The 72,089-nt window shown below is 44.6% G+C and overlaps 1 protein-coding gene across 1 annotated transcript; it reads right to left on the reverse strand.

Annotated features, from left to right (window-relative positions):
* Nucleotides 1-4,940: 4,940 nt before the first annotated feature.
* LOC122929404 (RING finger protein 112-like) lies at nucleotides 4,941-60,011 on the reverse strand. The gene is made up of 13 exons (XM_044282956.1): nucleotides 59,882-60,011; nucleotides 54,915-55,077; nucleotides 38,838-39,020; nucleotides 33,846-33,983; nucleotides 33,502-33,606; nucleotides 27,197-27,247; nucleotides 26,512-26,556; nucleotides 24,428-24,514; nucleotides 20,504-20,627; nucleotides 18,914-19,044; nucleotides 17,025-17,078; nucleotides 9,736-9,810; nucleotides 4,941-5,680 (listed from the first exon to the last, which is right to left on the reverse strand). Exons 1-13 carry the CDS (start codon nucleotides 59,950-59,952, stop codon nucleotides 5,378-5,380), a joined length of 1,530 nt encoding a protein of 509 aa, XP_044138891.1. The 5' UTR covers nucleotides 59,953-60,011; the 3' UTR covers nucleotides 4,941-5,377.
* Between the last annotated feature and the right edge of the window lie 12,078 nt (nucleotides 60,012-72,089).

A 72,089-nucleotide genomic window follows, 5' to 3' on the forward strand; every position in this document is an offset into this window, starting at 1 on the left:
AGTAACTTTTTACATAGTAGAAACCACCCATAAATGACCCCATTTTAGAAACGACACCCCTAAAGTTATTAAAACTGTATTTTACAAACTTTGTTAACCCTTTAAGTGTTCCACAAGAATTAATGGAAAATGGAGATCAAATTTCTAAATTTCACTTTTTTGGCAGATTTTCTATTTTAATCCATTATTTCCTGTAACACAGCAAATGTTAGCGGCCAAAGAAAACTCAATATCTATTACCCTGATTCTGTAGTTTACAGAAACACCCCATATGTGGTGGTAAACTGCTGTAAGGGCACACGGCAGGGCGCAGAAGAACAGGAGCGCTGTATGGTTTTTGGAAGCCAGATTTTGCTGGACTGGTTTTTAGACACCATGTCCTATTTGAAGACCCCCTAATGCACCCCTAGAGTACAAAATCCCCCAAAATGACCCAATTTTGGAAACTATGGGATAAGGTAACAGTTTTATTAATACTATTTCAGAATACATATGATTTTTGAACGCTCAATATTACGCTTTTTGTGAGGCAAGGTAACCAAAAAATGGCTGTTCTGGCACAGGTTTTTATTTTTGTTTTTTACAATGTTCACCTGACAGATTAGACCTTAGGGAGTAAATCTTGTGATATTTTTATAGAATAAAAATCATATTTTTGTGTCTCCATTTTCTAAAAGCCATATTTTTTATTTTTTTGGGTGATTGCCTCATTTTTTGCGGGATGAGGTGATGGTTATATTGGATGGTTGCTACTATTTTGGTCTATATTGGACTTTTTGATTGCTTTTGATGTAAGGTGATAACTGGCTTTTTTGGCACCGTTTGTTTTTTGTTTTTTTACGGCATTCAACTTAGGGAGTAGATCATGTGATATTTTTATAGAGCAGGTTGTTATAGGACGTGGCGATACCTAATATGTCTATTTTAAAAAAAATTATTTCGGTTTTACACAATAAAGCATTTTTGAAAAAACAAAATCATGTTTTTGTCTCCATTTTCTGAAAGCCATTTTTTTTTTATCGTAGGGGCTTATTTTTTGTGGGATGACAGTTTGATTGGTACTAATTTTGGGTACATATGAATTTTTTTGATCACTTTTTATACAATTTTTTGAGAAGTGCAGGTAGGCAAAATTGCAATTCCATTATAGTTTTTCTTTTTTTTTCTGTTACCCGTGCAGTAAAAGTAACATGATCCTTTTATAGATCAGGTCATTTTGGACATGGTGATGCTAAATGTGTAGTATATTTTATTTTTTTCAATTTTTAACAAATATTAAATGTGTGGATTTAGGAAGAAGTCAGATTTAATATATTTTTTTCCTTTTTTTTTTCCCCTTTTTTTTTTTTTACACTTTTTGGACCCAGACCTACTTTGTTTTTCAAGATATAGTGGGTCTGGTTGCTCTACAATACCATTTACCATATTTTTCACTTTATAAGACGCACTTTTTTCTTCAAAAGTGGGAATTATGGAAGAGCAGGGGGCATGGAAAGCAGCGGTTTGATTTGAGGTCTTATATTGGGGTCTGATCTGAGGTCTTATATTAGGATCTGATCTGAGGTCTGATATTAGGGTCTGATCTGAGGTCTGATATTGGGGTCTGATCTGAGGTCTGATATTGGGGTCTGATCTGAGGTCTGATATGGGGATCTCATATTGGGGTCTGATATTAGGGTCAAATGTGTGTATTCTATTGGGGCCTGATATGGGGGTCTGATCTGAAGTCTGATATTGGGGTCTGATTCTGAGGTCTAATTTGGGAGTCTGAATATTATTTCTGATTTTCCTCCTCTAAAACCTAGGTATGTTTTTGTAGAGGGAAGTGTATTAAATGTTGCCTAGATTCCATCCCCTATCAACTCTTATCAACTCTTCATCCCACTGGTTGATAAAGGCCCATGTTTTCAGAAATACTGGTGTTGATAGCCTGCAGGCCATGACTTGCATTGTTAAAGTTTATAACGGCTGATCAGTACCTAGTCCACTTTTGTGCAGACCCCCCAAACAAGCTGTTGGTGACATGCTAAACATGTTTTTTATAGCATGGGATATCCACTAGGGCGGATTGGCCATAGACCTTACAGGGAAATTTCCCGGTGGGCCAATGCCCAGGGGACCACCTGAGCCCTCCTCACAGCCGGCCAGTGGAAGTTTTTGGGGATGTATTTTGTGTTGCTGGAAGTATTTTGTGATGCACTGCAGTATTTGGCTCTGTTCTTGTAGTATAATGTGCCACAATATGATATTGCTGGCCCTGTCTTCCTTCAATTTGAACCCTACTACAAAACGGGGCCACTTTTAGTATTTTTTTCAGGGCCACTTTAAGTTCCCAGTCCGCCCCTGGATATCCACACCTCTGCCCCATGGCCAAACACCTTCCCCCTACTTATGATGGATAAATAGTCCAGCATTTGGAACTAGGGGGGAGATCTGATCACCACAAACAGAAGAAGGACTCCACACCTGGAAGAGTGGACATGAGTTGAGCCGAGCAGCCACTCCAGAAACAGAAGGCGAGCATTGGCTCGCCAAGTACCCATTGAACCCCTGCCATAATACACTGCCTGTCCAAAAGAAAAGTCGCCACCAAAAAAAAAAAGGTCACACACTATAATATTTAGTTGGACCGCCTTTAGCTTTGATTACGGAACGCATTCGCTGTGGCATTGTTTCAATAAGTTGCTGCAATGTCACAAGATTTATTTCCATCCAGTGTTGCATTCATTTTTCACCAAGATCTTGCATTGATGATGGTAGAGTCTGACTGCTGCGCAAAGCCTTCTCCAGCACGTGCCAAAGATTCTCAATGGGGTTAAGGTCTGGACTCTGTGGTGGCCAATCCATGTGTGAAAATGATGTCTCATGCTCCCTGAACCACTCTTTCACAATTTGAGCCCGATGAATCCTGGCATTGTCATCTTGGAATATGCCCGTGCCATCAGGGAAGAACAAATCCATTGATGGAATAACCTGGTCATTCAGTATGTTCAGGTAGTCGCTGACCTCATTCTTGGAGCACATACTGTTGCTGAACCTAGACCTGACCAACTGCAGCAACCCCAGATCATAGCACTGCCCCCACAGGCTTGTACAGTAGGCACTAGGCATGATGGGTGCATCACTTCATCTGCCTCTCTTATTACCCTGATCGAGCCATCACTCTGGAACAGGGTAAATCTGGACTCATCAGACCACATGACCTTCTTCCATTGCTCCAGAGTCCAGTCTTTATGTTCCCTAGCAAATTGAAGCCTTTTTTTCTGGTTTTCCTCACTGATTATTGGTTTTCTTACGGCTACACAGCTGTTCAGTCCCAATCCCTTGAGTTCCCTTCGCATCGTGCATGTGGAAATGCTCTTACTTTCACTATTAAACATAGCCCTGAGTTCTACTGTTGTTTTTCTTCAATTTGATTTCACCAAACGTTCAAGTGATCGACGATCACGATCATTCAGGATTTTTTTTCTGGCCACATTTCTTCCTCGAATACGATGGGTCCCCACTATCCTTCCAGTTTTAATAATGCTTTGGACAGTTCTTAACCCAATTTTAGTAGTTTTTGCAATCTTCTTAGATGTTTTCTCCTGCTTGATGCATGCCAATGATTTGACCCTTCTCAAACAGACTAACATCTTTTCCACAACCACGAGATGTGTCTTTCGACATGGTTGTTTAAGAAATGAGAAGCAACTCATTGCACCAGTTGGGGTTAAATAACTTGTTGCCAACTGAAAGATAATTATCAGTAATTATCCAATAGGAGGCTCATAACTATTTGCTTAGTTAAATCCAGGTGGTGACTTTTTTCTTGGACAGGCAGTGTATTTCCCCTTGCATTGTATTACCCCTTGAACCAATATTCCCCCTGATCCCACTGCTGTATTAACCCTTCCCTGACGCTCTCCCTATCATAGCCCTGCAATATCCCTGTAACCCTTGCCATACCATATTTACCGTTTACCCTTGTTACCCCTTTAGGGACAGTTAGTTCTAGGGTACTTTCACACTAGCATTTTTCTTTTCCGGCATAGAGTTCTGTCCTAGGGGCTCAATACCGGAAAAAAACTGATCAGTTTTATCCCCATGCATTCTGAATGGAGAGTAATCCGTTCAGGATGCATCAGGATGTCTTCAGTTCAGTATTTTTGACCGATCAGGACAGAGATGAAACCGCAGCATGCTACGGTTTTATCTCCGGCCAAAAAACTGCATTTTTTTCCATAGGAATGTATTAATGCCGGATCTGGCATTCAAAACACCGCAATGCCGGATCCGTCTTTCCGGTCTGCGCATGCACAGACAGGTAAAAATGTGAAAAAATATATATAACGGATCCGTTTCTCCGGATGACATACTGAGAGATGGATCCGTTCTTCCAATGCATTTGTAAGACAGTTCTGCTTTCGGATCCGTCTACAAATGCTTTCCGTTTTTCATGCAGATTGCCAGATCCGGCAGGCAGTTCCGGCAACGGAACTGCTTGCCGGATCACTCTGCCGCTAGTGTGAAAGTACCCTTAGGTGGGAGGGCGCTGATACTATTGTGTGTATGCATGTATTTAGTTAGATGGTGGGTGGAATAATTAGAGGGGATTGTGAATTTTGTGTAGTATAGTTAGGATTATTTTAGTGTGTGCAGTTTTCACGCTCAGTATGCTAATACTGAGCATCGGTACATGGAGGAGGAGACACCAGGGTTTCTCAATGGGCATCTCCTTCTCCATGGCTGTGCCGCGATCCAATCACAGCGGAGAGCGCCATAGCCAGGGAGAAAACAAAACTCATCTTTCTCCCTGGCTGTGACGCTCTCCGCTGTGATTGGATCGTGGCACAGCCAGCGAAGAGACGCCCATTGAGAAACCCTGGCGTCTCCTCCTCCTTGTACCGATGCTCGGTATTAGCATACTGAGCCGGAAAACTGCAGGGGGGGGGGGGGGGCACAGCAGGGGCATAGGAGCGATATTTTAGCCAGGGTGGCAGCATCAGCGAGGGGGTACCCCGCAAGTAAAGGTATTTATCTCCATTAATACAAAACCATGAAAGGTCCGCTTGAATTATTATTAATATTAACCCCAAATATTGATAATGAATATTTCCTACAACAGTTTTATAATCTTATAGTCTGAAAAATATGATTATAGGTTGGCCTAAATGGATCTGTGATTTTTTTTTCAACTTTACCAACTATGTAGCTTTACTATTTGATTTTTGGTGCCCACCCAATTTACATGAATTCATTTTCAGTGTGGTGGCACTACCAGGTTTCCATATAGATAACAGCTGATCAATGGGGGGTCCCAATGGCTGTTTTTTAAGTTCGGACACTTCACAATGCCCCCAAATACTCCCCATCCTACCATACATGTGTATTTGCATCAAAAGAATTTACGAAACAGAATCCAACCTGCCAATTTTGCAGCTCCATTGAAAGCCACCCTGGCTGCTGCTGGATTTACTGCCCCTATTAATGCCAAACCTACGGGAACCCCATTTATTAGAAGCTTAATATTGTGACTACGGCAGAACTTGTCTCCTTCAGTTAATAAATATTCCTTCAGCTTCTCCAGCAGATCCTTGCGATCCTCTTCATTTATACCTCTGAAAGATTGCTCAAATTCCTTTTGAAGTTCTGAGATCTTTTCAGCAACCGTATCCCCTATTCTGAGTCGCCACATGGGCTATGGAGGCAATGAGAGAGAGAGAGAAAGCAATGAGTGTCCTTTTGGAGAAGCAATGGAGGACTAGGAGGGTAGAGTTTAGGCGGGTCATTAGGACAATAGTTGGATGTGCTTTATTCATTACTTGTTACTTATACAGTATCTCACAAAAGTAAGTAAACCGCGCAAATTTTGTAAATATTTAATTATATCTTTCCATGGGACAACACTGAAGATCTGACACTTATATACAATGATAAACTAGTCAATGTACGTCTTATATAACAGTGTAAATTTGATGTCCCCTCAAAATAACTCAACACTCCAGCTCCATGATGTCGTTATGGAGGAGTGGAAGAGGATTCCAGTGACAACCTGTGAAGCTCTAGTGAACTCCATGCCCAAGAGAGTTAAGGCAGTGCTGTAAAATTATGGTGGCCACACAAAATATTGACACTTTGGGGACAATTTGGCCATTTTCACGTAGGGGTGTACTCACTTTTGTTGCCAGCGGTTTAGACATTAATGGCTGTGTGTTGAGTTATTTTGAGGACACACCATATTTACACTGTTATACAAGTCGTACATTGTATCAAAGTGTCCGATCTTCAGTGTTGTCCCATGAAAAGATCGAATAAAATATTTACAAAAATGTGAGGGGTGCACTCACTTTTGTGAGATACTGTACATCACTGGTATATTATGCAGTATGGTATTATAGGGGTTGTCTCACCTCCAACATTCGGTGGCATATCCACCAATGTCAGATAAGTGCGGAGTGCCCAAAGCAAAGGAGAGTGCACTGCACATGCCCGGCAGCCCTCCATTAACTTCTACGGGAGAGCAAAAAAATAACCAAGCAGTGTGCTCGGCTATTTTCAGAAGTCCCATTTAAATTATTGAAGAGTGCACCGCACAAGCACTTCCCGCCCTATATTCACTTCTATGGAAATCTGCAAATACTCAAGCCAATGCTCGGCTATTTTCGGCACTCCCATTGAAACACTGGTGGCATATCCTAGCGATACGCCACCAATGTTGGAGATGAGACAACCCCTTTAAATCACAAAGCTTATCACCGCCAATTCATTTGTGGCTGTTACGCTTCCTTTATGTTATTGCTTTATTTAGCCACAATTGCAGCTAAGGTTATATAGTACAAGGACCCCAGATAAAAGGTGTGGGACTAGGGTGAATACCAGGGGCAAATCTATACCCTGTACTCCGCGTGGAGAATTTATTAAGACTGGTGTTTACTACTATAGTCCTATTTATCAATGCACTAGCGTAAGATGTACGCGCCACTTAATAAATGAGGCTCATCTTTGGACAGTCCGTGCGCCAGAAATGAAATCCATGCCAGGTTTAATCTATAATTTACACAAGTTTTCTGACAAATTCTGATAAATCTGTCTTTGCCACCTTCCGATAAGCCACATCCACTTTTGCTCGGAGTGGAGGAGTGGAGGTTAAAAAACCACAAGAGTCACCAGAAGATGTTTTTCTGGTTAACACTTAAAAGGAATCTGTCACCAGCGACCTCCCTATCTAACTGTTGACATAGACACTTCGCTGTCATTCACCTGATTAAAACGCTGTTTTTATTGTATTAATTCAAATTTCTGTTCCCAAGTTGTGATACTTTATCTTAATAGGCAAAATAGGCCTTTGGTGCAATGAGGAGGTCTCCGTTGCTCTCCTTGCACCCAGCACCCTCTGCCTGGACCTGTCAATCAAAGCAGCCAGGGAGGGGATGGCCACAGAAAGAAGGGGAGTTTGAGTGCAACAAGAGCAATGGTGATACTCTCATTGCACCAAAGGCCTAACTTGCGTATTAGGAAAAAAGTATCATAACCTGAGAACAAAGCCTCTGATCAACAAAATAAAAACAGCATTTTAATCAGGTGAACAACAGCAAAGTGTCTCTGCAAACCTAGTTGGATAGGGAGGTCCCTGGTGACATTTTCTCCTTAAAGGTGCTTTCGCAAATTTATACCGATATTTTTAAAAACATTTAATATATCTAAGGCCTCATGCACACGACAGTATTTTTTTGCGGTCCTCAAAAAGGGTTCTGTTGTTCCGTGATCCGTGTCCGTTTTTGTTTCCGTGTGTCTTAATTTTTTTTTTGGAGGATCTCCAGACATGAAGGAAAGTAAAAAAAAATCGAAGTCAAGTTTGCCATGCAAATCATAGGAAAAAAACGGATGCGGGCACGGATGACAAACTTGTGTGCCTCCGTGTTTTTTCACGGACCCATTGACTTGAATGGGTCCGCGAACCGTTGTCCGTGAAAAAAATGGGACAGCATCCTATTTTTTTCACGGACTGGAAACACGGATCACGGACGCGGATGACAAACGGTGCATTAGCCAAGTTTTCCATGGACCCATTAAAAGTCAACGGGTCCGCAGAAAATCACGGAAAACAGAACAACGGACACGGGACACAACAACGGTTGTGTGCATGAGGCCTAAGAGTTAGAAAGGAGATAACTTAGTCCCCCACCCTAACCCACACACATGAACTAAAGGCACATTTACATGGGAAGAATGTGCAGGCAATTGTTGGGAATTAATTATTTATTCACGATAATTGCCTATACAGATGGCCCATGTAATGGGTCCTTAGGGTACAGCCACACAGAGTTTTTAGATGAGGTTTTGAAGCAGACATGCCTGAAAGATTTTCAGCCAAAGCCAGAAGTGGATCCACCAGGAAGGAAAAGTATAAAAATTCTTCTTTTTTAGTTCCGATTCCTTTTAAATCCACTTCTGGTTTTGGCAGAATATCCTCCAGACATATCTGCTTCCAAACCTCGTCCACAAAAAATTCCACAAGGGGTTAATGCGTGTTTTACCTGGAGGGTTGCGTATGGGGTTAACAATCTTAGTGACTAGTTACTAGAAAGAGGCTGCTTCCCCCTCCCCATAGGGAGGAGTAGATACAATGAGATAGAGAACATAGTTAGGAGAGAAGTGGAGAGAGAAAGAGCAGCAGTCTGGGGGGGAAACAAAAACAAAAAGCAGCCATCTTGTGAGACAGAGCCTGCACCAGCCTCTGAGGAAGCAATTGAGAATTATTTAATGCAGGTCAGTCTTTGAGGGGGGTGCGTGACCAAAAGACTGTGGAGCTAACGTGCATAAAGCTTCTTGGACTTGTGTGGGAAAATAGAAGACTTCATGAGCAGAGGCAGACTGTGGATCTGCTAAAGACCTACGCCCCGCAGTTGGGTAATTTGTAGTGCCATATTTTGGAATAAAGTGGGACTGAAAAAGATAGGGAAGAAGGATATTTCACCCCTATGGTTGTATTTGAGAGAGGAAAAGTAATGATCTGGAAGACTTAGTGAGGAAACAACTAGTCCTGTCTACCTCATCTGCAACCTCCAGAGCTGTAAGAACTGGGAAACGGTAAAATGTGTAAGATCTGCCGTCCCGTGTATAACCAGAACTGAAACTACTCCTATGAAAAAGTGTATTTGCACTTTGCCATTAACTTCTGTAACGATTGTAAAATTTCCCAGTGGTGTGCCTTCCCACCTAGGGATCCCTGCCTTGCACCCCGCAATACACCACCAAGGGTATCTCAAACCACCACCAGGCAGGAGACTACCTCATCACCAGGATGTGCCCCAAGGGAAAGAAAGGGTGTGCCCCTCCACTTATTATTGTACGGCCCCAGCGAGCGTCTGGGAGGGATGCCTCCATGAGGACTACCACCCTCCTATACTCTCCTTTCTCCCCACCCCTGGGTCGCCACAATTAGTAGCCTGCATAGAGGCTCAATATGGCTCCTCTGGTTGAACAATGAATAAAACAGCCCTGGCTACGAGTTTCAGTTAAAGACTATCAAAAACCACAATGGTGTAAGATCAGTGATACATGATAGTTGTATTGTTGATCTGTGTGTGCATTTCCAACCTTATCACTATAAGGCCCTTAGGAAAGTAGACTGAGCTCAGGCTAGCCCCATCCCTCCTTTCATATGGGCTGTATAAGTTAGGGGGAAATAGCTGAAAGGTAATATCACTTCTCTCTCCTATGGAAACAATGGAAATGCCTCCAACAACTCACCCAGCTACTGAGAAATTTTTGAAACTCGTTCTTTATTTCTTCCATGCGTTCCTGGTTCTTTCTCATGTTATACATCTGTAGAGGGCAATGAATATGTCACAAAGACGTGTGCAGTTTGCTCTTATTCTCCAGCCATCACTATCAGCTATAATTGTTTTGTACATAATCACATACATTTTTTAAAGGGGTATTCCACCTTTTTGATATTGACCTGTGGGGTTCCAATTCCTGGCACCCCCACTGTGTCGGGCAGCTGCTGCTGCGGGAAACAAAAGAGGGAACAGAGCAGGAAGCAGAAAGTTCTGTCCACTGTGTAGTGGCCATGTCAAGGTTCTGCAGCTCAGCATACATTCAAAGAGCTGAAATACCTCTTTAACCACTTCAGCCCCGCTAGGTGAAACCCCCTTCATGACCAGAGCACTTTTTACACTTCGGCACTACACTCCTTTCACCGTTTATCGCTCGGTCATGCAACTTACCACCGAAATGAATTTTACCTCCTTTTCTTCTCACTAATGGAGCTTTCATTTGGTGGTATTTTATTGCTGCTGACATTTTTACTTTTTTTGTTATTAATCAAAATGTAACGATTTTTTTGCAAAAAAATGACATTTTTCACTTTCAGCTGTAAAATTTTGCAAAAAAAACGACATCCATATATAAATTTTTCGCCAAATTTATTGTTCTACATGTCTTTGATAAAAAAAAAAATGTTTGGGCAAAAAAAAAAATGGTTTGGGTAAAAGTTATAGCGTTTACAAACTATGGTACAAAAATGTGAATTTCCGCTTTTTGAAACAGCTCTGATTTTCTGAGCACCTGTCATGATTCCTGAGGTTCTACAATGCCCAGACAGTAGAAAACCCCCACAAATGACCCCATTTCGGAAAGTAGACACCCTAAGGTATTCGCTGATGGGCATAGTGAGTTCATAGAACTTTTTATTTTTTGTCACAAGTTAGCGGAAAATGATGATTTTTCTTTTTTTTTCTTTTTTCCTTACAAAGTCTCATATTCCACTAACTTGCGACAAAAAATAAAAAATTCTAGGAACTCACCATGCCCCTCACAGAATACCTTGGGGTGTCTTCTTTCCAAAATGGGGTCACTTGTGGGGTAGTTATACTGCCCTGGCAATTTAGGGGCCCAAATGTGTGAGAAGAACTTTGCAATCAAAATGTGTAAAAAATGACCGGTGAAATCCAAAATGTGCACTTTGGAATATGTGCCCCTTTGCCCACCTTGGCATCAAAAAAGTGTGACATATCTGGTATCGCCGTACTCAGGAGAAGTTGGGGAATGTGTTTTGGGGTGTCATTTTACATATAACCATGCTGGGTGAGAGAAATATCTTGGCAAAAGACAACTTTTCCCATTTTTTTATACAAAGTTGGCATTTGACCAAGATATTTTTCTCACCCAGCATGGGTATATGTAAAATGACACCCCAAAACACATTGCCCAACTTCTCCTGAGTACGGCGATACCAGATGTGTCACACTTTTTTGCTGCCAAGGTGGGCAAAGGGGCACATATTCCAAACTGCACCTTTCGGATTTCACCGGTCATTTTTTACACATTTTGATTGCAAAGTACTTCTCACACATTTTGGCCCCTAAATTGCCAGGGCAGTATAACTACGCCACAAGTGACCCCATTTTGGAAAGAAGACACCCCAAGGTATTCCGTGAGGGGCACGGCGAGTTCCTAGAATTTTTTATTTTTTGTCGCAAGTTAGTGGAATATGAGACTTTGTAAGGAAAAAAGAAAAAAAAAGAAAAATCATCATTTTCCGCTAACTTGTGACAAAAAATAAAAAATTCTAGGAACTCGCCAGTGCCCCTCACGGAATACCTTGGGGTGTCTTCTTTCCAAAATGGGGTCACTTGTGGCGTAGTTATACTGCCCTGGCAATTTAGGGGCCCAAATGTGTGAGAAGTACCTTGCAATCAAAATGTGTAAAAAATGCCCTGCAAAATCCGAAAGGTGCACTTTGGAATATGTGCCCCTTTGCCCACCTTGGCAGCAAAAAAGTGTCACACATGTGGTATCGCCGTACTCAGGAGAAGTTGGGCAATGTGTTTTGGGGGGTCATTTTACATATACCCATGCTGGGTGAGAGAAATATCTTGGCAAAAGACAACTTTTCCCATTTTTTTATACAAAGTTGGCATTTGACCAAGATATTTATCTCACCCAGCATGGGTATATGTAAAATGACACCCCAAAACACATTCCCCAACTTCTCCTGAGTACAGCGATACCACATGTGTGACATTTTTTTGCAGCCTAGATGCGCAAAGGTGCCCAAATTCCTTTTAGGAGGGCATTTTTAGACATTTGGATCCCAGACTTCTTCTCACGCTTTAGGGCCCCTAAAAATCCAGGGCAGTATAAATACCCCACATGTGACCCCACTTTGGAAAGAAGACACCCCAAGGTATTCAATGAGGGGCCTGGCGAGTTCCTAGAAATTATTTTTTTTTTGCATAAGTTAGCGGATATTGATTTTTTTTGTTTTTTTCTCACAAAGTCTCACTTTCCGCTAACTTAGGACAAAAATTTCAATCTTTCATGGACTCAATATGCCCCTCACGGAATACCTTGGGGTGTCTTCTTTCCGAAATGGGGTCACATGTGGGGTATTTATACTGCCCTGGCTTTTTAGGGGCCCTAAAGCGTGAGAAGAAGTCTGGAATATAAATGTCTAAAAATGTTTACGCATTTGGATTCCGTGAGGGGTATGGTGCGTCCATGTGAGATTTTATTTTTTGACACAAGTTAGTAGAATATGAGACTTTGTAAGAAAAAACAAAAACAAAAACAAACAAAAAATTTCCGCTAACTTGTGCCAAAAAAAATGTCTGAATGGAGCCTTACCAGGGGGGGGGGGGTGATCAATGACAGGGGGGTGATCAATGACAGGGGGGTGATCAATGACAGGGGGGTGATCACCCATATAGACTCCCTGATCACCCCCCTGTCATTGATCACCCCCCCTGTAAGGCTCCATTCAGACATCCGCATGATTTTTTACGGATCCATGGATACATGGATCGGATCCACAAAACGCATGCGGACGTCTGAATGGAGCCTTACAGGGGGGTTATCAATGACAGGGGGTGATCAGGGTAATCAGGGTGATCACCCCCCTGTCACTGATCACCCCCCCTGTAAGGCTCTATTCAGACATCCGCATGATTTTTTACGGATCCATGGATACATGGATCGGATCCACAAAACGCATGTGGACGTCTGAATGGAGCCTTACCAGGGGGGGGTGATCAATGACAGGGGGGTGATCAATGACAGGGGGGTGATCACCCATATAGACTCCCTGATCACCCCCCTGTCATTGATCACCCCCCCCTGTAAGGCTCCATTCAGACATCCGCATGATTTTTTACGGATCCATGGATACATGGATCGGATCCACAAAACGCATGTGGACGTCTGAATGGAGCCTTACAGGGGGGTTATCAATGACAGGGGGTGATCAGGGTAATCAGGGTGATCACCCCCCTGTCACTGATCACCCCCCCTGTAAGGCTCCATTCAGACATCCGCATGATTTTTTACGGATCCATGGATACATGGATCGGATCCACAAAACGCATGTGGACGTCTGAATGGAGCCTTACAGGGGGGTTATCAATGACAGGGGGTGATCAGGGTAATCAGGGTGATCACCCCCCTGTCACTGATCACCCCCCCTGTAAGGCTCCATTCAGACATCCGCATGATTTTTTACGGATCCATGGATACATGGATCGGATCCACAAAACGCATGCGGACGTCTGAATGGAGCCTTACAGGGGGGTTATCAATGACAGGGGGTGATCAGGGTAATCAGGGTGATCACCCCCCTGTCACTGATCACCCCCCCTGTAAGGCTCTATTCAGACATCCGCATGATTTTTTACGGATCCATGGATACATGTATCGGATCCACAGAACGCATGCGGACGTCTGAATGGAGCCTTACAGGGGGGTTATCAATGACAGGGGGGTGATCAGGGAGTGTATATGGGTGATCACCCGCCTGTCATTGATCACCCCCTGTAAGGCTCCATTCAGACGTCCGCATGTGTTTTGCGGATCCGATCCATGTATCCATGGATCCGTAAAAATCATGCGGACGTCTGAACGGAGCCTGACAGGGGGGGTGATCAATGACAGGGGGGTGATCAGGGAGTTTATATGGGGTGATCATGGGTGATCAGGGGTTTATAAGGGGTTAATAAGTGACGGGGGGGGGGTGTAGTGTAGTGTGGTGTTTGGTGCGACTGTACTGACCTACCTGAGTCCTCTGGTGGTCGATCCTAACAAAAGGGACCACCAGAGGACCAGGTAGGAGGTATATTAGACGCTGTTATGAAAACAGCGTCTAATATACCTGTTAGGGGTTAAAAAATTCGGATCTCCAGCCTGCCAGCGAGCGATCGCCGCTGGCAGGCTGGAGATCCACTCGCTTACCTTCCGTTCCTGTGAGCGCGCGCGCCTGTGTGCGCGCGTTCACAGGAAATCCCGGCCCTCGCGAGATGACGCGTATATGCGTGACTCTGCGCAGGGCTGCCACCTCCGGACCGCACATCTGCGTTAGGCGGTCCGGAGGTGGTTAAAGGGGTTCTCTGGGAATATTTTAAATATTACTTTATTATAAATACATTGCCAAATACTTTTCATTAGCTATAATGGCTGATTGTGTCTGGGGAGCAATCATCAGGGGCAATAAAATGGCCGCCATCCTATTAGTACACAGAAAACCTGTTCTAATCACACAGCAGGACAAGTTACTTCAGAACACTGAGCTAAAGAGCCGCCTCATCCTCCTCTCTTTTCTACTTGTCAGGGATTATAATCCTGAATACAGTTTAAAATGATCTTCAGCAGACTCTCAGTAGGAATTCAGCAAACTCTCAGTAGGAATTGAGTTCATGAGGAGACATGAAGTACAGAGAGGAGGTGGGGTGTGGGTAAGGAGCAGCAGCATTTATATGCAGCCTTCATTACCACAGTCTGTCCTCTCTGTACTTCATGTCTCCTCATGAACTCCTTTCCTGCAGAGATTAAGCTGAAGATCATATTAAACTGTATTCAGGATCATAATCCCTGATAAATAGGAGAGGAGGATGAGGCAGCTCTTTAGCTCAGTGTCTGAAGTAACTTGTCCTGATGTGTGATTAGGACAGGTTTTGTGTGTACTAATAGGACGGCGGCCATTTTATTTCTCCTAATGATTGCTCCCTAGACAAAACGAGCCATTATAACTAATGAAAGATACGGTTGTGGTGTAAACCGTATCTTGCAGTGAATGGGTCCACATCCACAAACAGCGTGCACTTGGCTGGTAACCGTACAGTACATTGCGGACCATTTCAAGAGCTCTTAGAATCAGCAGATAATTTGAACTTTTTGAATTTGACCTTTTGAACTCTGGCATGCTTTTACTTATTCAAGCCATTCTCAGAATGTTTTCTCGTGACACATTGTACTTCATGTTAGTGGTAAATCTGGGTCGATAGGTTTTACCTTTATTTAAAACCATAATCCTAACTTTACAGAATATGTAGAAAAACTCACTACTTTGTAAAGTAAAATTTATTTTTAAGACAGATATTAATACCTAATAAAATACTAAAATATTTGCATTCACCCTATGTCTTCTTCATGTTTGCATCGTTTTGTACATTCATTTTTTTTTTTTTAGAATGTTAAAAGACTTAGAATTTGAGAAGCAATTTTTACCCCATTTTAGAAACTACATCCCCCCTCCAAAATTATTCAAAACGGATTTTAGTTGTTCCACAGGAATTAAAGGGGTTATCCAATCCTATAAAATGCCCCCCATACGCCGGGCCCCTCACACTGAATATACTTACCTGGCACTCCGCTCCCTGCACCGCTCCTGGTCCCCGCACCGCCGCTGCTGCTTCTCCCCGTGCGCGGATGAAAATATCCAGTGTCGTGTGGAGCAGCCAATGGCAGACGGGGACGGGGACGAGCCCCGTCCGCGATGCTAGGGAGGCTCGTCCCCACCTGTCATTGGCTGCTCTCCCGCCCCTCCCCCTGCCCCCAGATGTTTTCATTCGCACACGAGGAAAAGCAGCAGCAGTGGCGGTGCGGGGACCAGGAGCGGCACAGGGAGCGGGGAGGCAGGTAAGTATATTCAGTGGGGGGGGGGGGGCCGGCATATTGGGGGGGCTTTTTATAACCCCTTTAAAGAAAGATGGAGGTGAAATGTAAAGGGCATCTGTCAGTAGATTTGTACCTATGAAACCAGCTGGCAAATCTGCATATGTCACATGGGGATGTTCCTGTGGATTTCACCTGCATTTTCACAGCAGAATGAGCACGCTGCTGATTTGAAATATACAAGGTACCTATGGATGTGGTTTCGAAATCCCCATCCACATGTATTGTACAGTAAATTGATCTGGATCCGCCACATCTGGACTCGGCCTAACGGTTCCTCCTAGCAGGATTTTCAGTGTAGCTTTGGATCTAATAAGCTGCTCTTTTAAGGGTATTAGTTATTAGCATATTTTCTTATTTTGGGATGACATATTGAAAGCTTTTGGAATCAATTATGATACGTAAGTTTTTCATGAAGTCAAGTTACAGTGGTCAGGCCGCAAGAACTTGAGGGGGCACTGTGTTTCTTTGGACACATGTCGACAGCGCTGCACGAAATATGATATGTGTCCGTGAGACACGGTTTATTTATATCTTGACACGATGTAGGCAGGCTAACCGTTATTGATTTATTAAAACGTGCCTATATGTACTCAAAAACCAACTGCAGTCCAATTATTATGTATCATTTTGCCATCCATAGAATATCATACATATTATCCTCTAATTATGTCCATACCGTTTATCCATGATCATGCATAACATGAACTATGGTATGTTTCAATATTAGTACCTTTTGCTGATTATATTTGCACCTTATCTTCGCTGTACGCATGTTTTTAATATGTTATTTGTATCCAGGAGCGCGCAGCTGTGGGTGACGGCGTCGGCCGTCCTCTGCCCGCCCCTATAAAAGGACGCCTTTGCGTCATGACATATTGAGCGGCCTGAGGAAGCGCGATCTTGCGCGCGAAACGGCCGTCGCCGCTGCAACACTGTGTCCGCCCCTGGACCCCCGATGTATCCACTTCCAAGGAAGTTACTATAAGATTAGTAACACAAAGTATATCCAAAGTAACTTAGTGTTTTCTTTAGATTTCAGCCGTCAGATTTGTTTAGTCTGCCAATAGACTTGTAGTATACGTAACACTCACCTCTAAAGGACTGGAGATGTTGTACTTCAGATCATTAATGTACGACACAAACACCTGCAATAAAAAAGCATAAACTGAAAGTTTATAAAGGTTTACACCAAGAAACCGTCTGATTTCTCTCTACAAATGCCCCTTGGTCATATTATATCTCTAGAATATGCCATAACATTATAATCAGCACAGGTTTAGCTTGTGGCATCCCGTTCAGTTCTGAGAATATGGGAACCAAGATCTCTTTGGTATGTGCTCTGCGTAGTGAATGGGACTGTGGTGTAGCATATGGCCAAGAATATCACTATGCAAGGTGACACCATGAAAGTGCCTTTAACTAGTGATGCAGCCCCTTCATTGTACAGATGACGTGTTCCCAGCAGTCAGACCCTCACTGAGCAGAAAGCGGTGACATGTCCTAGCAATGGTGGGAAAACACCCTTAAAGGGGTTATCCAACTTCTATAATGCCCCCTCCAATGTACAGGCCCCTCACACAGGTTGTACTTACCTTGCTCCCCGACACCTGCGTCGCTTCTGATGCCCGCACGGCCGCCGCTGCATCTCCCTGACGCGTGGATCAAAACATCTGGAGATGGCAGGGGCAGCCAATAGCAGGCCGCAGCACGGACGAGCCTTCCTAGCATTGTGGGTTGTCCCTGTTGGCTGCCCTCCAATCCGCGTGACGGGGAGATGCAGTGGCAGCCGTGCGGGCATCAGAAGCGACGTGGATGCCGGAGAGCAAGGTAAGTACAACCTGTGTGAGGGGCCAGGGCATTAGAGGGGGTATTATAGGGGTTGGATAACCCCTTTAATACACATTTAGTGATCACCCAGCTGGGAAATATGTAGATCAGTTGTGGACCCACTCATTTCAATGGGACCGAATTTTCTTTTTACAAAACACAGCGTGCTGTCCGGATCCGTATGTCTGTTCCGCGTCTTATGTCTTCCATGTCTTATTCTTGTCTGTTTTGCATTGAGGAATAGGTATTGTTACAATGGGGCCCGCAAAAACTGCGGGATGCACAAGGATTGAATAAGTATTTTGCAGATCTGCGGTTTTTCAGGCTGCAAAATGGATATGCTCATGTGAATGAGGCCTAAGGATGACGGCTAAAGCTAGGCAAACAGAAATTTGCCAGATATGCAGTATGTAATATTCCCTACTTCATGTGCATGTAGATGCCCCACTTGACATAGGGGTTAGGACTTAGAATAGACCATCGTGGGGAATGGTGGGGAATCCCATTGAAATTCTTGTCTAAATTCTTGCTCACAACAGTGCCTTCTAAATATGTTAAAGGGGTTGTGGTGTAGTCCCTACAAACAGATGATTTTGGAGAAAGCCTTGTCTCATCAGATATTTCCAGCGCAGCGACTGCTGTAGTATTACATGGTGACCAGTCAGATGACTAGCCCCATATAATGCCGAGAAGACTGGAGTCTGTCAGAGTAGCTCTCCTTCCTGGTGTACGACTCCCCTCTATAGTGTGGAGCTCAGGGGTGGATTGGCCATAGACCCTACAGGGATATTTCCTGGTGGGCTGATGCCCTCAGGGCCACCTAAGCCCTCCTCACAGCCTCTGGCCAGGTACATAACTATCTGATGCTCTCAGCCTTAATTAATGCTAGGAGCATCAGGTACTTATACACCTGGCCGAAGCCGCAGGTGCCCTCCTGAATTCCTCAGTATGGTGTTAGGGCAGTATTTTGTGCTGCACTGTGGTATCTGGTTCTGCTTGGGTGGTACTTTGTGCTGTACTATGGTATTGCTGACCCTGCCTACTTCTGTGGTCACTGCCTACTTGTGGCTTGTGTTGGCCCTGCCTTTTGTCAATTAGGAACCACCTACAAGTTGGGGCCACTTTGTACGTAAATGATAACTGAGATACAAACCGTCATCATCTGAAACATCTCACTACATGTGAGCGTATTTGTATGGTCAGCAGGTCCAATATTGAGCTGGACTCTCTCTACAACGCCTGAAAGATATGTTCTCAAGCTGTCCTGGAATTCTTTATTCATATCTGGGGACATAGCAAAGATAGTTATAATGACATAGGTAATAGATATGTAACCATAAGTACAATTTTCTTGTGCAAGGAGATTAGAGTCATGGATTAGAAAGAGTGGACAGAAATTTGTACTGTAGCCCTCTATGACATGGAAAAAATGGAGAAGACATGCACATCAAAGAGGTTGCCCCATGGAAAATATTCTACATTTTTCAAACCAGCAGCTGGATCTGAATATTTTTATAATTGCATGTAATTTCAAATGTAGTATAGCCAGCGGATATTCAATACAATGTATGTACATAGCACCACCTGCTGTTTGTTGATTTCCTTATTTCTCTGTCCACCTAGCTGAGGTAGTCGCACGTGCTCAGTTCCATCCTTCCACTGCCACCAGCCATATATCTGCTGTTAGAAGCTGTGACAGTTACAGGAAGAGAGCTGTAGCAACAAGGACACTCCTCCAGAGCTGCAGCACAAAAGACACACCTACTGCTAAAGGACCCCTTTAACTTATATCTATCCCAAAATGATGTCTTAAAGGGGTTGTGTCATCTTATACATTGTGGGCAGATTATAGAGCAGGAGGACCTGAGCAGATTGATATATAGTTTTATGGGAGATGAGTCGATATAACTTATCAGTTATCGATAGAAATTCCTGCTCTTTCTATGCATAGGAGGAATTGACCTCTATCCCGTGCACGCTCATACATCAGTAGGACCACCCACTGGACGCATAGGAACCATAAGGATTTCAATCAATAAGTTATAGCTTGTACTGAATCACCTCCTATAACACTATATATAAACCTGCTCAGATCACCTGCTCGATAACATGATGGTGGTAGATGGATAGCATCTTCAGGTTCCCTTTAAAAGGATTGCCTCAAGAAGACAATCCCTGTCCATATGGCCCTATTTGATGCCATCATTCAGATGGACATGAGCTGTAAATGTATTTCAAAGGCCACAGCTGGAGAAATGTCTGGCTCCCCTGAAAAATATCAGACACCTGCCAAGATTGCTAGGAGCTGATCACTGTGGTGGGGTCATTTCTGGTGAGACAACCTCCCTGTAATGTACTGTAAGAAGTCTATGGTGCTGGCTAGAAGCCCAGGGATGTGCAAGGTTTCTATACACATACAAGTGGGCCCAGGGGAGGATTGGCCATAGACCTTACAAGAATTTCCGATGTCCAGGGGGCCACCTGGGCCCTCCTCACCGCCGGCCAGTGGACGTTTCTGGGGATGTATTTTGTGATGGCCTGTGGTATTTGGCTCTGTTGGGGTGGTATGCTGTGCCACAATATGGTATAGCTGGCCCTGACTTCCATCAATTTGGATCCAACTACAAAACAGGGCCACTTTTAGTATTTTTTCCAAGGCCACTTTATGTTCCCAGTCCGCCCCTGAGTGAGCCTGTATAGGTTATCGCAACAAGAAAAACATAAGCGTAGTAATGACGGCTACCTTTAAGTCTTCCCGTCTCCTTGCTAGTGATTTCTGTTCCTGGGTGTGGCATCAAGAAGCATTCGGAAGAACACTGGCGAAGAACCGCCAAAAAGTTGCAGTTCTTGTATCTATTCTTCATTTTCTATCCAGCAAAAACATATTAAAACAACATATTCGTATTGGTGAAAATTTTTGAAGTCAGCTTTTCTTGAATCTGTGTTGCTGTAATTGGTGCCAAATTTGGGAAGCGCCACACTTTGATAAATTAAGAATGTCATAAATCATGACACTTTTGTCTACAGTTTTTAGATGCCACCTCCTCCCCCACCTCCTGGATGTGAGATTCTACTTTTACATGCACATGACCGTATCCACTTTGTGGTCCGCAAATCACAGTTTCACAAAACATGGATTCTGGCCGTGTGCACGCCATCATTTATTTTTTCAAACCACTGTAGAAATGTCCTCTCCTTGTCCACAAAATGGACAAAAATAGGACGTGCTCTATATTTTTCGTTGAGCCGCAGAATAGACATATGTATGTAGAAGGCACATGGTGTGCTGTCCCATGGAAATGAACGGATCCACATCCGATTCGCAAAAAAATGCAGCTGTGGTGTAGACCAAAACTATGGTCGTTTGCATGAGTCCTTAAAGAGGACCTTTCACTACAATAAAAAATCTAAACTAAGTATACAGACATGGAGAGCGGCGGCCAGGGATCTCCCTGCACTTACTATTATGCCTGGGCGCCGCTCCGTTCTCCCGGTAACTTCAGATTTTCGGCTCAACTGGGAGGAGCCTGCTCTTGTTCTCCTGGGCTGGAGTGCTGGCCAATCGCAAAAAAAATCTCTCAGGCTATGAGCTGAGCGCTGCGATTGGCCAGCACTACAGCATGGGAGAAGGAGACGCCCAGGAGAACAAGCGCTGGCTCCTCCTGGTTGAGCCTGAAATCTGAAGATACCGAAGCCTATACCGGGAGAACGGAGCGGCGCCCAGGGATAATAGTAAGTGTAGGGAGATCCCTAGGCGCCGCTCTCGATGTCTGTGTACTTAGTTTAGATTTTTTATTGTAGTGAAAGGTCCTCTTTAAACAGTGGCCATTGACAAATCTATCATCTAACTAATTAACATAGCTAACCACATCAACTTATCCACCGCCAAGAGAGACGTACAATCTCGAAAATGTGCATATTTTTGTGCAGAAATGACATTTATAACTTTTTTCTACCAGACTTCTCCTGCAAAGGGAATAATCATTTCCCCTATAAAATAATAACCTTAACACTCAATTAGGCAATACTGAATAACCAGAATTCAGGACACTCATCAATTAGCCAAAGCAAATAGCACCTTAAGCATTGGAGGACTACGTATTTTAATTACACAGATAGCCCATTCATTTATCATAGTAATTGTGCAATATTTAAATTCCCCTGTGGGGGAGCTGCAGTAGAATTGAACACCAGTTCCCAGAATATAGGTGATTGCTTGGGGAAATATTTCCAAATCCCAAAACACTAAGATCATGCTGAAATAAAAACTAATGTTAGGATATTTTCAGAATTAGTGATATCCATAGAGGCAGTTGTGGCTCCACTGCTTTATACACTATATTCACAGCTGGTTATTTTACAGAGTTTTTATGATTTCTGCCTTTGCATGGGCAGTTAAGGTTTTAGCTGTCAGCATGATCCCTATGTAATAAAGGAGCAGGGGAGCAACTGATGTGCATAGGACAAGCAGGGGAGCAACTACACATGTAGGACTGTGCTGGTGGAGAATGCAGAGGTACTTTATGTATAGAAGGTGTGTATAAAGCAGGGCTATGTCAGTGTAACCAGTCTATTGTACAGTGTTCTGTGTGTAATGTGCGCCCAGTAGTTCTAGCTGTGTAATGGACATGTAGCAGAGCTGTGTATGTAATATGTGGGCGCTGTGTATGGCGGAACGCACATTGCCGGGTGTCCATGTTTTGCAGATCAGTCTTGCTCCGCATCCCAGGACGGAAAGCAAAATGTTGCGGTTTACTCTCCGGTATGGGAATGCAACCAAACGGAATGGAATGCATTTTGGAGCATTCCGTTCTGTTTAGTTCAGTTTTGTCCCCATTGACAATGAATGGGGACAAAACTGAAGCGTTTTTTTCCAGTATAGAGACCCTATGACGGATCTCAATACCGGAAAACTAAAACGCTAGTGTGAAAGTAGCCTTATCAGCGCTTTACTGCTCTGACCTTCTGACCACTGTGACCTGCAGAACCCGGACGGAAAGGTATCTCCAGCATCCCACAGACAGTCCGCACATGTGCTGCAGGGTGGAAGGGAGGGGGACACAGCGAGTTTACACTGGGTCATTAGTGTGTATGTATATATATATATATATATATATATATATACACACAGAAAACTATTCACTGCTTACCACACAGCAGCCCCCCATAGACATAGGCTTCAAATTCTGAAGGGGGGGGAGGGGGGGTTCCGTCCCTGCTCTTCATTGCCTAATTACTAATAGCCTATTTCTAAGGAGGCAATGGGAGGTAGGAGGTACTGAACCCCTCTCAGAATTTGAAGCGTATGTCTATATAATATCTTGTGTATATATATACACGCACACACATACATTATGTCTTGTAAGAGCTCTTCTTGCTCTGCTATGTAGATGTGTAGTGCAGGGATGGCACAGGCTCATCAGCTATACATGGCTGAATCTAGCAGGACTGCAGTTAGCGGCAGTTCTGCCATCTTAACCCGTTAGATGCTTCATGTGAACATAAACACAACGCACATAAAATTTACCCATATTGTTCTTATAAGGGCTCATGCACATGACCATAGCCGTTTTTGCGTTCTGCAAAACACGGCCACGGTGTCTGCATTCTGCATTCGACCTGCAAAAAATGTGGATTGGATGCGGACAAAAAGACGTTTGTGTGCATGAGCCTGTAGGTTAGTGCAATAATTGTACTTTTTTTAGGGGGGGCCCAATTCTGAGTTTTGCTAAGGGGCCCCGTGATTTCTATGTACGTGCCTGGAGCAACTGATGTGCATAATACAAGCAGGGGAGCAACTGATGTGCATAAGATGAGCAGGGGAGCAACTGATGTGCATAATACAAGCAGGGGAGCAACTGATGTGCATAATACAAGCAGGGGAGCAACTGATGTGCATAATACAAGCAGGGGAGCAACTGATGTGCATAATACAAGCAGGGGAGCAACTGATGTGCATAATACAAGCAGGGGAGCAACTGATGTGCATAATACAAGCAGGGGAGCAACTGATGTGCATAATACAAGCAGGGGAGCAACTGATGTGCATAATACAAGCAGGGGAGCAACTGATGTGCATAATACAAAAATGCAATACCATGGGAATTTTCTAGCAAGTAGAAGGGTGCAGATGGAAAGGAGTGTCAGTGTTTGTCGCCTGTAACCATGGACACACATAGGCCTGAACAGAAACTGTAGCCATAAAACTGTAGGATATTTTAAATAAAAAATATTAGCAAGGTTGCTTCGTTTTTGTATTTTGGATACGGGCAGTCTTTTAAATCTCATCTCAGTCTGCATTATTACCAAACAATAACAGTTTTGGTGCTTTTGTCAAACTAAAGAAAATTCACATGTAAATATCTTAAAACGCGAAACGGCTGTCGCCACAAGCTATATGCCTGAGTATGTTCGTCCGCCCCATGCCTGTACTGCTGACTGTTTTTTGAAGTCCGAAATAAAGAATATCCACTTATTTGGTGAGTGATGCCTATTTTTGTTTCTTACTTGGATGTATATTTATAAGACTTGGAAAAGTGCTGGAGCACCGCCTAAGGTGATATAGAGGTTTCCAGTCCGGGACTCGCAACAGCACTGAAGAAAGGGATAAGGAGCAGTGCCACCCCATCAGTGTCTTAAAATAATGAGTTAAAATAAAATTACAAACCTCAGTTTCCTTTGTCATATAGGATTTGGCATCATTTGCTGTGCATTTCTTAGGGTCATGCCAATTTCGAATCAAAAAATCAAAGTACTAGAATAAAATAATTAAAAAAAGGACACCATTATATATATAGATCAAGCATTGCATTGGCGATAGTGTGGGCTAGCAGCCAAAATACTGTTGATTTTCTGTACCCTATATCCAGCTACAAGAAAGAGCAGAGTGATTATATAGTGTATATTACCGTTAGGTTACTATTAGCAGTTATCTACATACAGAGGAATGCTGCGAGGACACAGATCACATCTTCCCAGCATGCTCCGATCACCAATCTGACAGATTGAGGTGCGTGAGATCATCATGATGTCACAGATTTTCATGAACATGGTCCACATGCCGTAAAAAAGCTTCCTGCATTCAGTTCCCAGTGCTAAACACACAAACCTTTTTTATGACAGGGAGCCTTTATTCCCTCCTTCTCATAAATGTCTAAAGTGTCTGGCTGTAAGGCAACTGGCTACAGCAACAGCCCTCCCCTAATGTTACGAGAGACCAAGCATGATACGCTACCAAATGGCAAGAACCTAGCCAGGCCTCCTTGAGCTGCGTTGTTGGCAAACAAGAGGGTGAAGAATTGGCCCAAGGGTCTACATCACTGATAATATGCACAGCTTTACTATGACCATTGCATATACAATTAAAAACACTTTTGAGATTTTAATTTTAGTATGTGAATTTGGGATTTTATATACTCAGATCTGTATATGCAGTACCCCAGAGAAGGAGGTATCTGCAAATAGTTTCTTATTTAGTGTATTGTATTGTTATGTAATGTGTACTCAGCCTAGCTGTGTATGGATGGCACAGCAGGGGTTAACAATCTTGGCTCAGCCCTTGTAGGAAGTGAGATGTGGGCTGGTCCCAATCCCAACCTCAGGTCAGTCTAGATTGGAGGAATTACCTATGCTTCTTCTTCTTAGGCCTTAAGCTACAGAGACTAACAGATCTCTGCATGAATGAGAGAAGGAGAAAGACAAAGAAGAGAAGTGGAGAACTTAGAGTCTGCATGGCCGAGCATTGGAGTCAGTAAGGTAACCTGCTGCCAAAAGCTGTCAAGACTTTACTGCAGTGAGGGAAACTGTTAAGATACCCTTCACACCTGGCCCCGACCTGGATAGTCGTATCTCTACAACCCCGTATCCCTAGGTGGACCTTGAAGGCACCATAGGAAGAGTACTTTTGTCTCCCATAGGTTCTGTTGGAGGAGATTTTAACAAGATAAAGAAAACAGGACCATAACTCCCACCCTTGCCTAAATCCATACATCGCTATCGGGGAGAGAATTGCACTGTGTAAAGTTGGAGCTGTGTCTGCTATAACTGGATGTACTACAACTCCTGTTTTGCACTTAAAGGGAACCCGTCACCAGGATTTTGTGTATAGAGCTGAGGACATGGGTTGCTAGATGGCCGGTAGCACATCCGCAATACCCAGTCCCCATAGCTCTGTGTGCTTTTATTGTATAAATAAACCGATTTGATACATATGCAAATTAACCTGACATGAGTCCTGTATGTGAGATGAGTCAGGGACAGGACTCATCTCAGGTTAATTTGCATATGTATCAAATCGGTTTATTTACACAATAAAAGCACACAGAGCTATGGGGACTGGATATTGTGGATGTGCTAGCGGCGATCTAGCAGCCCATGTCCTCAGCTCTTTGCACAAAATCCCGGTGACAGGTTCCCTTTAAGTAAAGAGAGACATTTGTTCTGCCACATCTGGCCTGCATACTGACTCCTGAACCATATGCCAGCCGTTGCACTCTACAAGGCCTGCCTTGCACCCATCCAAACATCTAACATCAAGGGTACCCCATCTACCATCAGGCAGGAGCCCCAGAATCAGGGTATGCTGCAAGGGAAGAAAGGGTGCCCCCTCTTTTCTCCGCACAAGCCCTAGGGAGCAACAGTGTGAGGAGAGCCACTGTGATAATCAGAGCCACTATCACTCCCATCCTCTGCCCCAGCTCCTCATAGGCTCGCTGCATATAAACCTGTCATTTATAATAAAATATACTATACCTTTAAATTATCCAGTTTATCGCGGTTGATTCCATCACAGTACAGCTGGAAAATAATAGAAATTTTTACCATAAATGCAAATAATTGCCAAAAAGTTGAAATCGAAGACATTAACGACATGTATTTAGTGATGAGCGAACTTTAAAAAAAAATTGGGGGCTGCTTTGCTGAATTTTACAACAAAAAAATTGCTTTGTAGTGAATAACTTAGTCACGAAGCGCATTTCTTTGTAAGTAGTGGGTGCAATGGCGGGGAGTGGGTATTGCGCCGCCCTCCATCATTGCACTCCTCAGATGCCGCGTTCATAGCTGATCGCGGCATCTGACATTTAATATTACAGTGTAACATAAAAAAAAAAATATTAAATCACACCGCCATCTTGATTGAAGATCTAGTGCAAAATCTCATTTGGCCCGTCATGATCTCATCATGTCGGCCGTCGTCGTCACTTCGCACGGGGATTTCTTGTAAGATCTTCAATCAAGATGGCGGCGGACGGCTCTTCGCGCTCAAACGGATGAGGTAAGTATCATTTTTTTACATTTTTTACGATTTAGGGAAAATCGTTTCGCTACCACGAAGTACAAGGAAATTCGGCTTTGTGGCAAATCAAATTTTCCCTGAAATTCGGATCGAATTCCACTTCCTCTGGATCAATTTGCTCAACACTAACTGTATTCTCACCTCAAGATAGTCGATGTCTGTTTCTTTTATGTCATTATTCACATTGCAAATCTGAAACAACACAAAAGGACAACATGTTCAGCACACCGTGGTATTTGGAGCTTGTTGAAGGAATGTTGGTCTCCATCCATTAAAAGCAGGGGCGTAAAGATCGCGTTCGCAGAGGGTGCGACCGTGACCGAGCCCGGCGGGGAAAATGGGAGGCCTGCTGCACTCACATGTAATGGGAGCGCTTTGACAGGGCCCGGCAGGAAGAGCGCTCTTCAAACATGAGGGGCCGCAGGAGGCAGGGGGAGCGCAGAGGCAAGGAAGGGGGGGGGGGGCGCACTCACCCGGCAGTTCTTGTCACTGCCGGGCTGTTCGTTTTCACAGTGAAGCAGGGAGACCTCTCCGCTCCCTGCTTCACTTTTCTTCTGAGCTCGGGCTCTCCCCCTGCTGGCCGCACATCACGCTGCTGGCTGTTGGAGGAGCGCTGAAGGCCCGGGAACGCGTCATCAGGGAAGAGGGTAAGTATGTGTGTTTTCCCCCATAAAGCTGCAGACTGGAGGCAAAAGGGGGGCAACAACTAGAGTGAGGGGGCACAAAAGTGGGCATCTTTACTGAGGGGGTGGCCTAATCTGAAATAACTACTGTGAGGGGGCACATATCTGGACATAACTACTGTGAGGGGACACATATCTGGCTTAACTACTGTGAGGGGGCACATATGTGGGCATAACTACTTTGAGGGGGCACATATGTGGCCATAACTACTGTGAGGGGCACATATCTGACCAAAACTACTGTGAGGGGGCACATATCTGGACATAACTACTGTGAGGGGACACATATCTGGCTTAACTACTGTGAGGGGGCACATATGTGGCCATAACTACCATGAGGGGGCACATATCTGGACATAACTACCATGAGGGGGCACATATCTGGACATAACTACTGTGAGGGGGCACTTATCTGGACATAACTACTGTGATGGGGCACATATCTGGACATAACTACTGTGAGGGGGCACATATCTGGACATAACTACTGTGACGGGGCACATATCTGGCGTAACTGCTGTGAGGTCGCACATATCTGGCATAACTACTGTGAGGGGGCACATATCTGGCATAACTGCTGTGAGGGGGCACATATCTGGCATAACTGCTGTGAGGGGACACATATCTGGACATAACTACTGTGAGGGGGACACATATCTGGCATAACTACTGTGAGGGGACACATATCTGGCATAACTACTGTGAGGGGACACATATGTGGGCATAACTGCTGTGAGGGGGCACATCTGGCAAAACTACTGTGAGGAGGCAGATATCTGGGCATTACTACTCTGAAGGGGCAAAAAAGTGGGCATAACTACTGTGACAGGAACAAAGTTGGGCATAACTACTGTGAGGGGCCACAAGGAGGACATAACTATTTTGAAGGGACCACAAGGTGGGCTCAATTACTGTGAGGGGCCACAAGGTGGGCATTAGTACTGCGAGGGGCCACAATGTGGGCATTGGTACAGTGTGGTAGCACTTAGGGGAAATGTCCTATATTGCCCTGCTATACATTGGCATGGCTCAGTCTTACAGGCCAGCACAGCGCCCCCTGCTGGTGATTTCACAGGGGCAGTCACCATCCCTTCCTTATGTGATTATTCTTTTTTTCTCACCACAGGGACCTTGTTCTGGATCCAGTAGACATCACGCCGACGCCAGTGACACCCTGGATGAGGTAGGACCAGATTTTATTAGGACTGGGTGAGTGTAGCCATGCATTGGGCTTAGAGCTCTTTAAGGTCCCTTTCACACGAGCGAGTTTTCCGCACGGGTGCAATGCGTGACGTGAACGCATAGCACCCGCACTGAATCCTGACCCATTCATTTCAATGGGTCTGTGTACATGAGCGTTGTTTTTCACGCATCAGTTCTGCGTTGCGTGAAAATCGCAGCATGTTCTATATTCTGCGTTTTTCACGCAGCCCTGGCCCCATAGAAATGAATGGGGCTGCGTGAAAAACGCATTGTATCCGCAAGCAAGTGCGGGTGCGATGCGTTTTTCACTGATGGTTGCTAAGAGATGTTGTTTGTAAACATTCAGTTTTTTATCACGCGCGTGAGAAACGCATCAAAACGCATTGCACCCGCGCGGAAAAAACTAAACAACTAAACGCAATCGCAGGCAAAACTGACTGATCTTGCTTGCAAAATAGTGCGAGTTTCACTGAACGCACTCTGAACGCATCTGGCCCCAATCCTCAACGCCCGTGTGAAACCAGCCTAAGGCCTCTTTCACACGACAGTATGTCCATTTCAGTGTTTTGCGGTCCGTTTTTCACGGATCCGTTGTTCCGTTTTTTGCTTCCGTTGTGGTTCCGTTTCCGTTCCGTTGTTCCGTTCCGTTTTTCCGTATGGCAAATACAGTATACAGTAATTTCATATAAAAAATTGGGCTGGGCATAACATTTTCAATAGATGGTTCCGCAAAAAACGGAACGGATACGGAAGACATACGGATGCATTTCCGTATGCATTCCGTTTTTTTGCGGACCCATAGACTTTAATTGAGCCACGGAACGTGATTTGCGGCCAAATATAGGACATGTTCTATCTTTAAACGGAACGGAAAAACGGAAATACGGAAACGGAATGCACACGGAGTACATTCCGTTTTTTTTGCGGAACCATTGAAATGAATGGTTCCGTATACGGACCGCAAAAAACGGCCCGCAAAACGGAAAAAAAAAACGGTCGTGTGAAAGAGGCCTAAGGCTGAGTTCACACGAGCGTGACAGATTTGGTCCGGATGCGTTCAGGGTGCGTTCAGTTAAACTCGCACCATTTTGCAAGCAAGTTCAGTCAGTTTTGGCTGCAATTGCGTTTAGTTGTTCAGTTTTTTCCGCGCGGGTGCAATGCGTTTTGATGCGTTTTTCACGCGCGTGATAAAAAACTGAAGGTTTACAAACAACATCTCCTAGCAACCATCAGTGAAAAACGCATCGCACCCGCACTTGCTTGCAGATGCAATGCGTTATTAATGCAGCCCCGTTCACTTCTATGGAGCCAGGGCTGCGTGAAAAATGCAGAATATAGAACATGCTGCGATTTTAAAGCATTGCAGAAGTGATGCATGAAAAAAAACGCTCATCTGCACAGCCCCATTGAAATGAATGGGTCAGGATTCAGTGCAGGTGCAATGCGTTCACCTACTGCATTGCACCCGCGCGGAAATCTCGCCCGTGTAAACTCAGCCTAAGGCCTCTTTCACACGACCGTTTTTTTTTTCCGTTTTGCGGGCCGTTTTTTGCGGTCCGTATACGGTCCGTATACGGAACCATTCATTTCAATGGTTCCGCAAAAAAAACTGAATGTACTCCGTGTGCATTCCGTTTCCGTATTTCCGTTTTTCCGTTCCGTTTAAAGATAGAACATGTCCTATATTTGGCCGCAAATCACGTTCCGTGGCTCCATTAAAGTCTATGGGTCCGCAAAAAAACGGAATGCATACGGAAATGCATCCGTATGTCTTCCGTATCCGTTCCGTTTTTTGCGGAACCATCTATTGAAAATGTTATGCCCAGCCCAATTTTTAATATGAAATTACTGTATACTGTATTTGCCATACGGAAAAACGGAACGGAACAACGGAACGGAAACGGAACCACAACGGAAGCAAAAAACGGAACAACGGATCCGTGAAAAACGGACCGCAAAACACTGAAATGGACATACTGTCGTGTGAAAGAGGCCTAAGGCTGGTTTCACACGGGCGTTGCGGAAAAATGTGCGGGTGCGTTGCGGAAACACCCGCGATTTTTCCGCGCGAGTGCAAAACATTGTAATGCGTTTTGCACTCGCGTGAGAAAAATCGCGCATGTTTGGTACCCAAACCCGAACTTCTTCACAGAAGTTCGGGCTTGGGATCGATGTTCTGAAGATTGTATTATTTTCCCTTATAACATGGTCATGAGGGAAAATAATAGCATTCTGAATACAGAATGCTTAGTATAATAGTGCTGGAAGGGTTAAAAATAATAAAAAAGTTAACTCACCTTATCCCCATGATCGTGTAGATCCCGGTCTGTTCTTTAGCTGTGGACTGAATGACCTTTGGTGATGTCAGATCACATGCTCCAATCACATGGTCCATCACCATGGTGATGGAGCATGTGATCTGACATCACCACAGGTCCTTTAGCCACAGCTAAAGAACAGACCGACCGGGAACTAGGCGATCATGGGGATAAGGTGAGTTAACTTTTTTTATTTTTTTTAACCCTCCCAGCACTATTATACTAAGCATTCTGTAGTCAGAATGCTATTATTTTCCCTTATAACCATGTTATAAGGGAAAATAATACAGTGAATAGACTGTCACCTAGAACCCATGTGTGGAAATCGCACCGCATCCGCACTTGCTTGCGGATGCTTGCGATTTTCACGCAACCCCATTCACTTCTATGGGGCCTGCGTTACGTGAAAAACGCTGAATATAGAACATGCTGCGATTTTCACGCAACGCATAAGTGATGCGTGAAAATCACCGCTCATGTGAACAGCCCCATAGAAATGAATGGGTCAGGATTCAGTGCGGGTGCAATGCGTTCAACTCACGCATCGCACCCGCGCGGAAATCTCGCCCGTGTGAAAGGGGCCTAACAAGAGCAGATCCTGTGGGGGTAATCCACTGCATGAAAGAGAGCCAAGCCCCGTTCCGGACAGCAGAGACACGGAGCATTAACATGATTGATAATGCTCTTTGCCTCTCTGGGATCCTTTTACTACAAAATCACGGTGACAACTTTATTTTACTGTGATTTTTTACTGTGATTATAAATCATGTTAATGCTCCGTGTCTCTGCTGTCCGGAACGGGGCTTGGCTGTCTTTCACGCAGCAGATCACCTGCACAGCATCCGCTCTTGTGAAAGAGCCCTTAGTGTAAAGAAAATCTGCCGCCTCTTTGTAAAAATGGGGGGGGGGGTCCCCGATCCAAAGTTTGCACTGGGGCCCATAACACTCTAGTTACGCCACTGATTAAAGGGATTCTGTCACCTGCTTTTAGCATTTTAAGCTGGCACCATCGCTATGTTGACTAAAGTACCTTATTTCCAGCAGTCTTCTTTTTACTTATTTTCGTTTGGTAGTTTTGATATAAAAGCGATTTTTATGTTATGCTAATTAGGGTCCAAGGTGCCAAGAGGGGCGTTTTTTTCACTCTCCGGTGCCCAGTGACGCCCCCCTGCAGTGCCGCTGCAGAGTGAAAAAAACGCCCCTCTGGGCACCTTGGACCCTAATTAACATAACATAAAAATCGCTTTTATATCAAAACTACCAAACAAAAATAAGTAAAAAGAAGACTGCTGGAAATAAGGTACTTTAGTCAACATAGCGATGGTGCCAGCTTAAAATGCTAAAAGCAGGTGACAGAATCCCTTTAAAACATTCACATATGGGTGTGTAGCCTCGTGGTAACGCATGGACCGTGGCTATTCTATGGCTATACTATCTATTGGTATAACATTTTTGTTGGCCTTATTGTTTTGATGGGGCTACTGATGATGGCAGAGTACAGTGCACAACTATCTCCAGCAGTCTCACAGAGTTTGATTGGAACGTAAGTATGCTGAACCAGCCCCTCCGTTGATCGGGGATACAGGACCCCTGTTCTAGTGATCGGCAGTGGTCCCAGCAGTCATACCCATACTATTCTAACAGTTATCTCCTATACAGTGGATAGGGTATAACTTTTTCTAACTGGAATACCTTTTTAAAGCCTTTGTCCCATTATGACCATCCCTGTCTATAAGCCCTTTAGGCCATATGGACACTGTAGAGTAGTGTTCCTCAACTCCAGTCCTCAGGGCTCACTTGCCGGTCATATTTTCAGGTTTTCCTTAGCAGCTGATATAATTAGTGTCAATGAATCAGGAATTACCACAGGTATTCATTCTGTAGGATATTTTCAAATCATGACTGGAAGGTGGGCACCAAGGACTGGAGTTGAGGAACATTGCTGTAGAGGACAGTGTTCCACGATTGGTTTCCTTCTATTAGCCAAAGAAAAGAGTAGACGCACAGAGCAACCCCCTTCCCAAAAAGACTTCTCGCGACCATCTATCCAATGACAACCCCACCATTCTAATGGGTGCCACAAAATACCACGTTTCACCTGTGGTGGAATATGTGGCCACCTGCAGCTCACTTGGAGATACCACTGGATCACTGTTGGGTCTTCATGTAGAAATGGGGTGGTCCAAACTACACATTCATTTTAAAGATGGGTGCAGGCATTAGGATAATAAAGGCTACTTACAAGGTGTGAGCTGAGGAGCATGGTTAACATGCACATCTTTATGTAGGCTTTTCTATCACCTTCCATATCCATGGAGCCTTCCGTGTCCAGCAGAAATACAGCGACCTGCAGGGATAAAGATAGAGGAGGCGCTTTCTTTTGCTTGAATTACCATAATTTGTTTTTAAAAAGTCAATTGCCCGCACTACCAATTATTCCAGTGATTTTCACCACTTGGAATTGTAGCTGAACACCACTCCTCTACACAATCTCCAGTAGGCATCAGAAGCTTCTGCACTCATTGGCATGGCTAGAGCTAAGAGCAGGAGAAGCTGACCATATGCAGAATAAAGCACATTACTTACTTTCTGTCCATTTCGTTCCAAGATGAAAGGTTTACTCCATATCCAAATCCCATAAGTAACTCTGTCTGTTCCAGGCTTCCAAGGAAAACCCTTCAATATCTCATCTTCTGCTCCAAGATCAAATTCCTTAGCTGTCTCCTACAAAGGAAAATAAGAATAAATGTATGAATCAGGAAGATATATTTATATGTTGTCATACAATCCAATATGATCCAAGCACATAATACACTAAAGCCTAGTTGCATAAGTATTTAATGGAGCTTTAGCATTACCACTCCCCACCAATGTGACTGTACCGTATGGTGCTATAACGATGTCCACCTTTTTCTCAGTTTTATCTGTATGTACGCCAATTTATTGAACGTATGTCTGCAATATTATCTCCCACCACTAGATGCCTCTGTAATACCGCAGACATGAACGGATATATGAAGGGCTGAAAAGCAGGAAGCCAGACAATGTGTGGCTAAGCCACATAGTAAGCAGAGTGGATCAAAGAGCTACTGTAGGCTGGAGGCATGGAGGGTTTTCCAAATGAACGGCCTGAGAAAGGGGGAAGCCCAGGGGAGCCTGCTGTGAGAGACGCAGCTTCGAAAAGATGAAAAGACGTGATATAATTTCAATGACTGCAGTAACCTTAAGTTCAGATCATAAGATTTGCCTGAGGAGATGGAAAACATGGCACAAGAGTACCACAGCCATGAGGGCATCAAACTACCAAATTTGAGACTTTTTTATGAACTCATAGTTGGAGTAAAGAGTAGATTAGTTTTTGGACAGGTTAATATGAATTTGCTGTGTTAGTTCCTGGATAATATCCTGCAGAGGAGGATGAGTGAGTGTCCTACACTGACTTCAGAGTGGACATTGTGGCACTGGAAGCATTGTTCCACAGCATCTGTAGGTGGGGATGAGGGATGTCCAAATAAGTGAGTGTTTTGGCACCTTGAATGATTGTATGTACAGCAAGATGCATCAAAGGGAACCTGTCACCAGGGCCGTATTTACAATTAGGCACCTGGGGGTACACGACTAGGGCACCAGGAAGTTAGGGGGCAGAGGCCCAATGCTTAATTGCTGCTGGATGGGTATATAACAATCTGGCGCTCCCAACTTTCATTAAATGATTGGTGTGCCAGGTGTTTATGTATCCAGTCTGATGGTCCCCCTCCTGAATTCAACTGTATCTCCAGGGCACTGTGGGGTGGCATTACTGTTGGGGGACATTACTGTGGGGCACTGTAGGGGACATTATTATGGGGGAACATTATCGGGGGACATTGATTGAAGCACTATAGGGGGCATTACTGGGGGAATTTTTTATACCGGGGACAGTATAGAGAGCATTACTGGGGACTTTTAATACTGTTATAATATAGGGTGCATCACTGGAGGCAATTTTAATACTAGGGGCACTATGGGCATTTTAATAATGGGGCACTAGAGGGTTTTATCGCTGGAGGCACTGTAAGGGCAATTTTTTGTACTAGGGGCATTTTACAGGACATTATTACTGGGGAAACTATACAGGTATTATTAATGGAACCACAATTGGGGGGGGATTATTATTACTGGGAGCATTTTGGGTGATATTACTATCATCGGGAGCATGACAGGGTGCATTATGATTGTTGGAGGCACAATAAGGGTCTTATTACTACTGGGGGGCATTAAATAGGCATTATTATTAACAAAGGCATTTTAGGGCCCATTATTACTACAGTATAGAATTTGAAAGTATTGGGGAGCACAGCGGGCACAGTATTGAGGTGGCAGCAGGATAACACTGTTAGGGCACCTGGAAGGGGAGTCTGTATTGAAAAGGTGGGGAGAATGATGGCAAAGTAAGGAATCTAAGATCTCTTTGTGGCAAACTCTGGAGAGAAGAGACGTGGCTGAAAGAAATTGTCATGGCGGTCTGGTCCTAAGGGAGAAGATAAGGAAACATGGAGAACATCTATATCAGAGGAAATATCACCGAAAGAAGCTGTCGTGGCGGTTTGGTCAGAATGGAAATAAGGTGCTGTATTTTCCTTAATGAATAGGCAGCATGCCGACAGTAGCGCTGGCTCTGTGCTGTGGCCCACCACTCACCTCCTCAGGCCCCTTCTTCATATCTTAATTAGAGACAAAACATGGACAGGATAGAACAGGACAGAACATGGCTCCTGGCACTGGCCACCACAGGCGGGCAGCTTCAGGGGAGGTATTTTGTGCTGCTGGGGCAGTATGCTGCTGCAATTACACCTTCTTGCTGCTGCAGTGCCGACGACAAGCAGGTAAACAGTGAAGAGAACACGGTGCTTGCAGGTGAGCTGCTTGCCAGGAATCGGACCCCCACAAATCTGATATTGATGACCTATCCTGAGGACTGAATTACTGACCAGAGAACTGAAGTGTGAACTCGGCCTAATCCATCTTCCATTCCACTCATTCTGGTCCTGATAGGACTTCAAACTTGGTGCCTAGGGCAGCACCAGATATCACCAACCACTTTGAGTACCTTACAGCAATGTTCACCAAGTCCACATGGTTGTTTTTGGTTACTTTGCCCAATGGCTAAAGGTCTCTATAAACGGGACAATTCAGCAAGTAATTGTAGGGAGGGAAGCGTTCCTTCCCAGCAATCGCCTGCTCATCAGTGGAGGAGACCACTGCATTTACATGCAGTGATCTCCTCCACATTATGGAGAGCAGTGATCGCTAATGCCATTGCTCATCCTCATACAAACTCGTTGTTTGCTGGCAGAAGAACGTGTTTAGATGGCCTGATCTGCTACTGGCAAACAACGATTCAGGTGCCTGCATAAACGCCCATTCATCGGGTAATCGGTGGCACATTTACACAGTCAGATAATCACTATGAATGCTCATTATCGATTATCTGGCAGATTCTTGTGTAAAGGACCCTTAACTTTACAGAAAAAAATGTTTTTTTGCTCTGGCACACTGTATGCAAATTGACCTTTTGAAGTCAAAGGGGCAGCGGACCAAAAACTCCAAGTCAAGCTTGATGCTGCTCCCTCCTCCCTCTTCAGTCTTGAAGGACCCCTAAGATCCAGCACATGTGCATTCATCTAGAGTTTTTGGCACCTGGACAGGGAGCCCAGCTGCTGTGTACTTGGCTTAAGAAGCTCACTGCGCAGGTGCCGAAAACACTTAACTAGTGACAGGTTAAATTTACAGGCAGTGAGACCTGCTGATGAGAGTGGACGTCTGGGCCTAGTCAGCCAGTGGGCTGAAGCAGAGGCAAGGACTGACCGAAGCCCGAGGTGGTGTGGAGCCCATGTAACTGCCATGGGAGATGATGACAGAGATAGAGTTGGGACTTAGAGAGCCATAGAAGTTGGCGAGTCCAAAATAAACCGATATGTCTACTTGGAAGCCAGTGGCTGCTTATTGTGCACAGAGCATTATAGTAACCCCTAGAGAAGTTCAGATCATATTAAGCAATGGTTGCTCCCACAGCCTGGTCAAAGTTCCAAGCAATACTCAGAGGGAGTGCATTTGGTTTCAATGAAGCAAAGGAAATGCACCTACAGTAATCGAATCAGTGAGAAACTTTATCACAAACCATTCTCTGTAGTGAACTGTCCTACTACAAGTACTAACGATCCAACGCCTAGAGACATAAACGGTTAACAAACTTTCTAAATCCAATTTTGAATACTTTGAGGGGTGTAGTTTTCGGCATAATTTATGGAGGGATAGGCCTCTCAAAGCCACTTCAGAACTGAATTGGTCCCTAGAAAAATAGGATTTGGAAATTTTAATGTCTAAAAAAAATTAAAGTATGATTTAAAAATGATGCCAACATAATGTGGATATATAGTAAATATTAATTATAACTATTTTATGATCTATGACTATCTGAAAAGTAGAGGAATTAAAATTTAGAAAATTGCTAATTTGTTACATTTTCATTAAACTTTGCATGTTTTGTATAAACAAAAACAAAATACATCGATCATAATTTATCATTAACATAACGTACTGTGTGTAATAAAAAAAACTCTCAGAATCTATTGGATAAGTAAAAGCATTGCAAAGTTATGTCAGATTTGAAAAATGGGGCTGCATCCTCAATGCTTTAAGCCAGGGATCCAGCTTCGGCACTCCAGCTGTTGTGAAACTACAATTCCCAGCATGCTCCATTCATTTCTATGCGAGTTCTGAGAAGAGCAGAGCAAGTTTGCATGCTGGGAGTTGTAATTTCACAACAGCTTGAGCGCCGGAGGTTGCCTACCCCTGCTTTAAAGGGGTTCTGCACTTTCATTTAACTGATGATCTATCCTCTGGATAGATCATCAGCTTCTGATCAGTGGGGGTCCGACACCCAGGACCCCCGCCGATCAGCTGTTTGAGAAGGCAGCGGCGCTCCACCGCAGGCCCAGTGACGTCACGGCTAGTATCAACTAGTTGATACAAGTCGTGACGTCACTGGTCCGGCAGCAAATAGTGAGAAGGCCGCGGCGCTGCTGGAGCGCCGCTGCCTTCTCAAACAGCTGATCGGCGGGGGTCCCGGGTGTCGGACCCCCGCCGATCAGAAGCTGATGATCTATCCAGATGATCTATCCTTTAAGCCTAGGCCATCAATATTGTTGTCCCAAAAAATATTGTAAATATTCATAGATACATCTTAGATTTTATTTTTTTTTTACATTTTTTTACGTTGTAAAAACACCCACCTTTTTGTACTATTTGAAGAGCAATTTTGTAGTATTCTAAATTTGAAGAAAAATGTTTTCTGAGGCATAACTTGAATCTCCTGGACCTTAATATGAAATCTGTAACAGGGTGCCACCTACCATGTGCCATTTATAATAGTGGTGTCTTCTTATGTGGCAGAGAGGCCTTCAGGTCCCATCAGGAACAAGGGCGACACTAGGGCCCATTTGCAACTGTGATCTCTGCTCTATCTATAGGGAAGGTAGATGTCTGGAGATATATTTGCGTAGAAACTTCCACCAGAACAACCTAAGGTCCTCTCACCTGGCTTTGGAGGGCTTTTATGAGGTAATTCATTAGAAAGGATTTTCCTCTCCGCCTCTCTCCGATCACACTTATCACGTAAACGGGGTATTCTTCAATCCTCCGACCCAGGAAACAGCTATACAGGACCCTCTCTTGTAGAACCAGCAGGCCATTCTCATCAACACTTACTAGCTGCAGGGGCTGAAGAAATAAGGAGGATGTTAGTTTTCATAACTTATGATTTGGCTGCAAAAAGAGAAAAAGAAAAACCTAAACAAATATGGAATCGGAGAGCTCTCCTCTAGCAGGAAGAAAACTGTCTCTTGGGTGCCACCTATGGGTAACTACCCTGTAGGACAATACCCAGTCTCCTCTTATTTAAAGGGAATGTATTGCCACAAAATGATATCTTGTCTAATTCAAGTTGTTATAGTAAACATACTTTTAATTTGTTAAACATATTACTTTCTGGTAATGTATGTTCTAATTGTCAGTGTCATTATCTTACTCACACAACCAGGGTAATTACCGGTCAATCACTTGTCATAATACGGTACCCACTATATTCATGAACTGTAACTTTTAATAAATATCCACATTAAGATACGCCCATTGCATAATACTCAATTCTTAAAAACATGCATGCATAGAGTGACCACGCCTAGACAGAATGATGTAAAGTACAAAAAAGAGTATCCAGATGTCTTGAGAGCGAAATATTCAGAGAACTTTGGAATACAAATTCAGAGGGAGACAGATACGGGGTCTCTTCCCCTAGGTATCCCTGTACCTCACTCCAAATTCCACCTGAGTATCCCTGGTTGACCCTCTTATATGCGGCGATGACTGCCCAGCTTCGTCAGGGGACACACAAAACAGGGCTACACTCATATCATTTCAAAAGCTCATCCCGACGCGTTTCAATGGCCCATAGCCAAATCATCAGGGGACTGATATATCCAAAAACAATAATAGCCAAACACTCAATAGCCCTGGTCACCTGCGGGCTTATAAATCAACAGATAGGAGGTAAAAAAGAGCAGTGATCATTCACTGTCATGATCAATACTTAGCTCTCCATGTGCTGATGTCCATGGTCAGGCTCACATCCCGTTGTCACGGCCTTTGCTGTGTGCGCCGTGACACTTGTGCCATGCTTACAGTTGCCGAAAGCAACGTGTTGCTGTTATGGCATGTGGTGGCAGTGTCTCGGCTTTGGCTGTGTGCGCCGTGACATGGTTGCTGTTGCCGGTGACAACGTGGTGGCTGGTGTGTGCACTCCTCCTTAAGTCCTTAAGTTGTAGCCTTCCAATGTCTGGTGCTGTAAGGGTTAACCCCCTGATTGGGTTAGTAAAACCTAGTGACCACACCCAATCAGGGGGTTAACCCTTACAGCACCAGACATGGGAAGGCTACAACTTATGGGGAAGTGCACAAACCAGCCACCACGATGCCACCGGCAACAGCAACCATGTCACGGCGCTCACAGCCAAAGTCGAGACACTGCCACCACATGCCACAACAGCAACACGTTGCTATCGGCAACCGCAAGCATGGCACAAGTGTCACGGCGCACACAGCAAAGGCCGTGACACCCGCCCTGCGTGTGGCAGTGCAGTGACAGAGTGAATGTCCATACGTGTGCAGTGTAAAGGGTAAGGAGAAAAGACCGTCAGATCTCCTTACCCCTGAGGGCACACGCACGGTGTCCGTGAGTCAGCGCTCCCTGTAATTTTAGCTTACCTGTGCCGTGGTAGTGCTCTTGTGCTGAGGCGCACACCCCCAGAAGTTGAGGCGCACACCCCCCGGAAGTCACGAGGGTTAAGGTATTTTCACGAAGTAAGGATTTTTGTTAGAACAGGTGTTCTAACAAAAATCTAATTATTAACAAAAAATTATAAAAACAGACTAATTATTAACCCGCCCACTAATACCATGTGAGCGGTCACATGGTTGGTCACTTGAGAGAACACATGACCTAACTAGTCATGTGACCGGCAAAGGTTTACAGAGGAGGCGCACCCGCATTGCCCGCACACATCCCCCATAGATAGAAGAGGAGACGGCGCATACAGACGGCACAGACGCGCCACCATAGTGATGTACTCAGGGGGCGGAGGAGGGAATAAATGGGCCAACCCCCCCCCCTCCTCTCCCAAGGTCCACGCTCCATAGATAGTTGCCATAGTACAGCTAGTACTGGTTTAAAAGACTGCGCAATTTAGACTGATAGTTTTAGCGCAATAAGGATATTTAAACAGCAGGTTACCAATCAATAAACTGATAAGGTATATACAGTGAAGCTCAACATAAATCAAATATTTTGTCACGGGGCCCCAGGGACAAAGGTAGGAGGGACAAAGGTTGAAAATGATAACGTTACTTGCAGAGGGATTTCAAATTAACTGTAGCAGCCAAATAATAACTGCTCATTTAAGCCCTTAGGTTGGACCGTTTTTAATTCAAATATCCACCACGTCTCCCTCTGCAATATCCTCTTGTCCCAGTCCCCTCCTCTTTTAAGAGGGGGAACCAACTCTTTTGCCATAAATTTCATTTCTGAGTAGTCGCCATCATGACTCAATTCAATATGCTTGGCCAGGGGGGTATCCCTCCCATGCCTCCTGTCACCCAGGTGTTCACCAATCCGTCTCCGGAATTCACAAGTAGTTTTGCCCACAAATTCCAGGCCACACTGGCAGGTCGCCTTGTAAATAACTCCCTTTGAGCGACAATTAAGAAAACGCCTGATAGTATACATTTTTCCAGTCACATTACTCGTGAACTCACGGCCCTGGGTGACAAGCGGACATGCAATGCAACCGCTACAATGAACACAACCACACACAGGCTGGAGCCACACTCCTGTTCTGTCTGTTGCTTCACTAAAGTGGCTATGAACAAGACGATCGCGCAGACTTCGGCCTCTCCGGTAGGTGATCTAAGGGGTCTGTGAGATCACTTTTTTCATGTCTGGATCAAGTTGTAAAGTTCCCCAATATTTCGATATCACCTTCCTCACCTCCTTCGCTGCACCATCAAATGTGGCTATCAAACGTATGGGATTGGTTGCATTCTGCTTTTTTTTGGGGTGAAGGAGCTCCGTTCGATTACTCGCACGGGCTCTCTGATATGCTCTCCTAAGGGTGGATTCCGGATATCCTTTTTCACAGAACCTTTCACGAAGGTCAACTGCCTGTTGTTCGTAATCGCTCAAAGTAGAGCAATTCCTCCTCATCCTCAAATATTGCCCAGTCGGGATACCCCTTTTTAGGGGAAAAGGATGGTGGCTATCCCAACTCCCTAAAAATATTTGAGGATGCGGAGGAATTGCTCTACTTTGAGCGATTACAAACAACAAGCAGTTGACCTTCGTGAAAGGTTCTGTGAAAAAGGATATCCGGAATCCACCCTTAAGAGAGCATATCAGAGAGCCTGTGCGAGCAATCAAACGGAGCTCCTTCACCCCAAAAAAAAGCATGGGCCATTGACTCTAGACCAATCACAGCCAGCTGTCTAAACCAGGCATGCTTAACCTGCGGCCCTCCAGCTGTTGTAAAACTACAGCTCCCACAATGCCCTGCTGTAGTCTGAGAGCTGTAGGCTGTTTGGGCATGCTGGGAGTTGTAGTTTTGTAACAGCTGGAGGGCCGCAGCTTGAGCATGCCTGGTCTAAACCAATCACAGCCAGCTGCTCACACAGCGAGAGTTTTCACCAATCACAGCCAGCCTCACAGACAGGCTGTGTGTGAGGCTGTCTGTGATTGGTGAAAACTCTTGCTGTGTGAGCAGCTGGCTGTGATTGGTCTAGACTTCTGCCCAGTAACAACAGATTAACACTATGCTTTCTGTTGTTTCTCCTGTGTCACTGAGCTTACCTTACATTACAAAATAAATCTTAAAGGCATATTTTCTTTTATTGCTTCTGTGAACACAAAATATAACAGTTATATGACATCCAAAACATGATGTCACAGTAAATAACTCTGCTTTTGTCTTTAACACATAAACATAAGAACTGTATTAAGGTTATTGGCAGGTTTATACACAATTAAGCTATACTAGCAACCTAGGACAGGTCTTAGCTGGCCAGCTACAGTGCGAATTTCACTGAACGCACCCTGAACGCATCCGGACCTAATCTGTATCATTCGTGTGAAAGGGGCCTAAATCACCCTATCTCTTTCTACTATCTACTCTCATATAACTACTATCAATCCTATCTGAGGCGCATCTGCAGTACATTCCCCCTATAGAGCACATGTTTCGCCACTTATGTGGCGTCTTCAGGTGTTAGGAGCATATTCTAGAGGTTTTGGGATCCTGTGGACTCTATCTATTAGAAAATCAGCATCTGAGGCATGAGGTAGAAGTGCAGAAAGTCAAGGAGAGCGCTATGCATCAGCCTTCGTTGGTGGTGGTGTTACAGTGGGCAGGTGTGTCTAGTCAATACAGAACTGCCCTACACTGTCACGGAAGGTGTACAGAAAACTAGAAGACACAAAATGAAGATCCGACTGACTGGATCCAAAACTAAGGAACAAAAGGGAGAGCCCTGCAACAGACCTGGCTCTCTCCCTAACTGCTCAGCCTATGCGAAAATCCCAATGGTAGATGATCGCATATCCTCATAGCTCGACTGTATAACACCTGAACACCCTATAATAGTGAGGGGACACGACCACCGGCTCCCTACACTAGATACGGAGGGAGTCAGGGTCACCTGGGATCCATCAAACAGGAAAACACAAATGAACGAACAAAACTTATCTGTAGAAGACTCAGTAACAGGATCAGCATGCACACACTCCAGGAAGTAATATAAACCGCAAAGTGATGCAGTATGGGAAGGGATTTAAAGGGATGCAATCAGTGCAACTACATGACAGCTGAGAGAGGCTAACGAGATGAGAAAATGAAAGCAAAACAAAAGGAACCTCAAGGAGGAGGTTCTGAAGGACGTCTGTCAGAGCTTCTCAGATGTCTGGTGGTGACATACACTTTGTGAATGGTACAGTGACAAGCCCATACTACTTTGCACTAGATGCAATCATGTTGCATATTTGGAAGCCCAGATCTTGGATCTAAAAAAGCAGCTTGAAATACTTAGGGGCATTGCAGACCTGGAGAGAGGCTTAGACCTCACTGTGCAGGGACTGACTGGGGTCAGTGAAATGGAGGTGGGTGGAGAAGGGCAAGATCAGGACTATCAGGTGAGCAGTTGGGTTAATGTAGGAAGAAGGGGTAGAGGGAAAAGTGCCAGGGAGGCTAGTCCTTAGCTGGAACGCCCTAGTAAATATGCCTGTTTGGCTGATATTAGGAATGAAAGCCCAGGGCCAGCAACACTGCAGCAGGGTGTTTCTCCTAGCCACCAGGAGGATGACCGCTGCAAGGATGGGAAAAGGAGTGCAGCAAAGGTCAGACATGTTGCTGGTGGTAGGGGACTCTATTAGGAGGAAAGACAGGGTCATCTGTCGCCGAGACTGTGAATGCCGAGCAGTGTGTTGTCTTCTGGGTGCTCGGGTTCAGCATATTGCGGATCGAATTGACAGATTATTGAGTGGTGCTGGGGAAGACCCAGCAGTCATGGTATACATTGGCACCAATGACAAAGTCAGGGGGAGATGGAAGGTCCTTAAAAATGATTTTAGATAACTAGGAGAAGAAGCTCAAGTCCAGGACCTCCAAGGTAGTGTTTTCAGAAATACTACCAGTGCCACGAGCGTCACTAGAGAGACAGCGGGAGCTTAAGGGAGTTAAATAAGTGGCTCAAAAGCTGGTGCAGGAAGGAAGGGTTTGGGTTCATGGAGAACTGGGCCGACTTCTCTGTCGGTTACAGGGTCTACAGTAGGGACGGGCTGCACCTTAATGGGGAGGGTGCAACTGCCGTGGGGGGAAAAAGGGTTAGATGGCTGGAGGAGCTTTTAAACTAGGATCTGGGGGGAGGGTGGGGTGTCATACTAATAAGCGGGTAGATAGTGTAGATTGGGAGAGAGAGAGTGGGATATAGGAGGGGACAGTGGGGATTTAGTGGGGGCTGGGGTTAGTGAGGAAAGTAGGGAGAAGATCTGGTAACAATATCCTGTTACATACAAACATCAACCAAGGTAACCGAAAAACCCCAGATATTCACTTTACAGGTAACAGTAATTTTAAATTGTATTTTCACAAATGCCAGAAGTCTAGCTAGCAAAATTGGGGAGCTGGAGGCTATGGTACTAGAAGAACATATAGATATAGTTGGTGTGGCTGAGACATGGTTGGACTCTTCGCATGACTGGGCTGTTAATTTTAGGAAAGACAGGGTCAATAGAAAAGGCGGTGGTGTGTGCCTGTATGTGAGGAGTGATCTGAAGACAAGTGTAAAAGAGGCAATTGTGGGTGAGGATGGTGAAGATGTGGAAACCTTATGGGTAGAAGTACAAAGGGATATAAAAATACTGAAAAAATAATACTTGGTGTAATCTATAGACCCCCTAACATCATAGAGGAGATAGAAACGCAACTGTATAACCAAATAGAGTGGGCTGCACAGGCTGGTACACTGGTCATAATGGGAGATTTTAACTTCCCAGACATTGACTGGGGTCATGGTTCTGCCTTAACCGCAAAGGGGAGAAGATTCCTCAACTTGCTGCAGGACCACTTTATGGGCCAGTTTGTAGAAGCTCCCACTAGGGGCGATGCTCTGTTGGATCTGGTAATTTCTAATGATGCAGCGGTTGTTGGAAATGGTACTCTTCGAGAAACACTAGGTAATAGTGACCACAATATAATTATATTCCCCCTAAACTATAAGAAGCAAACTCTGTCAGGCAGAGCAAAGACACTGAATTTTTTAAACGCTAATTTCCCTAAGTTGAGGGCAGCATTTCAGGGCATAGACTGGGAGCAGCTACTGTCACATAATAATACTGAGGATAAATGGGAGAGCTTTGAAACACGCGCGATTTTTCTCACGCGAGTGCAAAACGCATTACAATGTTTTGCACTCGCGCTGAAAAATCGCGGGTGTTCCCGCAACGCACCCGCACATTTTCCTGCAACGCCCGTGTGAAAGAGGCCTTATGCTGAAGAGGAAATGCCCTTGAAATGGGTGTTCCAACAAGACAACGACCCCAAACACACCAGTAAATGTGCAACATCTTGGTTCCAGACCAACAAGATTGACGTTATGGAGTGGCCAGCCCAATCCCTGGATCTTAATCCAATAGAAATCTTGGGGGGAGGACTTAAAAAATTCAGTTTCTGAGGCAAAACCAAAATAAAGAAAAAGAGAAGAACTGTGGAATGTAGTCCAATCATCCTGGTCTGAAATACCTGTTCACAGGGGCCAGAAGTTGGTTGACTCCATGCAACACAGATGTACAGCAGTTCTCAGAAACAGCGGTCATACAACTAAATATTAGTTAAGGGATTCAAAGGAAAGCAAAATCTTCAAACATTTTTTAGTTTATATAGTGAATGTTTGAGTTTGTAAAGAAAGGTCTAACATTTACTTTTCTTCAATTTTTTTTAGAGGAACAACACTAATTTGATTTGGGATAGAATGTGTAGTGTTCCCAATGCATTTGTGTGTATGGAAATAAAAGCTATTAGAAGGATTCTGAGCTTTATTCACTTTTTTAAACACACTGCTATTATTTTGAACACAACTGTATGCTTGATAGGCTGCTCCAGCAGAAATGTGCCATTAACAACTACCTGTACGAACTCTGCGGCAGGACAGGTTCTGGGGAGCTTGTTTTTTTTCACCGCGCCAGTGGCTGATCATGCGCGACGCATGCAGACTTCTGCGGCCATTTGATGAGATCACCAAACAGGTCAGTAGCAGCCAGGGCGCCATCAGTAACATCGTACCTTACGCCTTCTTTCTGGAGCATGCATTGCGTCGTGTCATTGATCAAGCCATCGAGGAGCAGGAGCTGGAAGATGAGGAAGTCGCAACGCTGGATGAATTCACAGGGGGGGGCTACTCTGAGACAAGTCAGCAGGAGTCTGAAGAGGAGTCAGAGGAGGATGGTGCCGGGGAGGAGGAGGAGGAGCAAGAAGAGCATGCTTTAAACTTTTCTGGGATCCCTGGTGTTTTCCGTGGATGGGGGAAGGAGACCGAGGACGACATTATCCTGGACAATGAGCAGGAGCCAGGCCGCTACACCGCTTAAAGTTTAGTGCAAATGAGGCCCTTCATGCTCCAGTGTTTGAAGAGGGACCCCCATATAAAAAACATAAAGGGCAAGGACCAGTACTGGGTGGCAATGTACTTAGACCCCGGTACAAAAACAAAATGGCGGACATGGTACCAGCATCACAGAGAGCTGTCAGAATGCAGCACTTCCAGGCCTTGCTTCGAGAAATGCTGCATTCTGCTTTTACGGGCGCTGGCAGAGGAATTTCCACTCACAGAGAAACAGTTGCGGGTACCAATCTAATAGCGCATGCAAGAAGAGGGCAGTTTGAAGATGTGTTGGTCACTTCAGATATGAGATCATTCTTGCAGCCAACCCATTGACAGTCGCCCTCCGGATCCAGCCCCAGGGAACGCCTAAACCAACAGGTGTCCGACTACATCGGGTTAACAGCGAGGAACCCCTGGACTACTGAGTGTGCAGGCTTGACCTGTGGTCAGAGCTGGCAAAATTTGCCATGGAACTGTGGGCTTGCCCCTCGTCCAGTGTCCTGTCTGAAAGCACGTTCAGCGCAGCAGGGGGGATTGTGACCAATAAGCGCACTCGCCTTGCTCACGATAGTGTGGACTACCTCACATTTCTAAAAATGAATGAGGCTTGGATCTCGAAGGTATTCAACACCTGTGAAAACCACGTTTAATTGAATTTCCTCATGCCAGCCCACAAATATCCGCCACCACCCAGAACAAATACAGTCATGTGAAAAAATTAGGACACCCTTTGAAAGCATGTGGTTTTTTGTAACATTTTTAATAAAAGGTTATTTCATCTCCGTTTCAACAATACAGAGAGATTAAAGTAATCCGACTAAACAAAGAAAACTGAAGAAAAGTCTTTTCAAGATCTTCTGTAAATGTCATTCTACAAAAATGCCTATTCTAACTGAGGAAAAAGATAGGACACCCTTGCCCCTAATAGCGAGTGTTACCTCCTTTGGCTGAAATAACTGCAGTGAGACGGTTCTTGTAGCCATCTACCAGTCTTCGACATCGGTCTGAGGAAATTTTACCCCACTCCTCAATGCAGAACTTTTTCAGCTGTGAGATGTTTGAGGGGTTTCTTGCACGTACAGCCCTTTTCAAGTCACCCCACAGCATCTCAATGGGATTCAAATCTGGACTTTGACTTGGCCATTCCAGGACTCTCCATTTCTTCTTTTTCAGCCAATCTTTGGTTGATTTACTAGTATGTTTTGGGTCATTGTCATGTTGCATGGTCCAGTTCCGCTTCAGCTTTAATTTTCTAACTGATGGTCTCACATGTTCTTCAAGCACCTTCTGATACACAGTAGAATTCATCGTGGATTCTATGATGGTGAGCTGACCAGGTCCTGCTGCAGCAAAGCAGCCCCAAACCATGACACTTCCACCTCCATGCTTCACAGTTGGTATGAGGTTCTTTTCTTGGAATGCTGTGTTTGGTTTACGCCAAACATGTCCTCTGCTGTTGTGTCCAAATAATTCAATTTTGGACTCATCTGTCCAAAGAACATTATTCCAGAAGTCCTGGTCTTTGTCAACTTTATCTCTGGCAAATGTCAGTCTGGCCTCGATGTTTCTCTTGGAAAGCAAAGGTTTCCTCCTTGCACACCTCCCATGCAAGTTAAACTTGTACAGTCTCTTTCTGATTGTAGAGGCATGTACTTCTACATCAACAGTAGCCAGAGCCTGCTGTAGTTCTCGAGATGACACTTTAGGGTTTTTGGAGACCTCTTTTAGCATCTTGCGGTCTGCTCTTGGGGTGAACTTGCTGGGGCGACCAGTCCTGGGCATGTTGGCAGTTGTTTTGAAAGCCCTCCACTTGTAGACTATCTTCCGGACAGTGGAATGGCTGATTTCAAAATCTTTTGAGATCTTTTTAAATCCCTTCCCAGACTCATAGGCTGCTACAATCTTTTTTCTGAAGTCCTCTGACAGCTCTTTTGCTCTCACCATGGTGCTCACTCTCACTTCAACAGTCAGGAGCACACCAAACTAAATGTCTGAGGTTTAAATAGGGCAAGCCTCATTCAACATGCAGAGTAACGATCTACTAATTATGTGCACCTGGTGTGATATACCTGTGTGAGATCTGAGCCAATTTAAGAGGGAATACATGTGAGGGTGTCCTATCTTTTTCCTCAGTTAGAATAGGCATTTTTGTAGAATGACATTTACAGAAGATCTTGAAAAGACTTTTCTTCAGTTTTCTTTGTTTAGTTGGATTACTTTAATCTCTCTGTATTGTTGAAACGGAGATGAAATAACCTTTTATTAAAAAGGTTACAAAAAACCACATGCTTTCAAAGGGTGTCCTAATTTTTTCACATGACTGTATTGGTCCCTGTCTTAGGCAGCAGCATAAAAGGCCTTTTCTGTCTGTTGAATGCCTAATGTTTTGGGCCTCGGAGGAATTCAACACCTGTGACGACCACGTGTTTCAACTATTATCATTAGGGGTTTTTTCAAGAGGGGGGATTTCGTTAGCCATGTTTTTAATCCAATTTTATATTTTTAGTTCTTTTAAACATATGTATTTGACCTGTATTTGTACTGGCCTGCAGTAAAATTGATATCCATTGAGCGTATAGTATACCTCAGTCCACATAATCACTTGATCTTTTCTTTCCGGTGAATGCCTAATGTTTGGGGCCTGTAGTCCAGTGGCTTACAGTAAAATTTGTATCCATTGACCGTATTATGTACCTCCAGCCACATAATCTGAATTTCTTTTATGTCAGATGAATGCCTAATTTTTAAGGCCCGTACTCCCGTGGCCTAAAATAAAAAATTTCTAGGCTCCAACAGGGCACATTTCAGAGAATTTCCCTTTAAGATGCATAAAAATGTCCCCTGATTAAGATACATATTTTTTGTTGGAATTTTTGTCATTGATCCATTGGCTGAAAATATGAGCTGAAGGTTTTTCAGGTTCACCTGCTATTAAAGTGAATGGGGCCCGCCGCAAACTTGCGGTTTGCGAACATTTGATCGCGTTCGCGACCCGTCCCGGCTGATGTTCGTCCATCATATTCAAAAAAGGCTCTAGGTCCTCCAAAGGTAATTATAGACCTATAGGCTTGGCAAGTATAGTTTGTAATTGGATTGAAAACTGGCTGAAGGACCGTGTCCAGAGAGTTGTGGTCAATGATTCCTATTCAGAATGGTCCCAGGTTATAAGTGGTGTACCCCAAGGTTCAGTGCTGGGACCTTTATTATTTAATGTATTTATTAATGATATTGAGGACGGGATTAATAGCACCATTTCTATTTTTGCAGATAATACTAAGCTATGTAGTGCTGTACATGGAAGATGTCCATAAAATACAAGCTGACTAGAACACTCTGAGTGATTGGGTATCCACTTGGCAAATGAGGTTCAATGTGGATAAATGTAAAGTTATGCATCTTGGTAGTAGTAATCTCTGTTCTTCATATGTCCTAGGTGATGTAGCACTGGGAGAGTCACTTATAGAGAAGGATTTGGGTGTCTTTGTAGATGGTAGATGAAATAACAGCACAATGTCAATCAGCAGCTTCTAAGCCACCAGGATATTGTCATGCATTAAACGAGGCATGGACTCGCGGGGCAGGGATGTAATACTACCACTTTATAAGGCTACTTTCACACTGGAGTTTCTGGGTCTGCTTGTGAGATCCGTTTCAGGGCTCTCACAAGCGGCCCAAAACGGATCAGTCCAGCCACAATGCATTCTGAAAGCATAAGGATACATTCAGAATGCATCAGTTTGGCTGCGTTTGGTCTCCGTTCCGCTTTTGAGGCAAACACCAAAACGCTGCTTGCAGCGTTTTGGTGTCCGCCTGACAATGCAGAGCCAAACGGATCTGTCCTGACTTACAATGTAAGTCAATGGGGAGGGATCTGTTTTCACTGACACAATATGGTGCAATTGAAAACTGATCCGTCCCCCATTGACTTTCAATGTAAGTCAGGATGGATTGGTTTTGACTTAGACTTTTTTTTTTAAAAAGAATAATGCAAACTGATCCGTTCTGAACAGATACAAGCGTTTGCATTATCGGTGCGGATCTGTCTGGGCAGATACAAGACGGATCCGCACCGAATGCAGGTGTGAAAGTAGCCTAAAGCATTGGTGCGGCCTTATTTGGAATATGCAGTTCAGTTCTGGACACCAGTCCATAGAAAGGACGCACTGCAGCTGAAAAAAGTACAGAGAAGAGCGACTAAACTGATAAGGGGAATGGAGGGTCTTAGTTATGAAGAAAGATTAAAAGAATTGAATTTATTTAGTCTTGACATGATTACCCTATACAAATATATAAATGGGCTGTACAAAAAATATGGTGAAAAACTGTTCCATGTAAAATACCCTCAAAAGACAAGGGGGCACTGCCTCCGACTGGAGAAGAAAAAGTTCAGTCTCCAGAAGCGCCAAAGCTTCTTTACTGTAAGAACTGTGAATCTTTGGAATAGACTTCCTCAGGACGTGGTCACAGCAGGAACAGTGGGCAGTTTTAAAAAGGGTTTAGATGAATTCTTAAAAGTAAACAACATTAAAACCTCATGCACACGTCCGTGGAACACAGACCGTGAAATACCGGCCTGGATTCCTGCTGAGTGCAGGAGCGCACAGTGTCATTGGTTGCTATGACGCCGTGCGCCCGCTGCTTTATTGTAATACACTCGGATAAATAATACGGGTGTATTACTGTACAGCAGCGGGCGCACGGCGTCATAGCAACCAATGACGCCGTGCGCTCCTGCACTCAGCAGGAATCCAGGCCGGTATCTCAAGGTCCGTGTTCCACAGACGTGTGCATGAGGCCTAATGCTTATGAAAACGTGTAGAAATCTGAGTCTCACTTCCTTCTGGGATTTGCATCTCCGCCTATCCCTTGGTTGAACTTAATGGACTTATGTCTTTATTTCAACCGTATAAACTATGTAACTATGTAACTTGAATAACATAATTAATCCAGTCATTGTGCCTTTGCATGAACGAGACACGCCTAATTTCGTCTTCATGGACGACAATGCGCCAGCTCATCGAGGTTGCATCATTAGGGAACGGCTTCTGGAGACTGGGGGACCTCAAATGGAGTGGCCTGCACTTTCTCCAGACCTAATTCTGAAAACCTATGGTATCAGCTGAGTTGCCATGTAAAGGCTCGTAACTCTGTACCCCAGAACCTCAATGACCTGAGGGCCGCCCTTCCAGAAGAGTGGGATGTCATGCCTCAGCCTACAATTAGTCGACTTGTGAACAGCAGGATAAATCGCTGTCAAGCAGTAATTGATGCTCAAGGCCACATGACAAATTATTGAGACATTGACATTTTTGTGGGGGTATACCCAGCACTGGTGTTGGCTTTTGTTTCAATAAGTTGTTTGAGATGAGGAAATCACCATTGCTCCTTCTACTTAAATGCCCGACTTTCATAATATAATATCACTGGAACTTTTAATGTTTTCCATAAATTTTACCCGAAAGCCAAATATCCCAAACTTTTCGTGAGTAGTGTATGGATTAGCTTATAAGCATAGAAAAAACACATATCCGTATGTGGTTCTCCTGTAGCTTAGCTGTAAATGTATGGTTTTGCATGTCGAGATCCTTGGCTTGAATCCTGGGAGAGAATTCCATTTTTTTTTTCTTCAGATATTGTTTTTCTTCTACATTTAACCTGTCAGCACAGTAGGCAGGAAACACGCACACAGTGAGCCCTGGCTGGAACCCAACGCACTTTCCCTGCCTACTGCAGTGCAAGCCTTAAGTGGCAAGCCCACAACTAGTCGACGTTCCCTGTTCTGCTAAGTGCAAGACAGACAGAGACACAATCACACAATCACAAGGTTTGTACAGAAATAGGTCAAAACCGGGAGGACAATACAGTATAAAATCAGAGGACGGAAAGTAGTCAAAATAGCCAAGCCAAAGTCAGAACCAGACGGGTATCATGGTACAAAATCACAAGACAGAGGAAGGTCAGAGGCAAGCCAATGTCAATATACTAAACAATCCAAAACACTCCCAGAAAGAACTAGAGCAAAGCAAGGGAGTAAACCTATAACTAGCAAGGGTGAATTGCCAGTGAGGGATTTAAATAGAGCACAATTCCCAGTATCAGAACCTGATAGGTCGATGGCTCAGCACTCCATTAGACAGAACACAACACACAGGAACGGAAAAACACTGTGGGAAGAAACAGAGCATTGCATCCTGTTGCTAGGAATGTTTATAGGCTTAAAAAGCTAATAAATATTGCTGGTTTCTTTATAATCATATATTCTGCCTATGAATAAACCAGTAACAGTTTTCAGGTTTCTAAGCAAAACAAAACACTATTTTCAATATAAGGCCTTTTATTGTTATTATACGATTATTTATTATTGCAGAGTCTATTATTATGGGTTAAATGTGAGAAAAAAAAAATAAAAAAAAAAATTCATGATTCTCCCAGGATTCAAACCTGGAATCTCTACAGGCAAAACCATGCACTTACCACAAAGCTATAGCATTACCACATAGAGATGAATGGTTTTTCTACACTTAACACATATTACTGGTGTCTTCATTATCATATATTATGCTTGAGAATTAAGCACTTATATGTATATTATCTCACTGAGCAGATCTCAGTGTGGTAAGGCTATAGTACATAGAGTATATAATATATAGATGCTAGGACACAGCTCTGCCCTCAGCATGCTGATGTCTAGCCCTGTCAATCAAAGGGAGTGCGGAGTGTGAGGAGCACAGGGAGTGTTACAAAGCAGCGCCCAAAGCATTTAGCCCCACCTCCTGGTGCTTGAACTTCTCATTTGCATATGAATAGAAACACCGATTTTTCTGCAGCTGTTTAGCATACAAAAGAAAGAAAGGTATTGTTTTAATCAGCTTGATGATCCATACCAGGCAGTATGTCTGGTTTAATAGGGGTGATCCTGGTGATGCAGCCGCTTTAAAGCCGTCTCCTTGTACAACTATCAGTGACTAACAGCTATCTATGTATACACACTTACACAGAGAATGCAATCAATCACTGATAACACCTCCCCTATGTACAGCTATCAGTGACTAACAGCTATCTCTGTATACACACTTACACAGAGAATGCTATCATCGACTGATAACACCTCCCCATGTACAACTATCAATGACTGACAGCTATCTATGTATACACACTTACACAGAGAATGCTATCAATCACTGATAACACCTCCCCTGTGTACAGCTATCAGTGACTGACAGCTATCTCTGTATACACACTTACACAGAGAATGCAATCAATCACTGTTAACACCTCCCCATGTACAACTATCAGTGACTGACAGCTATCTATGTATACACACTTACACAGAGAATGCTATCATCGACTGATAACACCTCCTCACGTACAGCTATCAGTGACTGACAGCTATCTCTGTATACACACTTACACAGAGAATGCTGTCAATCACTGATAACACCTCCCCTGTGTACAACTATCAGTGACTGACAGCTACCTCTCTATACACACTTACACAGAATACTGTCAATCACTGATAACACCTCCTCCATGTACAACTATCCGTGACTGACAGCTGAGCCCTACCAGGCAGTATGTCTGGTTTATTAGGGGTGATCCTGGTGATGTAGCAGCTTTAAGGCCGCGTCCCTGTACAACTATCAGTGACTGTCACTATCAGTGACTGACAGCTATCTCTGTATACACACTTACACAGAGAATACTGTCAATTACTGATAACACTTGCAGTGTGTACAGCTGAAGTCAGACAAAACACGGATTAAACTGTATAAATTTAAAGTTTTACTGAATCTTTTCTAACAAAACTACATATCAATCTGCTCTTCTCCTCCTGCTCTATGACATGGAACCTGCAGATTGCATTGTATTCTGTGGTGATGGGTCATCTAATTTATGTCTGCCCAAAATAGCTCTCACCTCATCTGGTTCTTGGTTGATACATGATGGACAACTATATCCAAATTGCCCTTTGGCCTCTTCATATTCATGGTAGCAACTCCAGCAGAAGGTGTGTCCACACGAGATAGTGATGGGCTTCTTTGTCTCTTTATTGCACAGAGGGCAGATCGACGTGAATTCCCTGTTGCAAAAAAGAGTAATGAGACCTATGGGTCTTCTTCCCCATTCTTCAACTCCACTTTTCAACTTAGCTTGTGGGATCATATTTATAAAGTGACAACCATTTCACTGTGCCAGAAATATGCTCAAAGCAGTTGTCACTTCCCTTTCTTTACGCGTCTTATGAAGCAAGGGCGAGAATGAGCAGATGAGCAACCTACTCTCAGGGTTAAAGGGTTTTTCTGGTAGTAAAATATTGATGGCCTATCCTCAGGATAGGTCATGAATATCTGATTGGTGGGGGTCCAACACCCGGCACCTCTACTGATTAGCTGAAGAGGCCACGAGGCTCAGCCCAGACCCATTCAATTAAAAGGGACTGAGCTGGACTTAGACCATTTGACTGATGAACGTGATTGTCACAGTCGTTACCTCTGGCTGTGACCTTCTGTCTATGCTCTCGCTGCAGCTCCGTTCCTATGTGTTTATTGTTCTTTATGGGTTAACTCCCCTGTATGCCTATTAGGAGTTAATCCTCTGTCTGCTCCATGGGTGTGGCCTCTCTGCTGCACCCATGGAACCTGTATATAAGGCCCCATGCACACGGCCGTGTTTCACAGCCGTGTGCGGGCCGTGGAACCGCGGTCTGGATCCCTCCTGAGAGCAGGAGCACACGGCGTCACTGGTTGCTATGACGCCGTGCGCTCCCTGCTGCCGGCACAGTACAGTAATACACTGGTATAGATCATACCAGTGTATTACTGTATTGCGGCGGCAGCAGGGAGAGCACGGCGTCATAGCAACCAGTGACGCCGTGTGCTCCTGCTCTCAGGAGGGATCCAGGCCGCGGTTCCACGGCCCGCACATGGCTGTGAAACACGGCCGTGTGCATGGGGCCAAAGGCTGAGGTTTCCTCAGTTCTGTGTCAGCTCTCCTGGTGTGTGTTGTGTTGTCCTGCTCCTTGTTTGTACTCACTCTCCCATGCTGTTGACCCATGGTATCCGTGTCTGTCTGTGCTCTGTGGGTTTCCTACTTGTTCATTCCCGTCCTCTTTCCTGTGTTTTGTTATCTGTTCTGCCAGTTATGTTTTAGTCACCTAGTTTGTATTCATGTCTCTGTTCAGCAAGCCCTTGCTGCACCTTTCTTTGCAGCAGTGTGCCATGGGCAAGGCCATGCAGTTTACTACTGGTGGAGCTAGTCCTTCTCTGCTCATTGTCACTCCTGTTTCCTTGCTATGAACTTCTGCTTGTGTTTTTAGTTGCTTGCTTGTATTTGCCTGTTTGTTATGTTTGCCTATGTACCGTCGGTACCTTCTGGTACCTGTTGTCCGTTTGCTCCTGTTGTCACTGTCTAGTTCATGCTCCAGAGTGGACCCTGGCAACTCCCTGCAGCAAAGCCTAACCCTACCATCTGGGGCCCTAGTGAATACCAGGAGTTGCTTAGTCACGCCCCTCTGGAGTATTACTAGACAGTGGCGCAGCAGGGGTTTTCCTCCCACTGTGCGGACGGTACATAGAGCTCTCAATTTCCCTGTGTTTTCCTCCTTTGATTCTGTTTGTGCAATAAACTCTGTTGTGTCTGTACCTGATTTCCATTTGTTTATTGCTTGACGACGCGGAGGTCTCTCCTGGGACCTCCAACTCGTGACAGTGATGTTACTCGCCTAGGAAGAAGCTGTGGCGCTCAAGGGACTGGTGGTGGTACTACAACGGGCGACTCCCTCTAAGGCCCTCTTATATAACACTTCCCAGATATAGGAATTGATACTTTGGAGAGAGTTCAGAGAAGAGCTACTAAACTAGTACATGGATTGCAGGATAAAACTTACCAGGAAAGATTAAAGGACCTTAACATGTATAGCTTGGAAGAAAGACGAGACAGAGGGGATATGATAGAAACTGCTAAATACATAAAGGGAATCAACAAGGTAAAAGAGGAGAGAATATTTAAAAGAAGAAAAACTGCTACAAGAGGACATAGTTTTAAATTAGAGGGGCAAAGGTTTAAAAGTAATATCAGGAAGTATTACTTTACTGAGAGAGTAGTGGATGCATGGAATAGCCTTCCTGCAGAAGTGGTAGCTGCAAATACAGTGAAGGAGTTTAAGCATGCATGGGATAGGCATAAGGCCATCCTTCATATAAGATAGGGCCAAGGGCTATTCATAGTATTCAGTATATTGGGGCGGACTAGATGGGCCAAATGGTTCTTATCTGCCGACACATTCTATGTTTCTATGGAATGCCGAGTCTTATGTTGCAGCCTAAAATGTCCCTTTATGTGTGTCACGGTGCTCCTACCTGGACACGGCTGGACTCCAGGCTTTGGCTCCAAAGCAATAAATAGGGGGAATAATTGAGGGATTTGAAAGAAAGATTGAGTCTAGACCTTGTATGTAGTTGAACAGCAGCTTTACTTGAATAAACGTTCATCAGAAACAGTCTTCAAGCTTTATCTTGGTCCCAGCAGGCTTTAGCATTAAACTGGCAGGTTTATTCAATAACGCTGCTTGCTTTCTCTCTCACTCTCTCTCTCTCTCTGCTGTACTGACAGGTTTGCTTAATACTCTGTTACTTCTGGATGCTGCACTTCTCTCTTTGGTCTGACTTATGGTTAGGCCAGGGAACTTTCCTCCTGGCTCCTGAGGCTTTAAGCTTTGGCCTCATGGCCAGCAGAGCTTAAGGTGCTCTGGCTGGCATGGGCACGTCCAGCAGAGACCTGCCCCTGTAAACCTGTGCCCTAGCAGGGGGTAAGCTAGACTGACTCTCACTGGTCTCTACCCTTCCTGCAGGAAATGGGACTGTCCCACTTCTCCATAGAGGGGGGTTAAAATGAAAGGTTCCATTCTATCTAAATGTAGCTCTGCCATATTTGCTGCCTCCTGCTGGTGAACCAGGCACCTTACACGTGAACATAACAGTTTCAAACTGTTGCACAGTGTATAGGACCTGAACAAAATACATAAGATGACATAAGGTTAGACCAATAAAGACAGTAGCAAGGTGCAGAAGTGGTAACACCACTCTGTGGTGTTACAGTACCAGGAGTCCGACCCCTACCTATCAGATATTGATAACCTATTTTGAGGATAAGCCATCAATATATTACTCCAGGAAAACACCCTTTTAATCAATTCATATTATAGTTCCTCCTGGAAGTTTTGAGGGAGGAATGGAGACTAACACATCGATCTGTGTGAAAGGACCTTTACACTCTATTAACCTCGGGACAGAAGAGACTGTCGCTGACATATCGAATGAGAGCAGCCGAGTGCAATTGAGTAGTAGTCTTGCTATGAGCACTGTGTGTGGGGAGGCTGTAGGAAAGTCATGCTGTGGCTACTGTGAGAGAGGAAAGGATGTAGGAGAGTCCTGCTGTGACTACTGTGTGTAGGGAGAGGCTGTAGTGGAGTCCTACTGTGACTACTGTGTGTGGGGAGAGGCTGTATGGGAGTGCTACTGTTATTGGACACAGGCTGTAGGAGGGTCCTGCTGTGACCACTGTGTGTGGAGAGGCTGTAGGAGAGTCCTGCTGGGACCACTGTGTGTGGAGAGGCTGTAGGAGAGTCCTGCTGTGACTACTGTGTGTAGGGAGAGGCCATAGGGGAGTTCTGCTGTGACCACTGTATGTGGGGAGAGGCTGTAGGGGAGCCCTACTGTGTGTGGGGAGAGGCTGAAAGAGAGTCCTGCTGTGACTACTGTGTGGGGAGAGCCAGAGACAGTAGGGGAGTCCTACTGCGACCACTGTGCGTGGGGAGAGGCTGTAGGGGAGTCCTACTGTGTGTGGGGAGAGGCTGAAAGAGAGTCCTACTGTGACTACTGTGTGTGGGGAGAGGCTGTAGGGGAGTCCTACTGTGACTACTGTGTGTGGGGAGAGGCTGTAGGGGAGTCCTGCTGTCACCACTGTGTGTGGGAAGAGGCTGTAGGAAAGTCCTGCTGTGACTACTGTGTGTAGGGAGAGGCCATAGGGGAGATCTGCTGTGACCACTGTGTGTAGGGAGAGGCCATAGGGGAGATCTGCTGTGACCACTGTGTGTGGGGAAAGGCTGTAGGGGAGTCCTACTGTGCGTGGGGAGAGGCTGTAGGGGAGTCCTACTGTGTGTGGGGAGAGGCTGAAAGAGAGTCCTGCTGTGACTACTGTGTGGGGAGAGCCAGAGACAGTAGGGGAGTCCTACTGCGACCACTGTGCGTGGGGAGAGGCTGTAGGGGAGTCCTACTGTGTGTGGGGAGAGGCTGAAAGAGAGTCCTACTGTGACTACTGTGTGTGGGGAGAGGCTGTAGGGGAGTCCTACTGTGACTACTGTGTGTGGGGAGAGGCTGTAGGGGAGTCCTGCTGTCACCACTGTGTGTGGGAAGAGGCTGTAGGAAAGTCCTGCTGTGACTACTGTGTGTAGGGAGAGGCCATAGGGGAGATCTGCTGTGACCACTGTGTGTAGGGAGAGGCCATAGGGGAGATCTGCTGTGACCACTGTGTGTGGGGAAAGGCTGTAGGGGAGTCCTACTGTGTGTGGGGAGAGGCTGTAAGAGAGTCCTGCTGTGACTACTGTATGTGGGGAGAGGCTATAGAGGAGCCCATACGGAGAAGTTTTTAAAAGAGTTCTCTGAGAAACATCTGTAGGACACCTCTGTGACTCCCACCGATCACCAGGCTTCTGAGGAACTCTAGGTTTCCTTAGATTCTAGGGTACTCCAGAAGACAGCAACGACAAGAGTCGTCACCTTTATTAGGAATGGTGGAACAGAGAACAGTTTTGGAGAATACCCAGAAATTTTGTGAAACCCTAAAAATGCTACATTAGTAGAAGAATCAACCAGCTCCTTCCTTACCTTCTTCGTCCTGCTTCTCTACTTGAAGAGTCATAGAAAATTGTGAATCCTGGGGTGAAGTCTCGCTCCATGTTCTGTGTCAGTAGTGAGCTGTTCGTTCAGATGGTTGTCCTGTTGTCCTTTGCTTTCATCCAGTGACTCCTCCTCTCATGGAGCTCAAGGAATAGAAACTGAAACTTTCTATCGTGACTGCCTGTATTGTGCTGCATGCTTTTATTTGATATTATGTTCTCATAGTAGTGTTGCTGTTATTATGGTGTTATAAAATAATAATATAATAATATTTCACATAAAAAAAATTTCATCAAAGTAGCTTGTTTTCTGACGGACAAGTTATATTTTTTAATGGCACCATTTTGGGGTACATATGACTTTATAATTAGAGGGCTATTATGGGATAGGGGATAAGTATTAGATCGGTGGGGTCCTACCTCTGCTCTGAGTCCCCCACCGATCACGAGAATGGAGACCCCTACCCCTCGGGCATACACGCTGCCACTCAATTCATTTCAATGGGAGTTCCGGAAACAGCAAAGCGCTGTGCTTGGCTGTCTCTGGAACTCCCGTAGCCATGAATGGGGCTGCAGTCAAAGCTGTGGGGGTGCAGCATAGGAGTCAGAGACCAGAGCCTCTGGATGCAATGGCAACACCCTCGTTGCACCAAGGGGCTAATTTACACTTTAGAAAACAGCCATTTTCTCAACATTGCAGCCACCTATGGAGATCATCAAGAAAGGTCAATATCTGATGGGCGGAGGTCCGACACCCAGCACCCCCTCCGATCAGCTGTCTCTGAAGTCCAGTATAATGACAAGCACTCGCTCCATTCACTTGAATGGAGAGAGTACTTGTCATTACAGTATGCCCCCGCTCCTTCAAAGCGCATAGAGCGCCACGTCCTCTTCAAACAGCTGATCTGCAGGGATGCCGGGTGTCGGACCCCCCCCCCCCCCCCCCGCCGATCTGATATTGATGACTAGAGATGAGCGAATTTCATATTTTGAAATTCATTCACACTTTGTTGGTTAAAGGTGAATTGCGTTATAGATTCTGTTACCACGGACCATAACGCAATTCTATGAGGGATAGAATTGCGTTATGGTCCGTGGTAATGGAATCCATAACGCGATTCATCTTTAACCAACAAACGAAGTGTGAACTAATTTCATAAGCGGAAATTCGCTCATCTCTATTGATGACCTATCCTGACGATAAGTCAAGAATATACAGTGCTGCCCATAATTATTCATACCCCTGGCAAATTTTGATTTAAAGTTACTTTTATTCAACCAGCAAGTAATTTTTTGACGGGAAATGACATAGGTGTCTCCCAAAAGATAATAAAACGATGTACAAGAGGCATTATTGTGGAAAAAAAAAAAAAATTCTGCTTTTATTTACATTTGAGCAAAAAGTGTCCAGTTCAAAATTATTCATACCCTTCTCAAACTGTCACAGTCTGTGGGAAAATCAAGGGTTCTATACCATTTCAAATAGTCCAAGCTGTTCTAAAGCATCCTAATTACCCTGATTAATTGGGAACAGCTGTTTTAATCAACTCAACAGGTGAAAAACAGCAGCTCTCTGCAGTTGGTTTGTGGATAGTCATGGCTAAGACAAAGGAGCTCAGTGAGGACCTGCGGCTGCGCATTGTGGCTGCTCACAAGTCAGGAAAGGGCTACAAGGCCATTTCTAAATGTTTTCAAGTTCCAGTGGCTACAGTGCAAAGTATTATTAAAAAATACAAGATGTTCCGCACTGTGGAAAATCTCAGAGGACGTGGTCGGAAGCCAAAAGTGACACCTGTGCCGGCCAGGAGGATAGTTAGAGAGGTGAAAAATAATCCAAGGATCACCACTAAGGCCATCCTGGTGAATCTGGGCTCTGCTGGTGGCAATGTCTCAAAGCAGACAATCCAACGGACACTGCACACTGCTGGGTTCCACGGATGCAGACCAAGGAGGACACCACTTCTCCAGATAAGGCACACAAAGCTCGCTTGGCTTTTGCAAAAGTTCATCTGGGCAAAGAAGAAGACTTCGGGTCTTCTGTGTTATGGTCAGATGGAACAAAAATTGAATTGTTTGGTCACAATGATGTTTCCTTCATTTGGCATAAAACGGAGAAGCCTTCAACCCAAAGAACACCATCCCCACTGTCAAACATGGTGGTGGGAACCTAATGCTTTGGGGGTGTTTTTCAGCCAATGGACTAGGGAACCTAATCACAGTAAACGGCACCATGAAAAAAGAGCAATACATGAGGATTCTCAACGACAACATCAGGCAGTCTGCAGAGAAACTTGGCCTTGGGCACCAGTGGACATTTCGGCATGACAATGACCCAAAACACACAGCAAAAGTGGTGAAGAAATGGTTAGCAGACAACAACATTAACGTTTTGGAGTGGCCCAGCCAGAGTCCAGACTTGAATCCAATTGAGAATCTGTGGAGGGAGCTAAAGATCAGGGTGATGGCAAGAAGACCCTCCAACCTGAAAGATTTGGAGCTCATTGCTAAAGATGAATGGGCAAAAATACCTGTGGAGACATGCAAAAAGCTGGTCTGCAATTATAGGAAGCATTTGATTGCTGTAATAGCCAATAAAGGCTTTTCTATTGATTATTGAGAAGGGTATGAATAATTTTGGACTGGACACTTTTTGCTCAAATGTAAATAAATGCCCACAATAATGCCTCTTGTACATCGTCTTATTATCTTTTGGGAGACACCTATGTAATTTCCCATCAAAAAATTATTTGCTGGTTGAATAAAAGTAACTTTAAGTCAAAATTTGCCTGGGGTATGAATAATTATGGGCAGCACTGTATATGGTGGGACAACCTCTTTAAAGGGTTAAAGAGGTGGCCTATTTTATACAGTATTTTGTTTTATCTCTGAACTTCAAAAGCGTAACTTTTTTATTTTTCGACATTTGTGGGCTTGTTCCAAGTTGTACTTTTAGATGGCACCATTATAGGGGTACATATAATAATCTGAATAACTTTTATTGATTTTTGGGGTTGAAAAAATACAGCAATGCTGCCATTGTTTTTTGTTTTTATGGCACCATGCGGTATAAATGAAATAACTTTACCCTGTGGGTCAGCACAATTATGACAATACCAATAAAAACTATTTTTTTAAATTATTTTTGCAAATCATATATCCACATTTGAAGGCACAAAACATTTAGATTTGTTATATCCATGGAGCTGTGTGATCATATTTTGAGGGTCAAGTTATATGGGGTCATTTATCAAAACTGATGTAAAGTAAAACTGGGCACCCGAGCACAATGGAAGTCAATGGGAGAACCCGAGCATTAAACCAGGCACCCCCTGCTCTAGAGGGAGAAGGGTGTCTGGTTCACAGGAAAAGGTCATAAAATGATGGAAACACCACTGAAATAGTTCGGGAACAGCATGGGGAGGATGTCTGGATGCATCTTGGACTCCCAGGTCGCTGCTGGGAACGAAGTTGTCCGAGTAGTACGCCACTTTTACAGACTGACAATAATACGCTCAAAACCAAAGATAAAATCGATTTTAGAGAAAGAATTGTTAGGAAACATTCTTTCCTGTATATTTACTTGTATATAAAGTGCAAGTTGTGCTGCTACGCAGTTAAATTTGTGTGGTTTAATTCGTTGAACTATTCATATGATATTCTCTATTTGGCCGTTTTTGTTAATGCACTTGTTTTTCTTGTTCTAGATATCTGTGATTCATTTCCTTTCATTGCTTCACCCCTTCTTCTGTGTACTTCACTTCCTGTATCTTCTTACTGCTCAGCCATATGTACAGGTTCACATGTATTCTCATGTACGCTTACAAAAGCATCATCTTTTGACCGCACAATACCAGAATCCATCTGTTCTGCTGTACTCTGTTATCTGGCTTACAGAATAAAGCAACTTACACGAATAAACTCGGTGTTGGTGAGTTCAAGCTATCTGATAAGGATTGTCCGCAGTGATTATATCTGCTTATACAGGCCAGGTCTCACTAGGGATAAATCACTATTACAACAATCGGAGTCAGAATACAAGTGCTGTTAAAAATTACAAGGAAGAGGTACTCCGATACAACCTGTATATCGCATAATGGAGGGCCTCATTCACATTGTGGTACAAATGTTCAGGTAGTGGGACTCTTACACTCATAAAGCGTATGCACTAAGTGAAAGGGCTGCCAAAAATTACAAGGAACCGGCACCCTTTGTTACACATAATGGAGGGCATCATACACAATCTTGAAAAATTATGATTGCTGGCCTGCTGGTGACTCTCAAAAACATTAGGAGCAAGGGCCTGCTGCTGATCTGACCATCTAAAAAATTAGGGGTGAGGGTCTACTGCTGAGCTGACCATCTAAAACATTAGTGGTGAGGGCTTGCTGCTGAGCTGACCATCAAAAAAATTATGGTTGAGGGTCTGCTGCTGAGCTGACCATTGAAAAAATAATGGTTGAGGGCCTGCTGCCGAGTTGACCATCTAAAACATTAGGCGCGTGGGCAGCCTAATAAGTATGTTGATATGATGGAGGAGGAGGACGAGAAAAGGAAGATTGAACCATATACCCTTTTTTGTGGTGGAAGGGGTGCCTGGGAATACAGTGTATTCAATACACCATAAAAGCCACATTTAAAGTGCCTTTATGTTCAGCCGCTTTCCTCTGGTGGAGTAGAGAAGTCAAGGGCAATCCAGGCCTTGTTCATTTTGATAAGAGTCAACCTGTCAGCATTTTCAGTTGACAGGCGGATGCGCTTATCAGTTATTATGCCCCCAGCAACACTAAATACCCGCTCTGACAAAACGCTGGAGGCAGGACACCAGCACCTCCAAGGTGTAGAGCGCAAGTTCGTGCCACGTGTCCAGCTTTGACACCCAATAGTTGTAGGGCACAGAGGGATCATTGAGGAAGCTGACAAGGTCTGCTATGTATTCCTTCACCATCTTCAAAAACTTTTTTCTCCTTGTGACACTAGGCTGCGCATCAGGGTGAGGGTGATGGCAGGGTGTCATGAAACTGTCCCAGGCCTTGGAGAGTGTTGCCTTGCCTCTGTTGGAACTGCTGTGTGTTCCCCTCGTCTCCCCTCCTCGGTTGCCCAAGGAAGTATGTACTCTGCAGCCAGCGTTGTCAGCTGGAAATTTTTGGAGCAATTTTTCCACAAGGACCTTCTGGTATTGCACCATTTTGCTCATCCTCTCCACCACAGGAATGAGAGATGAGAAGTTCTCTTTGTAGCGGGGATCGAGAAGGGTGAACAACCAGTAATCGGTGTTGACCAAAATGCGGAAAAACGCGAGGGTCACATGGCTAACATAAAGTCAGCCATGTGTGCCAGAGTACCAGCAGACAAGACTTCAATGTCCTCATCAGGAGGATGATTCTCAATCTCCTCATCCTCTTCCTCCTCTTCGGCCCATCCACGCTGAACAGATGGAATAAACCTGCTGTTGGTAGGGCTCAACTGATATTGATTTTTTTAGAGCCGATACCGATAACCTGTGAACTTTCAGGCCGATAGCCAATAACTTATACCGATATTCTGTGCATTTTCATTTTTGAAAAAAATAAATAAAATTGTTACGGCGTTCACCACATAGGAGGTTTTTTTTATATTTTAGTTAGTTTGGACCTTGCGGACGTGGCAATATGTGATATGTTTATTTATTGTTTATATATTTTATATGTAAAATTGGGAAAGGGGATGATTTATAGTTAATATTCTTTATTTATTTATTTTAACTTTTTATTTAACCTCTTGGGGACACAGGGCGTCCCGGTACTTGAGGACACAGGGCGTACCTGTACGTCCTGTGTCTTTCCGATCACCGCTGCGCGGCGGGAGGTGATAGGAACAGAGTGCCTGCTGAAATCATTCAGCAGGCACTCTGTGACAATGCCGAGGGGTGTCCTATGACCCCCCCCCCCCCCCCCCCGTATCGGCGATCGCTGCAAACTGCAGGTCAATTCAGACCTGCTGTTTGCAGCACTTTCGGAAGGTTTCTGATCGCGGTTTCTGACCGCGGGGATCAGAAACTTCAAAATGACAGAACTTTTCATTTTTAACCCCCCTGAAGCCCTCATTCTTATGTGGCAGTGGTCTGTGCGGAGGGTGCTGTGGGTGCGGGCGGGCGGATGATCATCCGCCCGCCGCCTCTCTCAGGATGGCCGAGCGGTTAGCAGAGTGTCACTCTAACACTCTGCTTGAAACAGTTAACATCTGTGCTCACATGTCAGCCGTTTAACCCCTTCCATTCCGCGGTCTGTAGGGACCGCTGTATGGAAGGGGTTAACAGGGAGGGAGCTCCCTCTCCCATCGAGGGCTGCTGTGCCGTTTCAGCCCCTGATTCTTGACAGGATCAGATCACCCGCTGCTCTGTTGTGGCAGCGAGTGGTGGTTACCATGGAAACCGGACGACTTCACAGGCTTCCAGCTTGCCATGGTAAGGCTAAGTTTGATCAGACTTCTGCTAAAGGCAGAAGTCTGATCAGACTAAGTGTAAAGTGAAATACAGTAGAGTACACTATATAGTGAACTGTATTGTATTATACAGACATCAGACCCACTGGATCTTCAAGAACCAAGTGGGTCTGGATAACATTTTTTTTTTAAGTGAAAAAAATGTAAAAATAAAAAAACACATTTATCACAGATTAAAAAAATAAAAATAAAATGCACTACACATGTTTCATATGACCGCGTCCGTAATGACCTGATCTATAAAACAGTCATGTTACTTTTCCCACACGGTGAACGCCATAAAAAAATAAAAATAAAAACTATGATTAAATTTTAATTTTGCCCACCTTACTTCTCAAAAAAGGTAATAAAAGTGATCAAAAAAGTTGTATGTACGCCAGAATGGTACCAATCAAATCATCACCTCATCCCGCAAAAATTGAGACCTGACATGAGACAATCACCCAAAAAGTAAAAAAAAATATGGCTCTCAGACTATGGAGACACTAAAGCATGATTTTTTTTTTCTTCTAAAATGCTGTTATTGTGTTAAAGTAAAATAAATAAGAAAAACTATACATTTTAGGTATCGCCGCGTCCACAAGAACCTGCTCTATAAAAATATCACATGACCTAACCCCTCAGGTGAATACTGTAAAAGAAATAAAAATAAAAACGGTGTAAATTTTTTTTCACCTTACATCACAAAAAGTGTAATAGCAAGCGATCAAAAAGTCATACGCATCCTAAAATAGTGCCAATCAAACCATCATCTCATCCCACAGAAATTATACCCTGCCCAAAATCGCCCAAAAACTGAAAAAACTATGGCTCTCAGATTATGGAGACACTAAAACATGATTATTTTTGTTTCAAATCATTTTGTTTGAAATCATTGTGTAAAACTTACATAAATTAAAAAAAGCAGACATATTAGGTATCGCCGTGTCCGTAATAACCTGCTGTAAAAAAATCACATGACTTAACCCCTCAGGTGAATACTGTAAAAAGAAAAAGGTGTAAAAAAAGACATTTTTTGTCACCTTAAATCAGGCATCCTCAAACTGCGGCCCTCCAGCTGTTGCAAAACTACAACTCCCAGCATGCCCGAACAGCCTACAGGTATCAGCCTACAGCAGGGCATTGTGGGAGTTGTAGTTTTACAACAGCTGGAGGGCCGCAGTTTGAGGATGCCTGCCTTAAATCATAAAAGTGTAATAGCAAGCGATCAAAAAGTCATATGCACCCCAAAATAGTGCCAATCAAACCGCCATCTCAATCCGAAAGAAATTAGCCCCTACACAAGACAGTCGCCCAAAAAATAAATAAAACTATGGCTTTCAGAATGTGGAGATACTAAAGAATCTTTTTTTTTTATGCTTTTGTATGTAAAACTGAAACAAACAACCAAAAACAGTTGTCATATTTGGTATTGTCACGTCCGTGACAACCTGCTCTATAAAAATACCACATGATCTAACCTGTCAGATAAATGTTGTAAATAACAAAAAATAAAAACGCTGCTAAAACAGCTATTTCTTGTTAACTTGCCTCACAAAAAGTGTAATATAGACAGGGCCGGTGCAAGGATTTTTGCCAACACAAGCGAAGCTACATTCTGGTGCCCCCCTCCCCCTCGCAGCTCACCTGGCCCTGGTCCTGTCTGCAGCAGCTGGCTTCCTGGCCTGGTATCTTCTCTCTGCTTCAGGCAATCGCTGGTCTGAGGACCGAAAATTTTCACCCTATAAGACCTAGGTTTTAGAGAAGGGTAATAAGAAAAAAATATAAAATATTTTCCATTACACCTCAGGTCAGACCAGCAATCAGACCCCCAATGTTAATTAGATCTCATCTCACAGCCCCAATCAGACCCCCAATGTTAATCAGACCCCCATGTCAGACATCAGCCCCCATCCATCAGCCCCCCATGTTAGCCATTAGCCCCCATCCATCATGCCCCCATGTAAGCCATCATGCCTCCATGTAAGCCATCATGCCTCCATGTAAGCCATCATGCCCCCATGTCAGCCATCAGCCCCCATGTCACATTTCACCCCCTCTATGTCACATCAGCCCTCCATGTCACATTTCTCCCCCTCCATGTCACATTTTTCCGCCCTCCCCCAGGGTGCGCCCTAAGGCAGCCGCTTGGTCTGCCTTATGGTAGCACCGGCCCTGAATATAGAGCAACCAAAAATCATATGTACCCTAAAATCGTACCAACAAAACTGCCACCCTATCCCATAGTTTCCAAAATGGGGTCACTTTTTTGGAGTTTCTACTCAAGTGGTGCATCAGGGGGGCTTCAAATAGGACATGGTGTCAAAAAACCAGTCCAGCAAAATTTGCCTTCCAAAAACCGTATGGCATTTCTTTCCTTCTGTGCCCTGCCGTGTGCCCTTACAGCATTTTACGACCACATATAGGGTGTTTCTGTAAACTACAGAATCAGGGCCATAAATATTCAGTTTTGTTTGGCTGTTAACCCTTGCTTTGTGACTGCAAGAAAATGATTAAAATGGAAAATCTGCCAAAAAAGTGAAATTTTGAAATGTTATCTCTATTTTCCATTAATTCTTGTGGAACACCTAAAGGGTTAACAAAGTTTGTAAAATTAGTTTTGAATACCTTGAGGGGTGTAGTTTGTAAAATGCGGTCATTTTTGGGTGGTTTCTATTATGTAAGCCTCACAAAGTGACTTCAGACCTGAACTGGTCCTGAAAAAGTGGGTTTTAGAAATTTTCGGAAAAATTTCAAGATTAGTTTCTAAACTTCTAAGTCCCCTTTCACACTGGAGAGTATTCCGTGCGGGTGCAATGCGTGCAATGGTGATGGACCATGTGACAGACCATGTGATGAGCGTAATGATGTCATCAAAGGTCCTATTCCCCACAAAAGAAGACAGAAGAGATGCCGGCTGCGCGAACAAGTGGATTAAGGTGAGTTAAATTATTATTCCCTTACGTCCTACAAGCAGCACAGATGGGGTTAACTGCCCCCCCGTGGACCGGCGGAATTTTTAATGAGCCCAAAGAATAACCAATAGAAGAACTCCAGCTCCCTTAAAGGGAGGGGTTCGCCCCCCAGCCCAGCGTGTTTTTCTCTGTCCTTTGGACAGGTGGACTGGCGAAGCTCTCCCTCTCTGGGAGTTGGAGACCATTACTCTAATGTTTCCTTGGTCTCTTTTTTTGTCCTTACATCAAGCACTTTTTCATGCGCTTATTCTTTTCATTTGTCACGAGGGTGTCAAGAGCCACGTCTGACTCCGTTATACCCGTGGTCAGGAAGTCGCAGCGGGTGGCTGCGCGCTCTATGTCTAAAGATCATGTTGTTTCTTAATGATAGTTTTCTGTGTTTGCCTTGCAATCCTTTTTGTCTCACTCAGGGATCCGTAGCTTCTCCTCCTCAGCTGTTTCTTGTCTGCCACTCCCAACCTCCTTATATTCTCCTCTCACACTTCTCTAGTTGCCAGATATAGAGCTTCCTGCCTGGACTTCTATACTGATCCACTGGAGCTGAGAATCCTGGTTGTTGTTCCAGAGTGTTATCCTCCGGATCCCTGTTGGGCTTTTTGTTGTCTTCTGTTGTCGCCCACCTGGGATTATATGTTTAGTCTGTATTGTCTGTCCTCCCCTTGGTGTTTTCCTTTAGAGCTAGTGGTGCGGACTAGTGTTCCCACCGCCCTATTCACTATCTAGGGCTCATCTTAGGGAAAGCCAGGGTTTTAGGCACGTGATCGGCGTACGGGTGAGGAACCCGTCTAGGGACGTCAGGTGCCAGCCTCAAGGTGAGATAGGGGGTCACCACCTTTCCCTCTCCCTTGGACAGGGACTTCCTCTTTCCCTCCCTCTGTGTCACGTATGTGATAGGCACGCCGGTTTTGATATCATTCCCCCATTCAGCTGCTATGTTTTAGCGATACTTGGGGGCGATGTGTTTATCCACTTACTGAGTTTTCCCCTCCTGGATGCCTCGGCTCGTTCAGACTCCAGCGTGGCATGGGCGCCGCCATGACCGGAAGTGACGCGCTGCCAGCGGCGGCGTCACTTCCGGTCTTTCGGCTGATGTCGTTTTTCCTTTTGCTTAAAGCAAACTAGTTCTTGCCAGCCGGGGGTTTGTTTTCACAGGAGGGGTGGGCGATGTAAAGGCAATTAAGATGTATTTCTTTATCACATTAATGTTTAAAAACATATAGCTGTTACGATTACTCCTGGGGGAGTGCTAGTGGCTAAGGTAGACGTGGCGATAGCTAAACTGTCCAGGCGCACTCTGGTTCCTGCAGACAATGGGTCTAGTCTGCAGGACCCTCTAGATAGGAGGGCAGAATGCATCCTAAGAAGGGGTTACTCGGCGGCCGCAGCTTCGGCCTCCACCTCCATTGCGGCCACAGAGGTCTCTTCTTTCCTTAGATCTAGGCTGAACCAAATCCAAACTGATGTCGACCAGAGTGTCTCCCGAGACGACATCCTAGCCGCTTTCAAATCCGTCAATTTGGCCATGGATTTCCTGTGCGACACGTCCCAGCTACAGCTGAAATTGGCAGCCAAAACAATGGCTCTAGAGTCAGCTGCTAGGAGACCTCTGTGGCTAGAGCCCTGGAATGCCGATAACGCTTCCAAATATAACCTCTGTGGGCTTCCTTTCGAACGAAACCGCTTATTCGGTTCAGAATTAAACTCCATCATGGAGGGTCTCTCGGATAAAAAGGGAAAAAGTCTCCCCCAACAGCCCTTTCGGGGAAGCGGTGGACAAACTCGCGGGGGTCGACCCGGACAGCAGGCCAGACGTAGAGACTGGGGGGGGGGGGGCAGTCTAGAAAATTCTCTAGACGCTCCCGTAAACCCACCAGGGAGGCAAAACCCTCCTGACTATGGGCCTCTCAGAGGCTCTTGGATAAACCCTGCTACCCCTGTGGTTACGCCTCTGGATTTTCCCGTACCCCTCCCTCACCTCCCTGTAGGGTGTCGTCTTGCTTTTTTCAAGCACGTTTGGGCCCAGGAAATCTCAGATCCCTGGGTCCAAAGCATAGTAGCTACGGGCTATTCCATAGACCTCGTTTTTCTCCCCCAGAAAGATTCATCGCCACGCACAGTTTTTTGCCGGCCAGACAAAAGATCCTAGAGTCCTATATCCAGGACTACATTTCCAAGGGAGCCCTGGAGGAGGTACCGGCAGGGGAGAGGGGTCTAGGGATTTATTCTCCAGTATTCCTGGTACCCAAAAAGACAGGAGCTCTCCGGATGATCATAGATTTGAGATTCCTCAATCGTTTCGTAAGGAGAACCAGGTTCCGCATGGAATCCATAAGGTCAGTCAGCCACCTCCTCAGCCCTGGGGACGTGATGGCTACTCTGGACCTCAAGGATGCTTACCTCCACATCCCGATCCATCCTTCCTCCCGGAAATTTCTCAGGATTGCGGTCCAGATTTCAGGAGTGCGCAGGCACTATCAATTTGCGGCCCTCCCCTTCGGAATCTCATCTGCCCCCCTTATCTTCACCAAGGTGGTAGTATCAGTGGTAGCAGCTCTGAGACTTCAGGGACTGACCATTGTTCCTTACCTGGACGATTGGCTCCTTCTAGCCTCTTCGGTCCCTTTACTTTCCCATCATCTTCGAGTCGCAATTTCCTTTCTGCTCCACTTAGGCTGGATCATTAACTGGCAGAAGTCGAACGTGAGCCCTTCAACTTCTATCCATTATCTAGGATTCGTAGTCGACTCTCTGGAGATGTCCCTC

The sequence above is a fragment of the Bufo gargarizans genome, chromosome 2 (assembly GCF_014858855.1).
Source record: "Bufo gargarizans isolate SCDJY-AF-19 chromosome 2, ASM1485885v1, whole genome shotgun sequence".
In the NCBI taxonomy this organism is placed as follows: domain Eukaryota; kingdom Metazoa; phylum Chordata; class Amphibia; order Anura; family Bufonidae; genus Bufo; species Bufo gargarizans.

Excerpts from the sequence above, each read along its gene's own strand:
- LOC122929404 (XM_044282956.1), bottom strand. The coding sequence starts at position 59,952 with ATGGAGCGAGACTTCACCCCAGGATTCACAATTTTCTATGACTCTTCA. Across the intron at positions 39,021-54,914 it reads TCAACCAAGAACCAGATGAG|CCCCTGCAGCTAGTAAGTGT; the intron begins GTGAGAGCTATT and ends TTATTTCTTCAG. Across the intron at positions 20,628-24,427 it reads ATATGACAAAGGAAACTGAG|AAAATGAAGAATAGATACAA; the intron begins GTTTGTAATTTT and ends TTTGCTGGATAG.